Genomic DNA, 60,202 nt, shown 5'->3' with positions numbered 1-60,202 from the left:
TGCTGCCCACCTCAGTGACCTAGCCACCCACTGGGAACTGACAACCCCCTGTCCCCCTCCCCTCTCCCCTAGCCTGTCCCAGCGAGCCCACCAGACAGGTGAGCAGGCCACCTCAACCAGGCTACTCAGATAAACCATCATAAACAAACAAGAGGTTGGGATCAGATGGCTGGCCAGTGTTTAACCTCTGGAGGGCCACCAGGTCCTGCTGCCCTGTTTGTAAGCCAAGCTGGACCTGATGATGGAGAGCCCTGGCACTACCGTTCCCTGTGTGTGGAAGGGATCAGGGTTTAGGAGTAACTGATTACATGTATTCCAATTACACAAAAAATAATTGTAATCAGTTACGTTACCAGCAAAAAATATTGTAATCGGATTACTGATTACTTTTAAATTCAGAAAGGTTGTTCGCAAAAAAAATACATGACACCTTTCTGTTTTCTCAATGAAATTCAATTCAGCATTGAAAAAAGGCGCAAGTTTAAGTTTGTGCCACCTGAGCAAGTCAGAGACCACAATGATGACACACCAAATGCATTGGATGGATCATTTTTGTCTTCTTCTAATGCCTCTTAAGGGGAAAGTAATCCAAAAATAACTGAAAGTAATCAGATTACATTACTGAGTTTGGGTAATCCAAAAGTAATGTTACTGATTAAAATTTTGGACAGGTAACTAGTAACTAACGAATTATATTTAGAAAGTAACCTACCCAATCCTAGGGGGAGGGGTTGGTGCCAGGAGACAGGCCGTGCTGGGCTTCAAATCAAATCAAATCAAATGGTACATGCGCCGAATACAACAAATAATAAATAAATAATATGCCATTTAGCAGACGCTTTTATCCAAAGCGACTTACAGTCATGCGTGCATACATTTTTTTGTGTATGGGTGGTCCCGGGGATCGAACCCACTACCTTGGCGTTACAAGCGCCGTGCTCTACCAGCTGAGCTACAGAGGACCACAACAGGTGTAGACATTACAGTGAAATGCTTACTTACAAGCCCTTAACCAACAATGCAGTTTTTAAGAAAAAAAAAGTGTTTTAAGAGTGTGCTCCTAATCTCAGCTCGTTATCTGTATAAAAGACACCTGGGAGCCAGAAATCTTTCTGATTGAGAGGGGGTCAAATACTTATTTCCCTCATTAAAATGCAAATCAATTTATAACATTTTTGACATGCGTTTTTCAGGATTTTTTTGTTGTTATTCTGTCTCTCACTGTTCAAATAAACCTACCATTAAAATTATAGACTGATCATTTCTTTGTCAGTGGGCAAATGTACAAAATCAGCAGGGGATCAAATACTTTTTTCCCTCACTGTAGGTGTTCCTCTTGTCCAGGTGGGAAAGGGCAGTGTGGAGTGCAATAGAGATTGCATCATCTGTGGATCTGTTGGGGCGGTATGCAAATTGGAGTGGGTCTAGGGTTTCTGGGATAATGGTGTTGATGTGAGCCATGCCCAGCCTTTCAAAGCACTTCATGGCTACAGACGTGAGTGCTACGGGTCGGTAGTCATTTAGGCAGGTTATCTTAGTGTTCTTTGGCACAGGGACTATGGTGGTCTGCTTGAAACATGTTGGTATTACAGACTCAGTCAGGGACATGTTGAAAATGTCAGTGAAGACACTTGCCAGTTGGTCAGCACATGCTCGGAGTACACGTCCTGGTAATCCGTCTGGCCCTGCGGCCTTGTGAATGTTGACCTGCTTAAAAGCCTTACTCACATCAGCTACGGAGAGCGTGATCACATAGTCATCCGGAACAGCTGATTTACTCATGCATGCTCCAGTGTTGCTTGCCTCGAAGCGAGCATAGAAGTGATTTAGCTCGTCTGGTAGGCTTGAGTCACTGGGCAGCTCGCGGCTGTGCTTCCCTTTGTAGTCTGTAATAGTTTTCAAGCCCTGCCACATTCGACGAGCATCAGAGCCGGTGTAGTATGATTAAATCTTAGTCCTGTATTGACTCTTTGCCTGTTTGATGGTTCGTCGGAGGGCATAGCGGATTTCTTATATAGCAGATTTCTTATAAGAGTCCGGATTAGAGTCCCGCTCCTTGAAAGTGGCAGCTCTACCCTTTAGTTCAGTGCGGATGTTGCCTGTAATCCATGGCTTCTGGTTGGGGTATGTATGTACGGTCTCTGTGGGGACGACGTCATCGATGCACTTATTGATGAAGCCAGTGATTGATGTGGTGTACTCCTCAATGCTATCGGAAGAATCCTGGAACATATTCCAGTCTGTGCTAGCAAAACAGTCCTGTAGCTTAGCATCCGCGTCATCTGACCACTTCCTTATTAACCGAGTCACTGGTGCTTCCTGCTTTAGTTTTTGCTTATAAGCAGGAATCAGGAGGATAGAGTTATGGTCAGATTTGCCAAATGGAGGGCAAGGGAGAGCTTTGTACGCGTCTCTGTGTGTGGAGTAAAGGTGGTCTAGAGTTTTTTTTCCCTCTGGTTGCACATTTAACACGCTGGTAGAAATTAGGTAAAACAGATGTAAGTTTCCCTGCATTAAAGTTCCCGGCCACTAGGAGCGCTGCCTCTGGATGAGCGTTTTCCTGATTGCTTATGGCCTTATACAGCTCATTGAGTGCAATCTTACTGCCAGCATCGGTTTATGGTGGTAAATAGACAACTACGAAAAATATAGAAGAAAACTCTCTTGGTAAATAGTGTGGTCTACAACTTATCATGAGATACTCTATCTCAGGCGAGCAAAACCTTGAGACCTCCTTAGTATTAGATTTTATGCACCAGCTGTTGTTTACAAATATACACAGACCGCCAGCCCTTGTCTTACCGGAGTCAGCCGTTCTATCCTGCCGATGTAGCATATATCCCGCCAGCTGTATGTTATCCATGTCGTCGTTCAGCCACGACTCAGTGAAACATAAGATATTACAGTTTTTTATGTGCCGTTGGCTTGCCAGTTGGTTGAGGGCTAAACTTGCCCCCAGGCTCAACCTCAGCCCAGGCTTTGATTACTGGACCCAGTGTCATTAGGAGTGATTAGGGAGTGACCAAATCGACTTATTTCCAATGGTTTTCCAACTGTTTTCTGATTTCTCTGAGTTCCAGGGAAATATTAAATGGTGGACCATAAAGTTTAGAAGATCCCATATAAGATCATAACCTTGGTCACCGTAAATGGATGAGGTTTGGGGTGTTTATACTTTTTTTCTGCCATTGAAATTCACTATATGATTCATGAGAGAGATGTTATTTTGTATGTACTGAAAGAGTCAGTTGATCTGCACTGTTTGACATACAGTATGCCTGTCCTTCATGATCTATTTTCCTTTTGCTAGTCAGGTTTCATTGGGTCTGTCTCTTCCCCTTGTAGCATGAGCCTGTACTGGCTTGTACTAGTAGTTAGCGGGGCCTTCTGTCACGCCCTGGCTCTGGGGACTCTTAAATGTTGAGCCAGGGTGTGGACTTGTTATGTTTAGTTTTCTATGGGTTTTGTTCTAAATCGTTTATTTCTATGTTGGCCAGGGTGGTTCCCAATCAGAGACAGCTGTAGCTCGTTGTCTCTGATTGGGGACCATACTTAGGCAGCATTTTGGCATTTTAGTTTTGTGGGATCTTGTTCCGTAAGGTTTGTGTTATGACCTAGGACTTCACGTATCGTTTTGTTGTTTTGGTTCGTGTAAGTACGAAATAAAGTATGTACGCCTATCACGCTGCGCCTTGGTCCGCATCATGTAACGATCGTGACAGAAGATCCCACCTCGACTGGATCAAGCAGCGTGACGAGGAGAGAGGATGGACTTGGGAGGAGAAGAGAGAGAATCTGGCGAGAGGGATGGAGGCCATGATCACGGGGGAGAGACAAGCCCAAACAATTTTTAGGGGGGTGCTCACGCCGTGGACGACGAGGCAGCAGGAGGCCGCGATAGAGCGGTTCAGCCGATTAGCAGAGGAGGCCGCCAGATTAAGGGGGTCATTGGTGCAGAGGGAGCAGAAGGAGTGTGTAGAGGCACGGCGAGAGGAGCTGGTTAGGCAGCAGAAGGAGCGGAGGTTTACAAGGAAACCCAGTCCCGCTCCTCGCACCAAGCAAGTGGTGTGTGTCGCCAGTCCGGTCCGGCCCGTTCCAGCTCCCCGCACCAAGCCAGTGGTGCGCGTCGTCAGCCCAGTCCGGCCCGTTCCTGCTCCCCGCACCAAGACAGTGGTGCGCGTCGTCAGCCCAGTCCGGCCTGTTCCTGCTCCCCGCACCAAGCCAGTGGTGCGCGTCGTCAGCCCGGTCCGGCCCGTTCCTGCTCCCCGCACCAAGCCAGTGGTGCGCGTCGTCAGCCCGGTCCGGCTCGTTCCTGCTCCCCGCACCAGGCCAGTGGTGCGCGTCGTCAGCCCAGTCCGGCCCGTTCCTGCTCCCCGCACCAAGGCAGTGGTGCGCGTCGTCAGCCCAGTCCGGCCCGTTCCTGCTCCCCGCACCAAGCCAGTGGTGCGCGTCGTCAGTCCGGTCCGGCCCGTTCCTGCTCCCCGCACCAAGCCAGTGGTGCGCGTCGTCAGAGGTCGGAGAGTACGACCATGCCTTACACAGGAAGCGGCACAGGTCCTAATCCAGGCACTTGTCATCTCCCGTCTGGATTACTGCAACTCGCTGTTGGCTGGGCTCCCTGCCTGTGCCATTAAACCCCTACAACTCATCCAGAATGCCGCAGCCCGTCTGGTGTTCAACCTTCCCAAGTTCTCTCACGTCACCCCGCTCCTCCGCACACTCCACTGGCTTCCAGTTGAAGCTCGCATCTGTTACAAGACCATGGTGCTTGCCTATGGAGCTGTGAGGGGATCGGCACCTCTGTACCTTCAGGCTCTGATCAGTCCCTACACCCAAACGAGGGCATTGCGTTCATCCACCTCTGGCCTGCTGGCTCCCCTTCCTCTGCGGAAGCATAGTTCCCGCTCAGCCCAGTCAAAACTGTTCGCTGCTCTGGCACCCCAATGGTGGAACAAGCTCCCTCACGACGCCAGGACAGCGGAGTCACTCACCACCTTCCGGAGACATTTGAAACCCCACCTCTTTAAGGAATACCTGGGATAGGATAAAGTAATCCTTCTACCCCCCCCCCCCCCCCCCCAAAAAAAAGAAAAAAAAAACATATTGTAAAGTGGTTATCCCACTGGCTATAGGGTGAATGCACCAATTTGTAAGTCGCTCTGGATAAGAGCGTCTGCTAAATGACGTAAATGTAAATGTCAGCCCGGCCGGCCCGTTCCTGCTCCCCGCACCAAGCCAGTGGTGCGCGTCGTCAGCCCGGTCTGGCCCGTTCCTGCTCCCCGCACCAAGCCAGTGGTGCGTGTGTCCAGTCCAGCTCCGGCCAGCGGGACCAGATCAGGGACGCAACGGGGGGGTAGAGAGAGACTGGTGGTCACGCCCGGAGCCGGATCCGCCTCCGAGGCGGAATGCCCACCCGGCCCCTCCCCTGTTGTGTTTGGTTGGCGCGGTCACAGTCCGCGCCTTTGGGGGGGGGGGTACTGTCACGCCCTGGCTCTGGGGACTCTTAAATGTTGAGCCAGGGTGTGGACTTGTTATGTTTAGTTTTCTATGGGTTTTGTTCTAGATCGTTTATTTCTATGTTGGCCAGGGTGGTTCCCAATCAGAGACAGCTGTAGCTCGTTGTCTCTGATTGGGGACCATACTTAGGCAGCCTTTTGGCATTTTAGTTTTGTGGGATCTTGTTCCGTAAGGTTTGTGTTATGACCTAGGACTTCATGTATCGTTTTGTTGTTTTGGTTCGTGTAAGTACGAAATAAAGTATGTACGCCTATCACGCTGCGCCTTGGTCCGCTTCAGTCAGCGATCGTGACACCTTCTATGACCTCAAGACCTACATGTTGATAGGTTCATGCCATCTTATTCAATTTTCCCTTGTTTTGCACGCACTGTAATGTCACTTTTGAGCATTTTAGAGTATTGGTTAGCCAATATTAAATCAATGTTTGCTTATTTAGGAATAGGTTACTTACTAGTTTACTCCCAAATAGGAGTAATGTGAATAGCAAATACCTCTAAGATCAATGCTCAACTTTGATGAGCACATCAGATCATCTGAGTGGTTGTAATTTCTTATGTGTCTATGGTTATGACATTAATAGGACATAGAGAGGCTTTATCATTCATTTCCCATTGGAAATTACTTCAGTCCTGTCTGAGGGTATATTCAAGACCCTAACATATGAATTGATTCTGAACAAAAGTATAAGTCCACGTCCACAAGAAGGGCAGGGAAATTATACGATTTTGAAATAAATGTTTATCACTTAACTAAAATGATATAATTGAAATAAATAAAGAAAAAATCATTTTACATTTCACTTGGCATCCTTACCAACATATTCACTCACTAGCTAAGCCCATAACAGTAATATTCAATTCTATGCACATACATTACTTACATTTCAACCAACAAACCATCTACACAGTAACTCAAATGTCCAGCAATGTATTATACACACTTTTTCATACACACATAAAAAAAATATTATAAATACAAAACATAGAAAGCATAGAAAATGTTTCAGTACAAACAAAAAGGAGGAACCAGCACAAGGCCAACTTGAGTTTGCATGACAAGGTCCTGATAACAAAGGACGTTGTCAAGGAAAATGGCCATATCCGGGTTAAAGGTGTGTTGACACTGAACTGGTATAAACCGAATCACCTCAGTGAGGCCACATGCAGCCAGTGACCTGGCCCTTCCCGGCTTTCTGTGGCTGTCTCAGGTGAACACATTGGGTCCTACTAGACCCTCACCGTGGAAGTAACATGTCTCCTGTGACCTGCTGCACTGTCCAATCACACCTGCTTGTTTCCAAAACAGCAAAGACTAGCTACCTCTCTGAATTCTCTCTGAGTGGATGGGACCTGTGATCCAAATTGTGTGAATTAACCTCCAGCTCTTCCTCCATATCTTCATCTTCCTCTTCCTCAGAGCTGGAGTCATCGTTGTAGAAGTGGAGAGTGGCTTGGACAGGGAAACTATCCAATACTTTCTTCCCCAAATGAGACAGATATTCCTCAGTCCTGGACTTGGGCATGAAGAGTCTATGGATCAGATTAATGTATTAAGTATTGTAAAATACATCTGTGTTTTACAATTCAAAGAAAGTAGCATACCGGCATACAGTACCAGTCAAAAGTTTGGACACACCTACTCCTTCAAGGGTTTTTCTTCTTCTTTCTACATTGTAGAATAATAGTGAAGACATCAAAACTATGAAATAACACATATGGAATCATGTAGTAATCAAAAAAGTGTTAAACAAATAAAATATATTTTAGATTTTAGATTCTTCAAAGTAGCCACCCTTTGCCTTGATGACAGCTTTGCACACTCTTGGCATTCTCTCAAACAGCTTCATGAGGTAGTCACCTGGAATGCATTTCAATTAACAAATGTGCCTTGTTAAAAGATCATTTGTGGAATATCTTTCCTTCTTAATGCGTTTGAGCCAATCAGTTGTGTTATGACAAGGTAGGGGTGGTATACAGAAGATAGCCCTATTTGGTAAAAGACCAAGTCCATATTATGGCAAGAACAGCTCAAATAAGCAAAGAGAAACGACAGTCCATCATTACTTTAAGACATGAAGGTCAGTCAATATGGAAAATCTCAAAAACTTTGAAAGTTTCTTCAAGTGCAGTCGCAAAACCATCAAGCGCTATGAAGAAACTGGCTCTCATGAGGACCGCCACAGGAAAGGAAGATCCAGAGTTATCTCTGCTGCAGAGGGTAACTTCATTAGAGTTACCAGCCTCAGAAATCGGCAATTAACTGCACCTCAGATTGCACCTCACAGAGTTCAACTAACAAGACATCTCAACATCAACTGTTCAGAGGAGACTGTGTGAATCAGGCCTTCATGGTCGAATTGCTGCAAAGAAACCACTACTAAAGGACACCAATATTTGTTGAATATTTAAAACATACAATCTACTTGCAGTGAAGCCGCTCAACATCTACATCACATTAGTCATCTAACAGACTCCCATCCAGAGCGACCCACAGACGCAACCAGGGTCAACACCCTGCTCAAGGGCACGTCGACAGATCTCCCACAAGGTCAAAAACGGGAACCCGAACCAGCGATCCATCAGCCACCGGCCCAAGCTCCTAACCGCCAGGCCACCAGCCCTCCAAGATCCCCCCCACAGTTCCCCAAGAGCTGCTCCTCAACCATCCGAGACTCTTTCCCCCCCGAGAAAAAAACATAATGCACCAACAACCAACAAAATGAACAAAAGAGAAAAAAGAGAAAGATAAAGGAAAACAGAAAACAACAATGCAAAAAACAAAAGACATCAAGGACAACATAAATCATAACAGCAAGGCCAACTGAATATGTTTGAGTGCATGTATGGCACTATTTACATGTGTGTGTGTCTGTGTATGTGCACGTGTGTGCATTTGAATGAGAGTGTGTGTATATGTATGCGTACAAACACCTGCACGGCATCAGCCTCAGGCAAACAGGCATTAGCTGTAACAACACTGCCCCTCAGTGTCATTCAAACTTTTATCTTTGACCATCATTCTATCCCCCGCCCAGCAACTCCACTCCCACTTGTCTCCAATTCCACATCCCAAAACTCAGCTTCCCTCAGCCCATCCCACCTATCTCTGCTGGCCACCCTCTTCGGATTTCTACGCACCATATCTCTTTCAACTATGCTGTGATGTTTAACATACAATTTCAATCTATCTAATCGAATAGAATCCACAGATTGCGAGTTGAAGATCAATACTTTTACTGAGAGTATTAGTATATTAGTAATTGACTGACCTGGTCTCTCCAGATATCCCAACAATACTATTTCTAGGGTCAATTTTAGATCAATGTTATGCATTTTCAGCCTCCAGGCTGTGTAAGGGCTATTTGACCAAGAAGGAGAGTGATGGAGTGCTGAATCAGATTACCTGGCATCCACAATCACCTGACCTCAACCCAATTGAGATGGTTTGGGATGAGTTGGACCACAGAGTGAAGGAAAAGCAGCCAACAAGTGCTCAGCATATGTTGGAACTCCTTCAAGATTGTTGGAAAATAATTCCAGGTGACTACTTCATGAAGCTGGTTGAGAGAATGCAAAGCTGTCATCAAGGCAAAGGGTGGCTACTTTGAAGAATCTGAAATATAAAATATATTTGGTAACACTTTTTTGGTTACTACATGATTCCATATGTGTTATTTCATAGTTTTGATGTATTCACTATTATTCAACAATGTAGAAAATAGTCAAAATAAAGAAAAACCCTTGAATGAGTAGGTGTGTCCAAACTTTTGACTGGTACTGTATAAAAATGATCTTCATAAAAGTGATAATTACATCAAATCATAAAATGTATTCACAACACTGGTCTTTTCCCCAAATTAGTCTAAATGTAGTAAAAATACCAACTTACTATCTTCTCTCAACTGCTAACATTCTACATACCTGACAGGGTGCTGGAATCCATGGGCACCTTTGGACATCTGTCTGGTTCTTGATGACACATTCCCTTGGTCAAACTAAACAGGACAAGTAGGCATGTTAATTTTCAACTCAAATGAATAAACATATACAATACCAAATACAGCATTTCCAAGGACATGTGTCAGTAAAGTATTGGATAATCTTGTTTACTAGGCTACAGGTTTCTTGTGATGATAGGTTGAATGAAATTGAATTACTTCATAATCGAATTGAAGGTCTAAAGTAATTGCATAAAGGGAATATCCTTACTTTTTCTAGACATCCAGTTTCTCTGTGACAGGGAATCCATGGTCTCCATATCACTGGATAACTGCAAAAGTAGAACATTATTTATTGAACTGGTTTTTATTTCCATATTCCAAGCAGGCTAAAGATAACCTTCATACCTTAGGAGTGGCTCTTCAGACTCCCCATATCTTCTCATGCATCTCATTTGTTGGTCTTTCACTGTGAGCAACGGCAACTGCATATCCTGACCAAGAGGGAGCATCTTCTGTCTTCGACTGACCCACTACCTGCAAACTCCTAGACTGAGGGATACGGTCAGGTATGCTGTTTATCAAGGCTTTCCCATCTTGACCATTCACTTGAATAAACAAAAGTGGATTTGGGTGGGGGGAGTCTTTGAGATCTGTCTTCGGCTGTCAAATTGCAGGTCCCCTTCCTCCACTGAGTTGAAGCTTTTCAAAGATCGACCATGGAAAGTTAGTTATTCAGAAACAATATTTTTTTGTCCTCTTTTTCATTATGTTATTTAACTTTTAGGCCCTGGCTGTCCTTGCATTTATTATATAGGCCTATCCTATAGTTCTTGGTAAGTTTACTGGTAATATGCATTTGTACAGGGTACATTTAGATTAAATGGAATATAACTAGTTTAATTCTCATTTAAGGATAGCAACTGTATAATAATTTGTATAACATTTGGTGAGTTAAGGGATATGCAAACAGCCTCTCACATTATGTTCTCCTAATAGATATTGGAGTTTTTTCTTTCCCTGATAGTGTTGCAAATTCTCTCTCTCATACGCCCTCTTGTTGCCCTTGTGCGGTGAATGTTTGCGCTGCAGTCTGCACCAATGACTGTATATACAGTATGTCTGCACTAGTGATGGGCGGGTTGACTCATAACCCGTAGTCCCCGTGGTTATATCTGCCGGGCGGGTGGGTTTAGGGTCATTAAATATTGTGTGGATGAAGGGCGGGTGGGTGGCAGGCGGGTTGAATAAAGAGATAACAATACCTTAAAAAATCCATACAAATATAATTCTGGTGCAATTTAAATCTATAGGCTACATCAATCAATCAAATGTATTTATAAAGCCCTTTTTACATCAGCAGATGTCACTAAGTGCTATACAGAAACCCAGCCTAAAACCTCAAACAGCAAGCAATGCAGATGTAGAAGCATGGAGGCTAGGAAAAACTCCCTAGAAAGGCAGGAACCTAGGAAGAAACCTAGAGAGGAACCTGGCTCCGAATGGTGGCCAGTGCTCTTCTGGCTGTGCCGGGTGGAGATAAGAGTACATGTCCATTAAGGCCAGATTGTTCTTCAAGATGTTCAAACGTTCACAGATGACCAGCAGGGTCAAATAATAATCACAGTGGTTGTAGAGGGTGTGACAGGTCAGTACCTCAGGAGTAAATGTCATTTGGCTTTTCATACCCGAGCATTTAGAGGTCGAGACAGCAGGTGCGGTAGAGAGAGAGAGAGAGAGAGAGAGAGAGAGTCGAAAACAGCAGGTCCGGGCAGGGACGGCCTGTTCAATAGGGCGATATGGGCGACGCACTGCCAAACGGGAAAAGGAAGGGATTTTTTTTCTAATCAATTATATCACGGCAACAGTAGTTATCAGTGTTCACGTCTGATCTGCCAGCCACTAAATGTCAAATCAGGCTAAAGTCGTGCTTCAAATGGCCCCGCCCGTTTTTGGGGCGATTTCAGTCAGGTTGAAAATCGCCCAGAAGTCTCTCATAGCCTGTCATGTAAAATCTATTTTTTTCAAATTTCAAAGCTTTCAATACATTCTCTATGGGTGTCTGTGGGCTTGCACTTACGCGCTTTCGTCATACGTGACGTAACCATGAACGTAACTAAGACAATAGCGGCTAGCAGCGTCTCTGTTGCGACCTGCAGTGTGGCGTTATTTTATGTTTTTAATTTGTAGACTTAGTTTACAAACATTCTGCCAACCATGGATTTCCAGTGGTGGATTTTGGACTGATCTTGTTGATCGTGTACATACCCGCTACGAACGGACTAAATAATGAAAACGCTGCTGGCAGCGGAATCCAATACAGCTGGGAGACTTGGCTGGATGACAGAGTCCCGGACAGAGAAGTGGAGCCGGCCGGCTTCACCCTGGTCAGAGCGGACCGCGATCCTGGTAAGAGAGCGACTCTGTACCCCGACATTGAACTGCTTTCTGTGTCATTGCGACCTTACTATCTGCCCCGTGAGTTCCCCCAATTGTTTGTTACCGTTGTGTACTGTTGATAATCACAAGTTTACTGGAGAACTGAGACCAAGTAGAGACTTTGGACAGGGTGGATATGGTATAATAAAGGCAGTTTATTCAGAGGTAAAGATATCTGGAATCGCGTGCACGGACTCGTTCGTCAAACTCTTAGGGAGAAGAGAGCCCCGAAAACATTGTGTGCAGACATTTTATACAATAAATGATGTAGGTTGAATCTAGTAGTTCTGATCTTCTGATTGGTCCTGATGAGTTGGGCGAGGTCCCCTCCACTGTTGCATTGGCTCTGAGTCGGGTTCTCTGTCTTCAAATGTTCAGCCTAAAGAGAGGGGATTTTTGTGTGTGTGTGTGTGTGTGTTTAACAGTGATGATGTGTGTGTGTGTGTGTGTTATCAGTGATGATGTGTGTGTGTGTGTGTGTGTGTGTGTGTCCTCAGAGCAAGAACTCGTGAGTTGGAAGAACTGAGAGACCTATGGCGTGGGTGTTGTCCTTGGCCACCTGCTGACAAGGCTGACAAGATAGGACTCTTTTGTCCATTGTTATAGGATAGGAACAGCATTGATTGAAAACAAACGCCCAACACAAAATGGGTCATGCACAAGATTTTAGTCAGACCAAGCTATAACATTATATATTTACTACGACAGTACATTCAACCAAAAGCTAATATAACAAAGGCATCAGAGATTATTTATAATCTGTCACAGAAACTGGAATCCATCTCCCCAGATCAGTCAATAAATGCTTCTGGTATTGACTTATATGCTGCCCCTGTCTTCATGTTGTTGCTGGACATATCTTTTTTAAAATGTGTGTAGGTCACCTAAATCATCAGAAAAATTGCCCCTCCTGAGAATTTTTTCAGGAGCCGCCACTGGGTCCGGGACAAGGTAGCACGTCCGGTGAAACAGGTCAGGGTTCCCTAGCTGCAGGCAGAACAGTTGAAACTGGAGCAGCAGCACAACCAGGTGGAATGGGGGCAGCCAGGAGTCATCAAGCCAGGTAGTCCTGAGGCATGATCCTAGGGCTCAGGTCCTCCGGGAGGGAGAGAGGGAGCATACTTAAATTCACACAGGACACCAGATAAGACAGGAGAATTAACCAGATATAACAGACTTTCATTATTTTAGGCTATCTGGCATTAGTGGGTAAGCCTAAGCAGTCACAAGACTGGACTTCAAATAGACTTATGGCACGTCAAGAAAACTGTAGCCTACTGTAGGTTCAGTGGAAACTGAAATCTGGACACTGACTGGAGGTCTACAACCTCTCACATAGCCTTTATATTAACTCCTGCAGAATTAAGCATTTTTTGCAGTAAAATTATCCAAGCGTAGGCTAAATTTTTACTCTGGAAGAGGAGTGGAGAAAAATGTCTTTCTTTCAGCATCTTGAGAGAATGGGAATGCACAGTTAGATACCGTCTGTAGAGGCGCTATCAGCATTATAAAATCGGAGTATTTCAACCATATAAAATAGACTATGCATCCAAGCCGAACTGAAATCTTATCACAAACATGTTGGGTCGTTTTCACAGCTTTTTATTTCCTTACAACCGGTCAAACTGATGTAATTTGGACATTAAAACAGAAAATCTTTCCAGTTTTTTACTGCATTTTCTCCCCGGTACCTAAACGTCTTTGCTTCACAAAAGAAGCAGAGATGACAAAGAAAACCTTACCGATGTCAAGCATTCATTCTATCAATTTATAACATTATTCTGGTGACCAAGGGTTTATTTAGTCTTCTAGGGTCTCCCGAGTGGCGCAGTGGTCTAAGGCGCAGTGGTCTAAGGCAGTGCAGGCTGTGCCACTAGAGATCCTGGTTTGAATCCAGGCTCTGTTGTAGCCGGCCGTGACCGGGAGACCCATGGGGCGGCGCGCAATTGGCCCAGCGTCGTCCAGGGTAGGGGAGGGAATGGCCGGCAGGGATGTAGCTCAGTTGATAGAGCATGGTGTTTGCAACGCCAGGGTTGTGGGTTCAATTCCCACAGGGGGTATGAATTTTTTTTTTATGTAAGTCGCTCTGGATAAGAGCGTCTGCTAAATGACGTAAATGTAAATGTAAATATGGGCTAGGCTAATGACAGAAGATAAGCTGCATGTATTTACACTGAACAAAAACATAAAACGCAACATGTAAAGTGTTGGTCCCATGTTTCATGAGCTGAAATAAAATCAGACATTTTCCATATGCACAAAAAGCTTATTTCTCTCAAATGTTGTGCACAAATTTGTTTACATCCCTGTTAGTGCGCATTTCTCCTTTGCCAAGATAATCCATCCACCTAACATGTGTGGCATATCAAGAAGCTGATTAAACAGCATGATCATTATTATCCAATTTGTAAGTCGCTCTGGATAAGAGCGTCTGCTAAATGACGAAAATGTATAAATGTAAATCATTACACAGGTGCACCTTGTGCTGGGGACAATAAAAGGCCACTCTAAAATGTGCAGTTTTGTCACACAACAATGCCACAGATGTCTCAAGTTTTGAGGGAGTGTGCAATTGGCATGCTGACTGAAGGAATGTCCACCAGACCTGCTGCCAGAGAACTGAATCTTAATTTCTCTACCATAAGCCACCTCCGTCATTTTAGAGAATTTGGCAGTGCTTTTGTCACAGTTTAGTGTGAACCCCTTTTTGCACCACACAACACAGGATGTAATGTTCTCCAGCACACAACCAACACATAAGACCAGGACAGGTAAGTATGCTCAAGGTACATTTTATTTTAAATTCATGGATTAATATGGATCGGACCCTGTTTCCCCACCTCCCACAGCAGACTGCACGATTTTCCGGACTGTGTCGACACAATAGCGCCTCTCCTCATGTAGGTTACCCTCCCCCTGACTCCCTCAGGTAAATATCGGCCATGCAAAAGTGACAGTGCAACACGGCACACTGAATTATTCTGATATGGCACCGCAACACTGATAGTTATAGGGAAGGCACTGCAAACAATATGGTGAAAGGCACTACTACTCGCTCTGGTGCTGCACACAATATGGGGCCCACCCTTGGCCCTGCTCTACTCTGCCAACCCCTCTAACTGACTTTCTACTACTATGGGACAAAATAGGGAGGAGGACAGGCAAACAAGACAACATATCCCCACAAAATAAACATCTCTGTATGACGATACCCAGATCCGCACAGCTCCCTGTCCTGGAACGCACCCGGTCTGAGACTCTGCTTGTAGACGTCAGCGATGGCCCCCCCCTGTGGTGCCAAACAAGAGGAAAACAGACGTCAGGGACAGTGTTGCCAACTTAGCGACTTTGTCGCTAAATTTAGCGAGTTTTCAGACCCCTCTAGCGACACATTTTCAAAAAAGCAACTAGCGACAAATCTAGCTTATTTTTCTGGTGTTATTGGAGACTTTTGGAGACTCTGACGTCAAAGCACGTATCGTTCTTACTCTTCTCAATGAGCAGCGGGTGCTGCCATCTGTGGGCCCCAGCCCCGTCCCAAAGCACTCACAGGCTTCGCGCAGCAGTCCCTCCCAGCTGCAGTCAGAGCAGGAGATGTTCACCCCTCCGCGTCCAGACTGCAAATGAATTGCGCATGCGGGAAGCCGCCGCTGGCTGATCCCGTCCTGGCTTACATTCAGGGCGGGATGTAAATGTAGGGTGTTTTTTACTCACTTTTTGTCTCTCTCCCACAACGTTATTCCTCTCTCCTACAGCATCCATCACAATTACATGCACATGGCCAATTATGCAAATTAGGTGATGACATCATTTAGCGACTTTTAGGACAGCCAATAGCTACTTTCCTTACTGAAGAGTTGGCAACACTGGTCAGGGAAAGCTGCCGATAATAGTGGCTTTCAGTGGCGTGGCAAAACGGCCCAGAGAGAGAAAGAGCTGTGTAAGGGGAACACGGGAAGAATCACGTCCATTACTTGCCGGAGCTAAAGCTCCTAGGGCCTCCTGTAGCTAGGTTCGATTCCCACGGGGGGCCAGTATGAAAAATGTATGCACTCACTGTAAGTAGCTCTGGATAAGAGCGTCTGCTAAATGACTAAAATGTACAAATGTAAATGTGCGTTGTACCAATGCCTCTTTCGGTCCTCTGCTCTCGGATCACCACTCAGCTCCACAGCCCCAGTTCGTCGTCAGCGCAGCCACCCACATCCTCAATCGAATTCAGCAGTAAGAATTTGTGTCCCGCAGACGCTGGTCCAGTGCGATCCCAACAAACAGACAAGACATGGAAACTTGCAGAGGGGACCGATCCCCCACCCCCGAATACCTCTTCTATGGTATATTGGCGATCACACAATTTAATGTGCATTCCGCCACCTACTGTACAGTTTATAACTATGGCAATGAACGCCACAAAAATCCACCTTTTTAACACTCCCACATCTACATTTGTTTTCTCAATTATTTGAATGCCTCCGCATAGGAGATTCGATTGACCGCTCTAACTTATGCCACCTCAATCTCCTTCACCCTTACAGGGCACTCCAGGAAGTCGGCCTCATGATCCCCACCACAATTGCAACATAGTCGTCCTTCAATATACCTCTGTCTGTCTGCACACACTTGAAACATGGCCAAATCCTTTACAATTCTTACACTGCAATGGTTTGGGGACAAAAGCTCTTACAGAGGTATTTGCTCTTGATCAATAAACATCAGGACTGACAAACTTTCTTATTTTTCTCCATTCACCCAGTGGGTCAGACACCGGGCACCAACCACACCAGGAATTCTCTTCAGGGATTCAACCTGAACATCTGTCATCACCCCTGAGATGACTCCTTTGACGGGGGCTCTACTCCGAAGTTCAAAACACAAAACTTCTGTTGTCCGGATTATTTTGAGGCTGACTGCAATCTTCCTCTGTTCTTCAGAAATACAATTAATCAAAACAAGACCACTCCTGGTCACTGACAGACTACACCCACTTATACACTTATCTACCAATCCATCTCGTGACACGTCCAACTGGCCTCACAACCGCAGACCACATGTATGACGTCGTGTGGGTGAGCGGTTTGCTGACGTCAACGTTATCAACAGAGTGCCCCATGGTGGCGGTGGGGTTATGGTATGGGCAGGCATAAGCTACGGAAAACAAACACAATTTCATTTTATTGATGGCAATTTGAATACACAGTGATACCGTGATGAGATCCTGGGGCCCATTGTCATGCCATTCACCCGCTGCCATCACCTCATGTTTCAGCATGATAATGCATGGCCCCATGTCGCGAGGATCTGTACACAATTCCTGGGAGCTGAAAATGTCCCAGTTCTTCCATGGCATGCATACTCACCAGACATGTCACACATTGAGCATGTTTGGAATGCACTGGATCAACGTGTACGACAGCGTGTTCCAGTTCCCGCCAATATCCAGCAACTTCATACAGCCGTTGAAGAGGAGTGGGACAACATTCCACAGGCCACAATCAACAGCCTGATCAACTCTATGCGAAGGAGATATGTCACGCTGCATGAGACAAATGGTGGTCACACCAGATACTGACTGGTTTTCTGATCCACGCCCCTACTTTTTTTTAAAGGTAGAGTGCATTCAGAAAGTATTCAGACCCCTTCCCTTTTTCCACATTTTGTTACGTTACAGCCTTATTCTAAAATGTATTAAATAAAAACATTTCCTCATCAATTTGCACACAATACCCCATAATGACAAAGTGAAAACAGGTTTTATAGAAATGTTTGCAAATGTATAAAAAAAACTAAAAGGTCCCACAGTTGACAGTGCCTGTCAGAGCAAAAACCATTCGAAGGAATTGTCCGTAGAGCTCTGAGACAGGATTGTGTCGAGGCACAGATCTGGGGAAGTGTACCAAAAAATGTCTGCAGCATTGAATGTCCCCAAGAACACAGTGGGCTCCATCATTCTTAAATGGAAGAAGTTTGGAATCACCAACACTCTTCCAAGAGCAAATTGAGCAATCGGGGGAGAAGGGCCTTGGTCAGGGAGGTGACCAAGAACCCGATGGTCACTCCACAGAGCTCCAGAGTTCCTCTGTGGAGATGGGAGAATCTTCCAGAAGGACAACCATCTCTGCAACACTCCACCAATCAGGCCTTTATGGTAGAATGGCCAGACAAAAGCCACTCCTCAGTAAAAGGCACATGACAGCCTGCTTGGAGTTTGCCAAAAGGCAGCTAAAGGACTCTCAGACCATGAGAAACAAGATTTTCTGGTCTGATGAAACAAAGATTGAACTCTTTGGCCTGAATGCCAAGTGTCACACATCCCTACGGTGAAGCATGGGGGTGGCAGCATCATGCTGTGGGGATGTTTTTCAGCGGCAGGGACTGGGAGACTAGTCAGGATCGAGGGAAAGATGAACGGAGCAAAGTACAGAGAGATCCTTGATGAAAACCTGCTCCAGAGTTCTCACGACCTCAGACTGGGGTGAAGGGTCACCTTCTAACAGGACAACGACCCTAAGCACACAGCCAAGATAATGGAAGAGTGGCTTCGGGACAAGTCTCTGAATGTCCTTGAGTGGCCCAGCCAGAGCCCGGACCTGAACCTGATCGAGAATTTTTTAAAACATTTTAGTCGACACTCTTATCCAGAGCCACTTACAGTTAGTGAATGCATACATCATTTTTTATACTGGCCCCCCGTGGGAATCGAACCCACAACCCTGGCGTTGCAAACGCCATGCTCTACCAACTGAGCTACATCTCTGCCGGCCATTCCCTCCCCTACCCTGGACGAATTGTGCGCCGCCCCATGGGTCTCCTGGTCGCGGCCAGCTACGACAGAGCCTGGATTCGAACCAGGATCTCTAGTGGCACAGCTAGCACTGTGATGCAGTGCCTTAGACCACTGCGCCACTTGGGAGAACATCTCTGGAGAGACCTGAAAATAGCTGTGCAGCAACGCTCCCTAGCCAACCTGACAGAGCTTGAAAGGATCTACAGAGAAGAGTGGGAGAAACTCCCCAAATACAGGTGTGTCAAGCTTGTAGTGTCATACCCAAGAAGACTCGAGGCTGTAATTGCTGCCAAAGGTGCTTCAACAAAGTAAATGGTCTGAATACTTATGTAAATGTGATATTTGCAAAAATGTCTAAAAACCTGTTTTTGCTTTGTCATTATGGAGTATTGTGTATAGATTGATGAGGGGGAAAAAACTTTACAAAATTCGGAAAAAGTCAAGGGGTCTGAATACTTTCCGAATGCACTGTATCTGTGATCAACATATGCATATCTGTATTCCCAGTCATGTGAAATCCATAGATTAGGGCCTAATGAATTTATTTCAATTGACTAATTTCCTGATATGAACTGTAACAGTAAAATCTTTGAAATTGTTGCATGTTGAATTTATATTTTTGTTCAGTACAATTATAGACAAGTTGACTAACAAATAGCCTGCCAAAATGTTTGAAATGTATAAGCAAAAACATATCTATATCAAGCAACCAAAAAAATGCACCCCCTGTCAAAATAATATTTCCGCTGTCTCTGACTGTAGCCTACAGCACATTTTCTATATTAGTGGGTGGGTCTGTTGTGGGCCTCAGATTTTCACTTTATCACATAGGCCTAGTCGGGCGGTTGCGGGTGAACAAACAGCAGACCCGCGCACCACTAGCAAAGACAGTACAGTAGGAAGATAGGCTAAAACTGTATCTCCAATAGACATCCCTGATCACACTTGCAAGCGAGTTCATGGCGACGTTGCCTAGCTAAGCTCATGCGTAGGGACACGTCATCGGGTGTAACGGTCGTCTCCCGCCAAACTGCGCATGTGCAAGCCGTCAACGCAAAGGCACCCCTTCGATATAAAGTTGTTTTTGACGAAACTGAAAACGTATCAGTTTGTATTTTTCACGTGGTTGGAGTAATAATACGTTAATCTACTTAAGACATAGGCTTGAATCTAGGTTATTCCTTTAATTTTCGAGAAAATTAATAACTAAAGAAGAATTGTTCACTTCTCTCATTGACTTCTCAAACCCCAAACCCCGGGCTGGTCTGTTTCAGTCTGTTTCGAAAGCGTTCCCGGAAGTCTCGCGATGATGCGCCTCTGGGTTTAGAAACTGTGCCACTCGTCTGCACTGACTGCGAGCATGCGTAATGACGATTTGTAGTGGGAAGAGCCATTCTGTCAACAACAGGGAAGCAACGGTCAGGTCGAATCTGAGCTCTGTGCAGAGGAGAGGCCATACCATATGGGCTCAAAAACGGCTATCCAAATGTAAAGAAAATGCTAATAACGTTGTGCTACGTCTACCTTTGGGTGCGCTTTCAAAAGTGCTACACAGTAGTTATTCGGAGCACCCTGCACAGATTGTGCGGGGGGAGCAAAACCAGGGCCAGTAACGTTAGCTTCACATTCTGTGCCTTGAATCCACTCGGGAAGCCTCGACTTCAGAAAGGACAACCAACCTGCCAGCAAAGTGTCAATAAGCAGCTCAGTCCACCTCTGCCTGAGGAGGACGTTTTTCTCAAGTTGGGCGACAAGGCTATTTACATAACCGAACCTCAGGTGACACGTTTGTTTGATATAGCTAGCTAGTTATGTTAGCTAGCTTAGCTAGCATCCGAGGCCTTCACTTGTCAAAAACATAAGCTGAATGGGCAAGCCCAGCTTGCCAGCTAAATGACAGGCGTGACGGTACGCAGTCTGCTGCTCTGTTACATTCAGAGCCCGACCATGTGAAATAGGCCTCCTCCATTATTAGCTATCAGTTTTTGCATGCTCTATGATTGAGGTAAATAGCTAACCCGTCAAAATCCAGTCAATTCTGGCGTGAACTTGTCAGATCTTTTTGGTGCACATTAACTTACATTATATGTCAGTCAGTCTACATAGTTTCATAGATGTCATAGTCTTACTAATGTCTAATGATCATACTAACTTTCTAAAACATGCTTTAATATCTATCTATACCATCAGTGTCCATACTGTAGATCAGTGTATATGTTGTCTGTATTATTGTTCCTAGGCATGTGATGACCTCAGCAAGTGGACTCTTTTGTGGGGGTCCTCTCTGAGTTGTGGCCCGCGGATAGAGAACATTTCTTTCATCATAGAGGCTACGTCAGGACAAAGAGTGGGCAGCCAGGCTCATCATCACACTACAGAAAAGAAAAAAGTATGGATCACAAGTATATTTATCGAGACGCAAAGAAAATGTCCGTTTTTGTAGACTGTCAATCATATATGTGACAAAACGTACACTGAACAAAAATATATATCTAACATGCAACAATTGAAAGGGTGGGGAGAGGTCATAGATACCTTTTAAAAAAGGTAGGGGCGTGGATCAGAAAACCAGTCAGTATCTGGTGTGACCACCATTTGCCTCATGCAGTGTGAACAGGCTGTTGATTGTGGCCTGTGGAATGTTGTCCCACTCCTCTTCAACGGCTGTGCGAAGTTGCTGGATGTTGGCGGGAACTGGAACACACTCGTACACGTCGATCCAGAGCATCCCAGACATGCTCAATGGGTGACATGTCTGGTGAGTATACAGGCCATGGAAGAACTGAGACATTTTCAGCTTCCAGGAATTGTGTACATATCTTTGCGACATGGGGCCGTGCATGATCATGCTGAAACATGAGGTGATGGTGGCGGATGAATGGCACGACAATGGGCCTCAGGATCTCATCATGGTATCTCTGTGCATTCAAATTGCCATCAATAAAATGAAATGGGGCACTCTGTTCACAACATTGACATCAGCAAAGCGCTCGCCCACAAGACTCCATACACGCTATCTGCCATCTGCCCGGTACAGTTGAAACTGTGATTCATCCGTGAAGAGCACACTTCTGTGCCAGTGGCCATAGAAGGTGAGCATTTGCCCACTGAAGTCGGTTACGACGCCGAACTACAGTCAGGTCAAGACCCTGGTGAGGATGACCAGCACGCAGATGAGCTTCCCTGAGACGGTTTCTGACAGTTTGTGCAGAAATTCTTCGGTTGTGCAAACCCACAATTTCATCAGCTGTCCGGGTGCCTGGTCTCGGACGATCCCGCAGGTGAAGAAGCCGGATGTGGAGGTCCTGGGCTGCCGTGGTTACACGTGGTCTGCGGTTGTGAGGCCGGTTGGACATATTGCCAAATTCTCTAAAATGACGTTGGAGGTGGCTTATGGTAGAGAAATTAACATTAAAATCTCTGGCAACAGCTCTGTTGGACATACCTGCAGTCAGCAAGCCAATTGCATGCTCACTCAATACTTGAGACATCTGTGGCATTGTGTAACAAAACTGCACATTTTAGTGTCCCTTTTGTCCCCAGCACAAGGTGCACCTGTGTAATGACCATGCTGTTTAATCAGCTTCTTGATATGCCACACCTGTCAGGTGGATGGATTATCTTGGCAAAGGAGAAATGCTCACTAACAGGGATGTAAACAAATTTGTGCACAACATTTGAGAGAAATAAGCTTATGGAACATTTCCTGGATCTTTTATTTCAGCTCATGAAACATGGGACCAACACTTTACATGTTGCATTTATATTTTTGTTCAGTATAGCCAGTGAGGAATGTGCAGTCTAATGTGCTGCTGCTCATTTCATAGCAAAGTTTGCAAATAATAGATACAAATGATATACTTACTGATGATATACTTCTGCCGGGTAAGCCTACTTTGCAGTTAACATTTAATTGAGAAAGTTTTGAGGAAAGTATTTCTGTCAACCCACAAGACGTTATCACATCAACTGGCTACACACAGTGATAGACAAACGCGCCCACCAAACAGACAGACGGCAATATTGCTGGAAATTAATTGGCAGATATTGTGTTAGGTTTGGCTTTTTAAGCCAATGGTGCTTAACCAGGGGTGGGATAATGTCAATGATGCGTTGATTAGATAGTAGCTGGGAGCTTGCTGTGTCTGATACTTGTGAGATTTGTTTGTGACAGTTTGCGGTTGAATTGTTTGGCGAGCTACTCATAGGTGGGCTGTGAGCTACTGGTAGCTTACGATCGACCTGTTGGAGACCCCTGCTCTAGTCACTGTTGCCTAGGGTCGGGTTTTCGAGACTATGCTTGTATGCCTATGCCTTTTAGAGTTCGGGGGGAATGCTCTCTTTTGCTGACTGAACAGAGAATTGGAACCTTAGACAAGTCACTTTCTTTCCTTCTGAGTGTTTACCTCCTCTCCATTGTTCCTCACGTCTGGGTGGGACTGCACTGGACAGTGAAACCCCACTCTGTTCAATTGGGCTATTTTTCTTCAAAAGGCTCAAGGAAAGAGGAAGCCTCTGGCCTCTTGGAAGTCATGCTTTAAAAAGCAGGTCTTTAATATGGCAGACAGAGGATCAACTGACACTTGAGATGCCATGTTAAGATCCTGGAGCCAAAATGTTTTGGTTGGAGAGGAAGTAGGGATCCTTTATTCCCCTTCAGCCATTTAAAGGTCCCTTTAAACACAAAGTGTTATTTTACTCAGGCAGCAGTAGTTTCTCAAAAGTGGTTAAGCAGTGCATTATCTATGTTCTGTTGGTTGTTGAACTAATCCCAATCCCAACTAATCTAGAAAACAGTCTGATATGATCCTCTTTTCCTTCCACTGTCCACTAACGGTTAAATCCTGCTGACCTGTGTAATATGCTGTGTTGTCTAGGTGCTGAAGTGGTCAGACTACTGTCTCCCTCTGGCCTGTAGCCCAGTGCAGCCGTTCAGGGCCGTGGCTCAGGCCAGCGTTGACAACTTCAGCCGCCTTGGGGTGGCGTTTATGGAAGATCGCCTTCAGCTGGACAATGGACTAGTGCCTTCAAAGATAGTCTGTGAGTGTCCTGACTGCTTAAATGTCAATGGTTTCTCATCTCATGGAGTGTGTATCCAGTTTTATACCTATCCTCAACTTTATTGTAAATTTAGGATTTTAAATATTTAAAGGCTATTTCTGAAGAGGCCATTTTTTTCAGTAACTGCAGATACGTTTCAGTTGTTGGCCAATGCCATCTCAGTGCTTCATTTAGCTAGGCTATATCCAAAAACATTATCCAAATCTATTGTGAAATTTTTTCACATTGCTTAAAACGGAGAGAGGGACACATTTTGCAATTCAAATATTGCCCTTTGTACTCATTTCCCTAGCTGTCCTGCTCCGAGAATCTGCATTCAAAGAACTTTTGGAGAAGGGAAAGTCGGAAAAGCACATCACTTCCCTCTCCCTCAAAAAACAGACTGAGATCATCCTCTCTGAGCCTTCTCCCTGCGAGTGGGAGGTACTCTCAGTGAGAGGCGACCCCAAGCTAACACAACACAGGAAGGGCAGCCTGCTCCTACCGCCGGAGATCCAGAGGGCTTTAGGGGAGAGACGAGGCTCAGAGCCCCTACGAGGAGCCAGCCCTGGGGTGGACAGCGGGGACATCTCCCTGGGCATCAACCACCAGCACATGGAGGGCCACGGCCACCACCTCCACCTGTCCAGCTGCCACGAGTGCCAGGAGCTGGAGAACAGTACCATCCTCTCCGTCAAGTACGCCTCGGTCGACAACATCCCTGACCTTCCCGACGACTACGCCACGTGCACGGACAGCGGGGACGAGACTCTGGACGAGTTCGAGGAGGATGAGGCAGAGAGCTTTGTTGGTCAAAGCCGGCGGGTCAACGTTACCGGGAAGCCCCCCAACGTGCTGGTGTTCACGGGCGGCTGCCTGGAGAGGTTCCAGAGGGTGCATTCGCTGCTGGGCGAGTGCATCGACATGGACAGCTACACGGTGTACCCCCTGAGGCCCCAGCAGGCCCTCAGTGAACCCTGGCTGGGGAGTGCTGCCCTGCTAGTGCTGGCCTCAGACGAACCCCTTACCCCCCAGCTCCAGGCCCGTTTCCTCGCATACCTGGAGCAGGGTGGCAGGATCCTGGGACTCTCCTCCACCCTCTGCCCCACGGGGCTGGCCCTGGTGCCCAGGAAGAGTAGGAGGAGCCAGATCTGCAGGCTGAGCTTCACCAAGGCTGATACCACAGAGCTGGATCTGAGCGTGCTGGCCAGCGGGAGTGTGTTTGTTAGGGAGCCCCAGAGTGGTGGTGGTGGTGACCCTGGAGAGACGGAATTCTGGGGGGAGCTGAAGTGGGACGGGGATGGTGGGGACAAGGACATGGTCATCGTCAGGGTGACGCGTGGAGAGGACGGAGGGGAGGCCGTGCTGTGTCAGGTTAAGGGTTGCACACGACTGTCTCTCAGTCATATGTCCTTTCACATGTAAAGCACTAGATTTGTATGTAAAATGAAGCGCTCTATAAATGGAAAGTATTCATGTTCATGTTAACTAACTTATTTAGCAACTAATATGCAGTAGTCATTCATGTTGATATGTGCATTTTACAAACAGTTGACTTTTCAGCTGACCTTTGCCCTCTCACCACTGACCTCAGGTGCACCTGGAGACGGCTCCCAACTCTGAGGATATTGTGTCGTCTCAGGGTTTTGACGAGCTGAAGATGAGCAATGCGCGGCGCTACGAGGTCCTGACAGAGATCTTCACCTCCCTGGGCTTGAGCTGTGAGTTGAGTCAGGCCACGCCCGCCAGCCCTGTCTACCTCCTCGCCACCTCTGAGGTACGTACCTCCTCCTCTGCTACCTTTCCGTTAAAGCTAAGGCCTCTCCCAGCCAAGGCCGTGTTCAGTAGGCACAAGGTTTTTGGAATGTTCAGATATCTATTCAGAAATCTATTGTGTAGAACAGACATGCTTCTGACATATAGAGTAAGGAGTCATGACTGCTCTATTAATGGTATTTCTGTCTGCATCAGTAATTGTGTTGCATATAGTGTATGCACCCAACTAAACGTGACCTAGGCTTCCCCACCCTATAGTTGATCAGCCACAAATTATATATTTCTACATTGGCCTGTGGTGTCAAAATGGCTGGCTGGCCTGCCCCACAATATCCAGACAACTGGGTATGGAAACCCTCAACTCTCTTGTCTGTTAGAGTTCTCACATTACTCCCATCCTCAAGTTGGATAAAAAAATCTCCTACTGCTTTAACAATGTTAGCTCATCACAGTCTCTCAACTAGATATGCCATGAGGCTGACTGCTGATCAAAGGTCTGTTCTAGCTCTACTGTTTGTGTTCTTGTGGAGCCCTGCCCTCACTTATTTTGACTGCCTCTCTGGACACATAAACCTGCTCTAAGCCAGTTGCATATATTGGACAAGCATTTACATGTATTAAGAATCAAAATGGTTTCCACATGTTCAGACCTGTCTGGGGCGGGTCTGGACTAGGGCTGCCAAAATAAACATTTACCCAGGCAATTATGGTCTGGGGTGTGTGTGTGTGTTGGTCTGGGTCTGTGTGGCTGGATGGATGGATTGTGTGTGGCCAGGAAAAGGCCTGACATGAATGTAAGAGGTAGCGCACAGTCACACACATACACACCTTATTGGTCAGTGCACAATGCAATTTCTCTATGTGAAATCAGTGAAGTAACAGTTCAAAATGTGCCACCAGTCTGTGTACACCCAGTCGCTGCCTGGCAGGCTGAGGATATTACTCCCAGTCAACTTGCTGCCTGGCAGGCTAAGGCTTCATTCCTCCATTGTGTTTGATGATGATGAGGCCCTTGACTCTTCGAAAAGGCCCGCCAGCAAAGTGCTGTGCTCTGCTGTGGTATGTGGGGAATTAGCTCTGGGAGTTAATCAGTGTTTGAGATGGATCACTGACCGTTTACTCGCCCACTTCAGAGGGATCTCAGAGGGCCCTGCCAGGCTCTCGCCACTGATTGGCCTAACGGGCCTCTGAGAGCAGGAAGTGAAACGCCTCAGGACCACACACCAAGAGGCCAGGGTTCCGGTTTAGAAGCAAGGTTTCAACTGCTCCTACAGTTTAGCTTTGGTACTGCAGTTTAATTGACGCCTGGCCAAGAAAAACAATTTCCATAGACAGCCACATAGAGAAGTCAGATTTGAAAATTCCTAATAAGACACTTTAGTCATCACCTTTGTGCACAAAACATCCATTTAATTATTCAAATAGTTGTTGCTGAGTCCGATTATTTATTTTATTTTCTCCATCACTCACAGCCTAAGATATTAACATTTTATATTAATCTGCTGTCTGCCATGTTTTTGGATGATGTGATGAAGTTGTCGCTGCTCGCACTACTCACTGTGCGCACTGAGTGCTAGTGCACGTGATGTTGGGCCGCGTAAACCGTATGCAACCCGGACATAGACAGTCCATGAATTGGCGTATGCGAACGTGAGTAGATTACGTTGAAAACTACGGTCGGACATCTTAGATGCAGTCTCCAGTTATTTATACCTCAGTGCCACAGACAGCCAGCTGTTTCTGGAGGCTTCAGCCTTAGCAGTTATGGGTAGTCTAGTTAAACCCACAAGGGCTATAGAGTCTAGAGTAGGGCTGTCAGATAGGCAGAAGTGCTGAAATGCAGCACTTGAATTGGGAAAGGATTGTGAAAATGTCATTATTTCAGCCAGGGTCTCAAGACTGCAGCCCAGGTGTTATGGTACTCTACTCTGTTGTACCCCATTACTTTGAAAGATACGTTTCTTGGCAGGGGGATACAAATGACAGCAGAAGTTTCCCTATGCACCTGTGGTGAAATAACTCTCCACTAGGTGGCAGACCATCTCTATTTTGTTCCTTATGAGTACTACATCCCCATCTCTCTGGTATTTCATAGTGTTTGTTATGATGATTCGTCTTAGCAAAGAGCAAATAATCAGTCAGTTTGATTAATGTTCTTGAGTATTCTTTATCAAAGTATACACTTACTGAAAAATAAATCAAAGAACGTAATACCCCAGTACAGTTGTACCTCCAAATAAAATTCACTTTGACCACGATTTGTGAACCCCAAAACGAATGCATTATCTCATAATGCCAAATAAAGACCACAGAATGTACCCTGGACAGGAGAGGTGTGTCACACACCCGTTGCCCTCCGCTTGGCAAATCACATCTGATGGGCCCACTTGAACGATTCTGTTAAGTTACTTATTTATCCATTCACTTGGCCCTAGTTGGCTTCCCTCTGACCGACAATGGAGAAGTGTTTCCAAAAAGGCCCAAAATCTAGTGTTATTATGACTGTTTGGTGTGTTTGGACTGGGCTGTGACTTCTTCACCCCACTGCCCCAGCAACTTTGTTAAAACAAACACCAGGATGATGAAAGCGAGGGCATGCAGGATTGCTTCCAGATTGTTCTTGGAAAATGGAAGGTGCTTTGAGGAGTTGGAGGGGAATAGATAGTGTACCACAGAAATAGAGTACTCTGTGCACCTTGTCTTGGCTAGAGCGGATGGACTGTGTGCATCTGGTAGTGCAACCTCTGGAATTTGTAGTGACCCTGGTGGTATCATTATTACCCAGGTTCCTTTGCTCTAGCCCGTCACATGGCATGGGCTTGCTCAGAGGAACTCTGCTCAGACAGATTCATCAAGGGAGCGTTTATTTCCTTTTTCCCCTCTACTGCTCACTTCTTCTCTCCCTCTCTCTCCTCACTCTCTCATCCCTCTCTGATTTCCCTGCTATGCTTTCTCTAATCTAACAAACCAATCATGCACCAAAAACATTTTTTTTCTTTGTCTTGAATATTACTTAGATGTTTTCAGTTCGTACTAGTCAGGTTATACTAGTGCTTTCAATCGAGAAACCCACTGAGCTCCCTCCTCCTTATCCCTGTAAGCCCAGAGATGTCAGACTTGTTAACAGTGGCCCAAGCAGTCTCCAGTGACTGCCCTCTCCTTTGTGATTGGCACAAAGCAGATAATTGAGGCATGCAGATCAGTGACTCTAATTGATTAACCATCACTGTATTCATTAAATATGGATTTGGGCTAATTAGGCCATCATCCCTGTCCCCTCTCGTTGCCAAGGGGGTGCTAATCACATACATTTGGGCAGCAGATGGTGCCTTGAGAGGTTGTTAAAAAAAAGACCTCATTTTAGGAGATGAAAGGAGCACCACGTATCCTCTTTACTAAACCGAATATCTCCTGTGGGTGTGGGGTGGCAGAATTTACTATTAATCCACTCCCCCCCTCAATGTGCATGTAGTGGAAAGGGGGAAAACAACACTTGATTCTAATTGGAGATTTCAAAATGTCAGTCAAACCTTAGCTGTACTATTAACACTAGCTGTAAATGGTCATTTGGATGGCCTTTTCTATTAGTAATGATTCAAAAAACATTTATTTCATCATCTGTGAAGTTTATTATGTAGGCCTATGAACTGTACAAGTAGGCCTAGTGTAGGGAAAACTGATAATATAACTTAAATTAAAAGAAATTAGTATAAAACACTTAACAGGGTTCTCACCAAAGAATGTGCCACTATGCCCGTACACTTTAAAATGAATTATAATGGACCTACTGTACATTCATGCAGTTTCTTGACTGTGGCCAGCTCGCTAATAGCCTAATCACCGAAATGAAAGCAGAATATAAAAAAATATATATATATAATATAGCGAAGAAATATAGCCAATTTTCAGTGTGGCCCTCCAGACCTCGTTGAAGACAGAATGCGTTTGACACCCCTGATTTAAAGCTGCAATCAGCAATTAAAACAATAACAAAGGGTTCTGCCCGCACCTGTTAACGTTAGAAAGCTGAGGGAAGGGGCTGGGGAAATGTAACCACTCTCAAATTCATAAACCGAGCTATGGAAGCAAGGACTGACCATCCATGATATCAAAATTATAGTTTTAACCATGTTTTGAGGCTATATAGTGTTTGTTTACATTTACTTTGTTTACCAACATTGGTGTAAAACAAGCTTATATTTTGGGTTCGTATCATATAACTCCAAAAATGGATGTAGCAACTGCAGATTGCCCCTTTAAGGCTCTAGATTGCAGGAAATGTCACTTACAGGTGTTCAAAAAATCTTGTGAGTCTCCGCCCGCCTTACTAATCAGCACCACCTTGTTAAAATATCCTTGGGAAAACCCTGACTTAACCATTGATTTGAAGACTCGAAACACAACACTAGTGACTTGACCTGAGCTCTGGGACTTAACTTGAGACGTGTCCATTATTACTTGGGACTTGACTCGAAGGTTAAGACTTGAGACTTGCTTAGGACATGCTAAATTGTGACTTAGTTAGTACCATCTCTGGTAGTTACTATAAAGAATGACGTTTTATTTTTCAGCCTGTGTGTGATAAGCTTAATCAAAGCAACATATTACTTTTAATTCAGACAATTCACTTTGCTGTTCTTGGCTGGGTGCAAATGATCTAGCATTGCGGCGATTGCAATGGAAACGTTCCCTGTCTGCGTAGCGTCCGTATACAGCATCATATTAGATGAGGATCATGTCAAATCCCAACATGTTTAGTGTTACGCATTGATCTAAAACACAGGAGAGATGTTTTCTGGTGGGAGTCATAAAGTGTGTGACCCTTTTGATGGATGAGAAGTGACTGGAACAGAATGTTTCACCACTCTGGGGACCAGCGCCTAATTAAGCCATGTAATTGATTATCCACAGCCGTTGATGATCTTATTTAAGACTGGACTTCAGCTCGGCTCTTTAACTCTATACTGTAAATATGATTGACCGTATTGTAAAAGTCATGTTGATCGTCATTGAAAAAGATGGCATCCTAGTTGTCCGTCGTTTTATACGTTTTCATGGAAGGATGGGAGCCATAGGATATGAAGATAAATATATTTCATTGAAATGAGAGAAGTGAATGGTAATGAAAACACAGAGGATTTATTCAGTCTCTCATCACACCGGCCTTGTGTTCCTCTGTCTCCAGGAGCGCAGGGCCAGCTTCCTCAAGTGGCTGTACACCCAGGTGGACAAGGAGGGGCTGCTCAAGTCCTCCAAGGCCTTCCTCAAAGTGATCCCCAGCGCGGAGCTCCAGGCTGGGCCACCCCTGCTGCCCAAAGGGACCCTGGCCTTGGTCACGGACCCCCCAGAGGCCCAGAGTTGGGAGCAGTTCAGCCTGCAGACCTACAGCCAGCACCTGGAGACCCGCACGCTGGGACGCACCCTGCTCTACGCTCAGGTCACCCCGACCACCATGGACCTACTAGAGGGGTAAGTTAACGTTACCTGCACCTGGCTCTGGGACAGGGAGGGAGGGGGGTAGTCGATAAGTAAGGGCCGAATCCTAACCTAAGAATTAGTTGAACTTGAAGTTTCACAGAACTCTCCATTGACATCAATGCATGATTTACGCAAAAGATCGAGTTGGCTGCTCTCATATTTCAAGTTAGCATCCGGGGCTTAGCAGGTGTGGGTGGTTGCAGGAGAAGATGTCCAGTTTACAAGTATTGTTAAATTAACATTGACACATACGATGACATACGCACTGTGATACCCTTGTCAGCATAGCGCCACGAGGTGATTCCGGGTTTAGTAGTGGTGTCTAAATGAAAGTGAAGTTGTCAGACACCAGCGCGGCGAGCACAGTGCCTGCACCATGACAGGGGATCATGAGAGTTATAGAGCGATAAAAATCGAGAGAAAGCAAATTCAATTGAGAGAGAGTGAGTGGTTGGTCCACCAACCATGCTGTGGGTTGTGGAGGCATTCCGCTGGGCTGGAACTAATTTAATGGCTGAGTGACCTCACTGCAGCAGAGGCAGGCTGCACCTAATAGAGGTCTTTGTCTACCTCCCCACATCTCACTGGGAACTTGCCAGTCAACAGGCGGATCCCAGGAACAGGTGGAAGCTATTAGAGCTGTCATAAAGTTTGAAAAATGGATTCTGGACCTGCGCTGAAGTGATTGGAACTGACAGTGTTGTCATTAAGGTTGTAAGGTAACGAAAGAGGGGGGAAAGACGAGGGCACGTGAAAAAAAACTGTTCTCCAGTTTTGATTTCGCTCCCTCTGATTTTTTGCGTTTTAATTTCCAGATGGTCCCGTTAGTCTTGATTAAGTTGGATTATTCTAGATGAAAGCCTCTTGTTGGATTCCTTTTCTTTGTTTTAGCCTATATTCCCTCAAGAACATGTAGTTCTGCCAAGCATAGTCATTATAGGATGACTATGGGGGATTGTCATTGTTTATCTGGACCGCTCTTGCTCCTATCAAAAGGGAGCACATGGGTAGTGTTCATTAGGCACCAAAAGGAAGAAAATGCTCCAAAACGCAGAGAAACAGGGAGTTATTATCCAATAAGAAAATCTTATTTTTGTTTTCCGTTGCAAAATGCTTTTCTACGCTGTGACCTAATGAACATGGCCCTGGTAATATCAATATAACCATCACTGACACCAACCATGTAGGCAACTGGCCGCCTATCCAGTATTGAGTGTGTTTTGGCATTCTGATATGGACTGGTGATGATAGGGAAACTACTGTAGGTATCAAGTATGTGTGACTCTCATTCATACTCAGTAGGTCTTTATTTAGTGAGTTTGCTGGCCTGTGTTCTTAGCTGTGGGGTCTGTTTTTGTGCAGGTGGTAGTGGAATACCGTATGAACGATCCACAGCAGTTTAGGAGCTCCTCAAGTATAGGTCCACCAGTACAGTGGATTTAATAAGTGTTTCCTTAATTATAAAGTGTTTATTTAATTCAAGAGGGACTATTTTCAATGCATGGAGAGAGAGTAAAGGACCCACAGGCCAAGAGTACAGTAAGTGCAAAACCAATAACTGTTATTCGTCCAAAGCGCAGATTCTTTTTTCTGTTATAAGCCAAAGTAAGACAGGAAATGAAAATAGGCTGAATAATTCATGGATATAATTGAACTGGCATAAAACAGCAATTAGCTTCACATTCCTATGTAAATACTTTTTTATGGTGGTGTAGTGGTTAGTGTTGGCAAGGAAATTTAAATTCAAATGAGTTGCCGCAGGCAAGAAATGTTCTGACCAATGTATTACTCAAGCAAAAAATATATATATTATTGAGTGTATTCAAATGTTTAGTTTTTTACCTTACGTATTGTTCAACAAAATGATGGCATTGTTGTATGCATATCTTTTAGCATGCAGTAAAAAGGCAAAAAAAAATGTTTCACACCTCTTCCTCATGAACTGAAGTTTATTTAATCATAGGCTATCCATGACCCTTTCAATAATATGTATAATTTCCAGGTAAACTGTACAATCCATTAGCCATTTTTTGTACATTCTTAATCAATATTTTAGTTCACAAATAAATGAGTTTAAAGCAGTGAGAAGCAAAATCCTGAGAATGTAATAACCTTATTAATATACGAAAGCTAATAATACATATATATATATATATATTATTAAAACGTATTCCCCAAATGCAGCTTTAATTATAGATTAATCAGTTTTTCAACTCAATGGTGGAGCATTTCTTTTATAAGTAATAGGCCATTGAGGGGGAGATTATTAAAAGGGGAATTGGTTGGGGGGTAAAGTGCCTAGCTCATCGGCTGGGGGAGCTGATGAAGACGGGGGATTGGTATAGGGAGTTGGGGGACTATATTGACGGCCAGGCAGGATCTGAGCTCAGGGGGGAGGCGGTGTGTTTGTCCAGAGTATTAGTGCTTTGTTTGGCCAGTAGCAGCTAATAATAGGCTGGCCCCAAGACAGATCACAAGGTCACAACCTAGCTGGAATATCAATGCCCTCAGCCAGGGCAGCTGGGTTGTGAGCAGGTTACACACCCCGCTGCTACACAATCACCAACCCCGCTGCTACACACTCACCAACCCCGCTGCTACACACTCACCAACCCCGCTGCTACACACTCACACTACACACACACTTTCTAACACTTCTCATACAGACTGATCAGAGATTAGATACCCATCACAGTCATCTTGTGTATTTTTTATTCAATTGCTACTCAATTCGCTACTAAGGGTGGGGGGGCGTTCTGCATCCAACAGACGTTTAAATTGGACTGTTTTGTGGAAGTGTTTATTTGTGAAGAAGTTGGGATAAGACCCCATGGTGTTCCTGAACACTGCTCCGCTGGGCCATAATGATGCTTTTCCTGCTCTGGTGAACCTGATCCCAGCGCCTGGAGCGCTACACTTCCTTTTGTCCGGCTTTCTCTCCTTCTGTCTATCTGAGCCCAGGCAGCAGGTCCGTCAAGAAAAACCCAAGGGCCCACTTTTCCTCTCCTCTCCTCTAACTTCTCCTTTTTCTTTCACTAAGCAAACATTGGGCCCGGTGAGAGGAACAAGTGATGGACGTAAAATGCAAACTGAATATTTCCTCAGAGTCCTCCTATAATGTAGTTTTATCGTTTATCATACTTCAGTTCTCAGTTAGTTTTGTGTTTGAGCGAGGAAAAGATTTCATCCTATTTCACCACCAACGACATACGCTTGACTTTAGGATTAAAGAAAATACTGACTTGAAAGATAACCACCAGCAGTGTAATTTAGCAGTGAAAACCCGTGCCATATTTGGTTTGAGTTGCAGGGACATAAACAGGACCCTGTTAAGCTAATGGGCGCATAACACTTTCCTCCTCTGGAAGTGGGAATAAGACAAACACGGTGAACAAGGGGCTCTTCTGGTTAAAGCAGCCCAGTTGTCGAGCCAAAGCCTCGGCAATCAGTGTTTGTTTTGACAGGGAATCCAAAATCCAAACTGACACTGTATGGAATTAGGGTCCTGTTTCCTGTGCAAAATATGAACCTTGTACGGGTAAAAAAACGAGAAGGAGAGAGAAAATGGACGCTCCATAACTGCAACAGCAGGTTTGTACATAAAAATCAAATTGGTGCAATTGACCTTGCATGCTCTACCTGCAATTATTTCAAATTGTAAGCAGATGTCTAAAGTCCTCATTTCATATTCTGGTGAACATCTGGCACGGCAGACTGGAGTTAAAGTTTACATCTCCAGCAAGTCGGCATACTAAGGAGCTGGAGTCTGCAGGTCAGGCTTAGAGGAGAGGGCCCTACAGGGCACAGGCCTCATAGAAGCGTTCAAGTGGAGCAGGAGAAAGAGAGAGCGGGAGCGAGAGACACACACTTGCACAAGTGGGAGAATGGAGAAACACAACCTCCGGCACACATGATCAACACACAGAGGAGTTAAAATTATGAACATATTTTGTCGTTGGAAATTCAATAATCATCATCAGGGTGGAGGAGAATAGGTGCTCAACACTTTATGTGATAAATGTTCTACCTATGTCATGAAAACACAAGCTCCAAGGAAAGACTGACATCCTGTCCAAGACATCGTTCTTTAAACAAAGACATCACAGCTCTAAAGAGAGAAATCAAGTGGCGTCCCTCCGTATGTTCTGATGACTAGTGTTTCTAACTAAACCTCTATTAGGGCCATTTAAAGGGTCCAGCAGAGTCAGGGAAAAGAGGGCGTCCCGCCCTCAGTAATGGACGACGCATCCCATTGATCACCTCCAAGGGTGCTATTTGAAAATGATAATTTGTGCAAACAGGATTACGTCAATTAATCACATTTACAGATTAGTTTTTCCTCTCTTATCGATCATCACCTTTATTTTGGCGGATGATCAGTGCAAACTTGCTTAGGCTAACCACAGCAAATCCAATTGTGGAAATGAGCATCGACAGCAGAAGTAATCTCTTAATTTGAGATATTTTGATCTAGGGAATCGGATAGGGATTGGATAGGAGAGTGTTTTTGTGATAAATGGCTTTCAGTAAAATGTCCCCAAATTAGAGATTTTAGGCCAATATCACTCTGCCTGATGAGTTATGATTGAATTGAAGTTTTATCAGAAAAGAAAATCCAGTCAAATCAATTAATTTTGCCATTGACAATTACTATAATGACTTGGAGGCAGTCATCCACGTCAGTGTGGGCAAAAACGGGTTGCTCTTTATTTTCCATCACCCCAACAGCCATTCCCTGTGACAGGCAGCATGCTGTTGAGAAACATCTTCATCTGGCCTGTTTAAGAACCAGCAGAGCAAAGCTTCACCCCTAGGCCTACTGAGGGCTAACCTTTGGGCTGAAAATCCTATTTTTGTCTGCTGGGTGTAATGTGTAAAGTGTACCTCCCCACACCATTCTCCCCCATACCCCCAAAAACAAGGTAAGCGACTGGGCCTTTACACTAATCCAGGACCGGGACACACACACACACACACACACACACACAAACACACACACCCTGTCTATGTGTCAGTCTAGGGTGGTGTGAGTTACCACTCCTCCCCACTTGTCCCTCTGATCCCTTGGCGCTGAGTAAGTGACCCCTCTGGCTCAGCTGCCCCCCCCCTCCCCCCCATGCCCTGAGAGCCCATCTCTGGTCCGGCCAGCCACACAAAGGCCTGGCCGGACTTAAAAGGGCCCTGCTCTTCTGCTGGGAGAGGTGCTCCCCTCTTTCATCCCCAGACGTGTTACTTTGTAATGCCTTTGTTCTGGGCCTGTTGTAATTATGAGCTGGACAATGGCCCCGGCCTGGTCAGTTAAGATGAAATGAATGCTGCTGCTGGATGGGTGGTGGAGTAGTAGAGGTTACTGCTGCTGCGGGTGTTGGCACTCAGTCTCTTCCTCCCTCTCTCTCTTCTCGCTCTCCTCTCTCTCGCTCCCTCTCGTTCTCTCTTCTCTCTCTCGCGCTCTTGCTCTTTAGCCTTGTTTCTGCCTCTCTCTTAATCTTAATCTAGCTCTACCTCTCCCTACTTGAAGGTATTGCTCATTCAGGTTTGGCAGAAGTGGACCTGTAACTGTTCCCTGTTTAAAGGTGACAGCATTGTTTTGCATCGAACAGGTTAAAGTGTACAGAGATAGAGGGGGAGAGCGAGAAATAACTAGAGAGAGATAGGGAGGGAAAATAATGTGTGTGTGGGTGCACAGCGCAGGTTAAGGAGGGAGTCCCTGCACTTGTGGCCACTGCTGTTCCCAATCAGGGCCATGCTGCTGATTTGAAGAGACCAACCGGGAGTAACACAGCTGTTTTCTGCTACTGACCTGTGCTCAGGGGGAAGCAGGCCATATCGTTAGGCCGCCGCCTGCAACCCAGATAGATTGGAGGGAGGCGTGCAATTCTTCTTGCTAAATTTTTGTATTTTTTACTTCACCTTTATTTAACCAGGTAAGCCAGTTGAGAACAAGTTCTCATTTACAACTGCGACCTGAATTTATTTCATATTTCGAATACAGTTTTTTGTCTGAGTCATATGTTTTCTGGCTCAAGGGGATGTTGCAATGTTATTGCAGCAGTACACTAACATGGGGAGTTTTATATTTACATTTTATAGTCCTACATCCTAAGTATTTTATATTCCTATATGCGGTGCATTCGGCAAGTATTCACAGCCCTTGACTTTTTCCATGTTTTGTTACGTTACAGCCTTATTCTTAAAATTGATTAAATTATATTTTTTACCTCATCAATCTACACACAATACCCCAAAACGACAAAGCAAAAACAGTACAAAAAATTATAATATGCTAATTTAAACTACCGTTCAAAAGTTTGGGGTCACTTAGAAATGTACTTGTTTTCGAAAGAAAAGCAATTTTTTTGTCAAATGATGTCAATTAGCTTATCAAAAGCTTCTAAAGCCATGACATCATTTTCTGGAATTTTCCAAGCTGTTTAAAGGCACAGTCAATTTAGTGTATTTAAACTTTTGACCCACTGGAATTGTGATTACAGTGAATTATAAGTGAAATAATCTGTCTGTAAACAATTGTTGGAAAAATTACTTGTGTCATGCACGAAGTAGATGTCCTAACCGACTTGCCAAAACTATAGTTTGTTAACAAGAAATTTGTGGAGTGGTTGAAAAACTAATTTTAATGTCTCCAACCTAAGTGTATGTAAACTTCCGACATCAACTGTATATATACAGCTCTGGAAAAAATTAAGAGACCACTGTACATTTTTCTTAAATCAGCATCTCTACATGTATGACAGCCATTCCATTCCAGTGTCTGTTGAATTCCAACACAGGCACACCTCATTCTACTAAATAGGTACTGATTAGGTGATCACATGAACCAAATCTTATTTAACGAGGAAAAGTATAAAAACCACTGCTGTGGTCATCACTATCCACTTGCAATAGGACCAGCTGGATGGCAAAAACAGTGCTAATAGTAACTCAAAAGTAATATTAATCAAAAAATAACTATTGACTATGCCAAAAGAGTTGAAAAGGAAAGTTTTGAGTGAGGAAAAGAAGGGTTCAGTTCTGGCTTTACTGGCAGAGGGATACAGTGAGCGTCATTGCTTCCATCCTTAACATTTCAAAGACGGCAGTTCATAAGAACAAGGTCAAGCAGCAGACATTGGGGACAACAAAGCTAGAGACCGGCAGAGGGCGAAAACGACTCTCTACTGACCGGGATGACCGCCAATTCATTCGAATATCACTCAACAACCGTAGGATGACATCAAGTGACCTACAAAAAGAATGGCAAACGGCAGCTGGGGTGAAGTGCACGGCAAGGACGGTTCGAAACAGGCTCCTAGGGGCAGGGCTGAAGTCATGCAAAGCTAGAAAAAAGCCCTTCATCAATGAGAAGCAAAGAAGAGCCAGGCTGAGGTTTGCAAAAGACCATAAGGATTGGACCGTAGAGAACTGGAGTAAGGTCATCTTCTGAGTCCAATTTTCAGCTTTGCCCTACACCTGGTCGTCTAATGGTTAGACGGAGACCTGGAGAGGCCTACAAGCCACAGCGTCTCGCACTCACTGTGAAATTTGGTGGAGGATCGGTGAGGATATGGGGATGCTTCAGCAAGGCTGGAATCGGGCAGATTTGCCTTTGTGAAGGACGCATGAATCAAGCCACGTACAAGGTTGTCCTGGAAGAAAACTTGCTTCCTTTTGCTCTGACATTGTTCCCCAACTCTGAGGATTGGTTTTTCCAGCAGGACAATCAAGGTGTGGATGGAGGACCACCAGATCAAGACCCTGTCATGGCCAGCCCAATCTCCAGACCTGAACCCCATTGAAAACTTCTGGAATGTGGAATCAAGAGGAAGATGGATGGTCACAAGCCATCAAACAAAGCCGAGCTGCTTGAATGTTTGCGCCAGGAGTGGCATAAAGTCACCCAACATCAATGTGAAAGACTGGTGGAGAGCATGCCAAGACGCATGAAAGCTGTGATTGAAAATCAGGGTTATTCCACCAAATATTGATTTCTGAACTCTTCCTAAGTTAAAACATTAGTATTGTGTTGTTTAAAAATGAACATGAACTTATTTTCTTTGCATTATTCGAGGTCTGACAACACTGCATATTTTTTGTTATTTTGACCAGTTGTCATTTTCTGCAAATAAATGCTCTAAATGACTATATTTCTATTTGGGAGAAATGTTGTCAGTAGTTTATAGAATTAAACAAAACATTTATTTTTACCCGAACACATACCTATAAATAGTAAAACCAGAGAAACTGATAATTTTGCAGTGGTCTCTTAATTTTTTCCGCAGCTGTATATATATATACTACCGGTCAAAAGTTTTAGCACTAATAAAAATCCACAAAGAAATGGACTGGCCATCTCAGTCCCCGGACTTGAACCCCATTGAAAACCTGGCTTGTTAAAATTACATGGAACGACCCTTAGTATAAAATAATATAAATTCCCCTTTTTTGTGGGGGGATACACTATAGCTCAGTATTTGTATTTATTTTATACAGTCTTTTGCTCATCTTTATCAAGAGTGCCATTAATTATGGACCTAACTATATATATTCTTATAATTTTTTTCTGTGTGGTTTACTTGGGGTCAGAGATTTTTGGAGTTGTTTTTTGGACACCCCCATAAAAATGATCTGAAGTATGTGTTGATTCCCTTCAGTATAGGCCATGGGGTTTGTCTCCCACTTCATTTTCTCTCCTCTGCTCTTGCTCTGTTCAGGGAGAGGGGAGTTTCCTTTAGGGTTGGTTGGTATCCAGATATTCATATCGTCATACCGTTTTTCTCTCATCCTGGGATTTACGGTATTACTGGCTTAGTACAGAAGGTGGGTGGCAAAAAATGGCAAAAAAAAGCCTTTGGGCGTCTATTACCAGAATGCTATCAAAATTAGCACAAGTAATAACGAATTTCCATGGAGGCTGCTCGCTGAATATGCTAAATGAATAGCAAAGACAGGCAATCCAGCTCACAAAGTTATACATACTGAAAGTCATTTTTGGTGAGTTTGGACATTTACAAGCGAGACATTCTATAAATGAACAAAGTTTTGATGCATGCTTGTCTGAAGGAAGAACAGTACTGGCTCTGGAGCACCATGTGTACACGGTGTGTCTGTGTGGAGTCTGGAGTCGCTAGGGCAACAAGCCTGCCTGCTCTGCTCGGAGAAGAGGGAGCAAGCGAGCAGACGGCCGAGAACGGAGAGAAAAAAACGCAAGGAAATCAAGATGGCAGTGGCAGCTGTATAGATTTCTTAAACATGGCAAAAACATAACACTATATGATGCCCTGTCTGCTTATTAATTTGGCCACTTACTTAGATAACTAACAAGTTCAACTTAGGGGTCGCATTAACGCAGAATTCAGCGTTTTTCACAACAACAAACAAATGCGTAAGAAATAACTTGATGCGTTTTGTAAACGCAGTCAATCAGCAGACTGTGTCGATACTTCTTGGTGTGAACTACTTTACGGTGTAAACTACTTTTCTCTGGTAAAATTCAAGATTAACTTTATGCAAAACATTTGGAAATGAAGCTGGCTACATTCTATGATAAACATTAGAAATATGATGGCCATGCATAGTTTTTGCAAAAGATACCTTTTTATTTTTCATTGTAAGCTCATTTACTTTCGTGGCTGCCATCCAAATAGCGTTGCACTTCTGTTGTCATCTGATGAAAATGAAGCTATTTGCTGCCGAATGTGTTGCACTAATGTATTTTCTGTGACGGAAACTATAGTTGCATGCCCATGATCACTCAATTGAAACAAAAAAACACTTGACTTTCAGTATAAAAAGCATTCTCCCATTGTGCTATTTACGAACAAACACGACTGGCTCAACTGTTTTGGGGAACTACGCTAAGCTTCATAATGTAAAGTAATGTGACCGGTGAAATGAAGAACGTGATCTGCTTTATTTCCTAACATATGCGCAAGTTGACTGCAGGTATTTACTTTAAAAGTAGCTACAAATATTAAAATGTATTAGAAACACTTCAAATAAATAGTTGACGTATTGATAAACCATCCTGTGTCTATTTCCAAATACCCCGGTATACCGCCCAAGCCTTGTTTCCTTGTCCATTTGTTTCACTTGCAGGTGAAAGCCCTGCCATTGTAGCCGTCTAATTGTTAATTGTGGGCCTTGTCTTTCCTTTTTTGTGGACGTTATTGAGATTTTTTTATAATGTGTTTGGGCTTTTCTCTGAGCCAGCGACGACCTCTGTGGCACTCCGTGGATGTGCTTTCAAAATTAGATTAACTTTCTAGAGGAATGCATTAGCCCCCCAAGCTTTACAGCCCTGGACTGGCTGAGATGGCCCTTCATTCAAGCTCGCGCACAGACATGCACTTGCTTCTACACACTCATACACACATGCACGCACACACACAAACACCCGTACCCCCCACCTCCTCCTTTATTGACAACCTCTCATTGAACGTATAAGAGCATTACCATGTTTAGGAGTGAGTTGTTTTGTGTGATCTGCGGCTGATCTCATATTTGCATTGTAGAAATGTATTTTAACGCTGCTTTGCATGCTAAGCTGGCCCAGGGAGAAGAGGGGGAACTGATTTTAGATGTGACAAAGCCCCTGAAAAATAGATATTTGGGGGGTGAAAACACCCTCTACCCAGAAACGACTCATTTTGGTTCCCAGCTTTGAGACAATGCAGCTTTTCTCTCTCCTCTGTGGCTGGGCTCTATACTGACTCTATAATGGAGACTGGAGTAGTCTGGGAGGAGGAGACAGACTGGAAGTGGCTCTCCCTTTCTTTCTCTCTCTCTCTCCCTATGGCACTCTCTCACTTTGACTCCTAATATTCTACCATTCAGTAGGCCTACTTTGACTACAATTCTGTTTTTTAGAAGCTGCTTTTGAGACATTGGACTAATAATGGAGCAAGGGATTGACTTGCACTTCTTTGACCCATTTATGCAAAGCATACAGTGCATTCAGAAAGTTTTCAGACCCCTTGACTTTTTCCACATTTTGTTACATTACAGCCTTATTCTAAAATGGATTAAATAAATACAAATCCTCATCAATCTACACACAATACCCCGTAATTACAAAGCAAAAACTGGTTTTTAGAATATTTTGCAAATATATAAAAAAGAACGTATTTACATAAGTATTCAGACCCTTTGCTAGGAGACTCGAAAGGTGCATCCTGTTTCCATTGATCATCCTTGATGTTTGTACAACTTCATTGGAATCCACCTGTGGTAAATTCAATTGATTGGACATGATTTGGAAAGGCACACACCTGTCTATATAAGGTCCCACAGTTGACGGTGCATGTCAGAACAAAAACCAAGCCATGAGATCGACGGAATTGTCAGTAGAGCTCCGAGACAGGATTCTGTCGAGGCACAGATCTGGGGAAGGGTACCAAAAAATGTCTGCAGCATTGAAGGTCCCCAAGAACACAGTGGCCTCCATCATTCTTAAATGGAAGAAGTTTGGAACCACCAAGACTCTTCCTAGAGCTGGCAGCTCGGCCAAACTGAGCAATCGGGGGAGAAGGGCCTTGGTCAGGGAGGTGACCAAGAACCCAATGGTCACTTTGACAGAGCTCCAGAGTTCCTCTGTGGAGATGGGAGAACCTTCCAGAAGGACAACCATCTCTGCAGCACTCCACCAATCAGGCCTTTATGGTGGAGTGGCCAGACGGAAGCCACTCCTCAGTAAAAGGCACATGACAGCCTGCTTGGAGTTAGCCAAAAGGCACCTAAAGGACACAAGATTCTCTGGTCTGAGGAAACCAAGATTGAACTCTTTGGCCTGAATGCTAAACGTCACGTCTGGAGGAAACCAGGCACCGCTCATCACCTGGCCAATACCATCCCTACGGCGAAGCATGGTGGTGGCAGCATCATACTGTGGGGATGTTTTTCAGCGGCAGGGACTGGGACAATAGTCAGGATCGAGGGAAAGATGAATGGAGCAAAGTACAGAGAGATCCTTGATGAAAACCTGCTCCAGAGCGCTCAGGACCTCAGACTGGGGCAAAGGTTCACCTTCCAACAGGACAACGACCCTAAGCACACAGCCAAGACAACGCAGGAGTGGCTTCGGGACAAGTCTCTGAATGTACTTGTGTCCCAGCCAGAGCCCGGACTTGAACCCGATCGAACATCTCTGGAGAGACCTGAAAATAGCTTGAGAGGATCTGCAGAGAAGAATGGGAGAAACTCCCCAAATACAGGTGTGCCAAGCTTGTAGCGTCATACCCAAGAAGACTCGAGGCTGTAATTGCGGCAAAGGTGCTTCAACAAAGTACTGAGTAAAGTGTCTGAATACTTAGGTAAATGTGATATTTCAGTTTTTTATTTTTAATAGATTTGAAAAAAAAAATGAAAAACCTGTTTTTGCTTTGTCATTATGGGGTATTGTGTGTAGATTGATGTTTTTTTTTTGTTTTTAATCAATTTTAGAATAAGGCTGTAACATAACAAAATGTGGGAAAAGTGAAGGGGTCTGAATACTTTCCGAATGCACTGTATGAATCAGTGGTCCATGATTTGGGGTGGAAATTGCCTATTGTGATGGTTGACTTTGAGTATTCATCAAAGTGTTTTCATGAAGTGCTTCAAACTTTCTACACTTTTACTGTAGTCGATCTAGTATGCGTAGGCTGTTTCCTATTTACAAGGCATCTTTTCACATTACCAGTAGAACATCTCTTCATTCACCCACTTCCCACTGCATCTCAATCCATTATCTTCCTCCTCGGCTGTAAACAACGTAAAAACACACGCTCACACACACAAATTGAAGCAAACATGCACACCCACACGCGACCCACACCCCCAGCTGTATCAGACACTGTATCAGACACTTAACAGTGGATAGCGCTACCCTGGCAGCCTGGTGAGGAGGTCAGCGCCAGTCTTCCTAGCCTTGTTAAGGCGCTGATGTTCTTATTAAAAGAGAATTTCTGGGGCTGAAGGACTCCAGAGAGCCAGCTGGGCCCCCTGTTCGCTTCACCTCGCGCCTTGATTGGCAAGGGGACGGCCGTCGTCACGGAACGGCACACACGGTTCTCTGGTGGTCCTGCCAAACAGCGCCAGTGCTCAATTAGGGCACCTGCATGGTGCTCCGAGCCTGGCCACCTCCTAACTGGCCTCAGCCGCAGGGAGGTCATGCTCCTGCTAACAGGGTTCACACACACAGCTCACACTGCAGCACACAAATACTGTGTGTGTGCGTGTCTGTGTGAGGGAAGATTTGGAAAAGCAGTGTGAGATTTACTATGATATGGCAGTATACAGGATTTCATGCCTTTTCTAAACTAAAACATGCATGAAAGCTATTTTCTTAACACAGGTTCATGGCCAAGCATTACTCAACATCATAATTGATTAACATAAATTGCATTTTATTAACATTTTATTCATCTTAGTTTGGTGAAGAAAGTACAGCAGAATACTCCATTAATATTCAAGTTATTTAAAACATGTTTTCCCCATGTCTAGAACTTTTTGAAGGCTTCAGTTTTTTGACCTCACAGGTTTTTTTTATTTTTGTTGGTTTTTCCTCGTTGAGCACGTGATGGCAGTTTCTTGGCTGTTGGGCAATTACACCACGTCCATTTTAATTACTTTCAGTTTGAGAGGACACATTCCTATGTCTGCAAATCAGCATTTGGTTATTTCTGGACATTTTCTCTCATTACTATTTTTGGCTTCCACCACTCTCTCCGCCATGCATCTCTCTGACATATTTGCAGGGATTTGCTGCTAACAATAGTAACTACCTCAAAAAGCACCACCATCTCAGATTGTTCTGAAATCGTTTCTGTAGTTAGAGACAGATAAGATTAGCATTCATTAAACATTCATTTGTTGAAATATACACTGAACCAAAATATAAACGCAACATGCAACAACTTCTAAAATTTTACTGAGTTACAGTTCATATAAGGAAATCAGTCAATTGACATTAATTAATTAATTAGGTCCTAATCTATGGATTTCACATGACTGGGATTACAGAAATGCATCTGTTGGTCACAAGTACCTTAAAAAAAAGGTAGGGGCGTGGATCAGAAAACCAGTCATTATCTGGTGTGACCACCATTTGACTCATGCAGCGCGACACATCTTATTCACGTAGAGTTGACCAGGCTGTTGATTGTGGAATGCTGTCCCACTCCTCTTCAATGGCTGTGCGAAGTTGCTGGATATTTGCTGGAACTGGAACACGCTGTCATACATGTCGATCCAGAGCATCCCAAACATGCTCAATGGGTGACATGTCTGGTGAGTATGCAGGCCATGGAAGAACTGGGACATTCTCAGCTTCCAGGAATTGTGTACAGGTCCTTGGTACATGGGGCCGTGCATTATCATGTTGAAACATGAGGTGATGGCGGCGGATGAATGGCACGACAATGGACCTCAAGATCTCGTCACGGTATGTCTGTGCATTCAAATTGCCATCAATAAAATGCAATTGTGTTCGTTGTCTGTAGCTTATGCCTGCCCATACCATAACCCCACCACCACTATGGGGCACTCTGTTCACAACGTTGACATCAGCAATCTGCTCGCCCACATGACACCATACACGCCATCTTCCCGGTACAGTTGAAACTGGGATTCATCCATGAAGAGCAAACTTCTCCAGCGTGCCAGTGGCCATCGAAGGTGAGCGTTTGCCCACTACGGGCCCCGTGTAGCTCAGTTGGTAGAGCATGGCGCTTGCAACGCCAGGGTTGTGGTTTCGATTCCCACGGGGGGCCAATATGAAGAAAATAATAATAATATGTATGTAAGTCGCTCTGGATAAGAGTCGGTTATTACGCCGAACTGTAGTCAGGTCAAGAACCTGGTGAGGACGAAAGCACGCAGTTTGTGCAGAAATTCTTCAGTTGTGCAAACCACCAGTTTTATCAGCTGTCCGGATGGCTGGTCTCAGACAATCCCGCAGGTGAAGAAGCTGGATGTGGAGGTCCTGGGCTGGCGTGGTTACACGTGGTCTGCAGTTGAGGCCGGTTGGACTTACTGCCAAATTTTCTAAAACTACGTTGGAGGCAGCAGCTTATGGTAGAGAAATTAATATGAAATTCTCTGGCAACAGCTCTGGTGGACATTCCTGCAGTCAGCATGTCAATTGCACGCTCCCTCAAAACTTGAGACAGCTGTGGCATTGTGTTGTGTGACAAAAACTGCACATTTTAGAGTGGCCTTTTTATTGTCCCCAGCACAATGTGCACCTGTGTAATGATCATGGTGTTTAATCAGCTTCTTGATATGCCACATCTGTCAGGTGGATGGATTGTCATGGCAAAGGAGAAATGCTCACTAACAGGGATGTAAACAAGTTTGTGCACAACATTTGAGAGAAATACGCTTTTTGTGCGTATGGAACATTTCTGGGATATTTTATTTCAGCTCATTAAATATGGGGCCAACACTTTACATGTTGCGTTTATATTTTTGTTCAGTGTAATTTAATCTCTGAGAAACTAAGCTAATTGATTGCACCCAAATTGGCCATTTTAATTTATAGGACTGAAATGCAGTGCTTTTGGAAAGTATTCGGACCCCTTGACTTTTTCCACATTTTGTTACGTTACAGCCTTATTCTAAAATGGATTCAATTGTTTTTTTCCCCTCATCAATCTACACACAATACCCCATAATGTTTTTAGACATTTTTGCAAATGTATTACAAATTAAAAAACGGAAATATCAGATTTACATAAGTATTCAGAGCCTTTACTCAGTACTTTGTTGAAGCACCATTGGCAGCGATTACAGCCTCGAGTCTTCTTGGGTATGACGCTACAAGCTTTGCATACCTGTATTTGAGGAGTTTCTCCCGATCCTCTCATGCTCTGTCATGTTGGCTGCACAGCTATTTTCAGGTCTCTCCAGAGATGTTCGATCAGGTTCATGTCCGGGCTCTGGCTGTGCCATTCAAGGACATTCAGAGACTTGTCCCGAAGCCAACAACTAGTATACAGTATCAGTTCTTTATCAGTCTGAGAAGTAGTGTGGAGTATTACTTCTTCGTCCTTTGTAATGTATTCCCTGTGATTCTGGTGATGTCCCCAACCCCCCCCCCCCCCCCTTTGCATCTTTGGGTGTAAAACCAATAGCTTTTGTCATGATTAAAATATATGGACCATTTTATAGGATTCCTCATGGCTTACTCAATGGTAGGAAGAAGTTTGGTCCAAATTGGATGTTGGGTACTATATTTGTTGAATGTTATGTGAATCCTATCAATTATAAGAGCCAATTTGGGTGCAATCAATTACCTTAATTTCTCAGATCAAAATAATGACATGGAATGACCTTATAAAGTTATGAAATGACTCAGTAGCTCCCCAACCCACTCAGACTCCCATTTTTCATCTGATACATTGGATTTATTATGTTTTGATGAACTTTTCGATAATTAATTCTGCACTGCTTTACATCCGAGCACAGTGAACAAGTCCCTACATTAAAGTGAGCCCCAGTAGCTCTTAGCCAGACATACCATATTGTAGGTCCTAGATTGAGTCTTCATTGGTGGCAGTAACCCCAGCTATCCCTTCCATAAACTCTGTCTTTAAACAAGGCTGTTTGGCCACATTGGTAGGATTAACAAGAGGACTGTTGTAATGTGATTCGCTGACACAGCCTCTTTGCATAGGAAAGCCCACATTCTCCAACTCTCATCTGCCCTGCCAGCTCCCCAGTCTTGTGGAGCAGTTTTCTTAAGGAAAACTGAAATCTGTCCTACCTCATTAATACCAGCATGTCACCTGTGCAATTAGAGGTGAAAAAACTCTAGATCACTTTTACTCCACACACAGAGACTCATACAAAGCTCTCCCTCGCACTCCATTTGGAAAATCTGACCATAACTCTATCCACCTGATTCCTGCTCACAAGGAAAAACTCAAACAGGAAGTACCAGTGACGAGCTCAATGCGGAAGTGGTCCGATGAAGCGGATGCTAAGCTACAGGACTGTTTCGCTATTACAGACTGGAATATGTTCAGAGATTCATCCGATGGTATTGAGGAGTTTACCACATCAGTCACCGGCTACATTAATAAGTGCATCGACGACGTCGTCCCAACAGTGACCGTACATACATATCCCAACCAGAAGCCATGGATTACAGGCAACATCCGCACTGAGCTAAGGGCTGGAGCTGTTGCTTTCAAGCTTATAAGAAATCCCATTACACCCTCAGGTAAAGCGTCAATACAGGACTAAGATCTAATCATACTACACCAGCTCTGACGCTTGTTGCATGTGGCAGAGCTTGCAAACTATCATGGATTACAAAGGGAAACCCAGCCGTGAACTGTCCAGTGACACGAGCCTACCAGACGAGCTAAATGCCTTGAATGCTCGCTTCGAGGCAAGCAACACTAAACCATGCATAAGAGCGCCAGCTGTTCTGGACAACTGTGTGATCACGCTCTCCGTAGCCGATGTGAGTAAGACTTTTAAACAGGTTAATATTCACAAGGTTGCAGGGCCAGGTGGATTGTTACTCAGAGCATGTGCTAACCAGCTGGCAAGTGTCTTCACAGACATTTTCAACCTCTCCCCGACCCAGTCTGTAATACCTACATATTTCAAGCAGACCCAGTGCCCAAGAACGCCAAGGTAACCTGTCTAAATGACTATCGGGGCCCCGTAGCACTCACATCTGTAGCCATGAAATGCTTTGAAAGGCTGGTCATGGCTCACTTCAATGCCATCATCTCAGACACCCACTCCAATTCGCATACTGCCCCAACAGATCCACAGATGACACAATCTCTATTGCACTCCACAATGCCCTTTCACACCTGGACAAACGGAACTCCTACGTGAGAATGCTGTTCGTTGGCTACAGCTCAGCGTTCAACACCATCACTAACCAAGCTCATCACTAAACTAAGGACCCTGGGACTGAACACCTCCCTCTGCAACTGTATCCTGGACTTCCTGACAAGCCACCCGCAGCTGGTGAGGGTAGGCAACAACACATCCGCTAAGTTGACCCTCAACACGCGGGCCCCTCAGGGGTGCGTACTTAGTCCCCTCCTGTACTCCCTGTTCACCCACGTCTGAGTGGCCGCGCACTACTCCAACACCATCATTAAGTTTGCCGACGACCCGATGATGGTATGCCTGATCAAAGACGATGATGAAGACAGCCTGTAGGGTGGAGGTCAGAGACCAGGCAGTGTGGTCCCAGGACAACAACCTCTCCTTCACCGTCAGCAAGACAAAGGAGCTGATCGTGGACTATAGGAAACAGGAGTGCTTAGCACGCCCCCCATTCAAGTCGACGGGGCTGTAGTGGAGCGGGTCAAGAGCTTCATGTTCCTCGGTGTCCACATCACTAAGGACCTATCATGGTCCAAACACACCAACACAGTCGTGAAGAGGGCACGACAATGCCTCTTCCCACTCAGGAGGCTGAAAAGATTTGGCACGGGCCCTCATATCCTCAAAAAATATACAGCTGCACCATTGAAAGCATGTTGACTGGCTGCATCACCAATTGGTATGGCAGCAGCTTGGCATCCGACTGTAAGGCACTACAGAGGGTAGTGCGTACGGCCCAGCACATCACTGGGGCCGAGCTCCCTGCCATCCGGTGCCGAGCTCCCTGCCATCCAGGGCCTCTATACCAGGTGGTGTCAGAGGAAGGCCCTAAAAATTGTCAAAGACTCAAGCCACCCAAGTCAGACTGTTCTCTCTGCTACAGCATGGCAAGCGGCACTGGAGCACCAAGTCTGGGACCAAAAGGCTCCTAAACAGCTTCTACCCCCAAGCCATAAGACTGCTCAACAATTAATCAAATGGCTACCCGGACTATTTGCATTGACCGCCTTGTTTTATTTGTTTATTTTGTTTTTTTGCACTGACTCCATTGCACTGGCTCTGCATACTCACACATCATACACTGACACTCCAACACACACACACACACTACATACTCTCACACACACACAAAACACACATGCATATTGACGCCACACACACTCGCACATAGACACATTTTCAAATACGCTGCTGCTACTCTGTTTATTATCTATCCTGATTGCCTAGTCACTTTTACCCCTACCTACATGTACATATTACCGTAATTGCCTCAACTACCTTGTACCCAAGCACATTGTCTCGGTACTGGTACTCCTTGTATATAGACTCGTTATTGTTATTTTATTGTAATCTTTCTTACTTTTTAACTCTGCATTGTTGAAGAAGGGCATGTAAGTAAGCATTTCACGGTAAAGTCTACACCGGTTGTATTCGGTGCATGTGACAAATAACATTTTATTGAGTCGATGGAGGGGTTCTTGGCTAAGCCCTCTGGGTCAATTCATTTTCTCTGGAGATGACCGCTTGTTCAAAGATTTTGCTTCATGGTTATTGACCGACAGTAGTGCATCCAACTGTCAAATACAAAGATCAAAATGTGTCTATTTTGGCCATGTGGATTTGTTTGAGATTCTCAACGTGTACATTGGCGTATTGTGAGTCTTTGCACTGTATAACAGTGTTTAGTATAGAAAGACTCCAGAGCCATTGAAGCTAGGTGTGTGTACATTCATGTGCATTTTCTACACACTGCACAGTGTATACACACACACCATCCTTAAACAGCTTGCTGACCAAATGTTTGGATAAGAACAGGTAGGTAGCCTAGTGGTTAAGAGCGTTGGGCCAGTAACCGAAAGGTCGCTGGTTCGAATCCCCGAGCCAACTAAGTGAAACATCTCTTGATGTGCCCTTGAGCAAGGCACTTAACACTAATTGCTCCTATAAGCCACTCTGGATAAGAGCATCTGCTAAATGACTAAAATGTAAAAAGATTGTGTTTGAAACGCATTAGCTCCAGGGCCTGTGTGTGTTTGTGGCATTTCTGGTGTGTGTTTGGGGTGAAAGGAGAGGTGCAGTGTTAACACCTCCTGCCTGAGTAGTTTATCTTTAACCGAGTGTGATTAATGCAGGGTGGCCATCCAGAGCGACACTAGTAGCTCGGGGCCTTCTAGAAAGGAAATATTAACTACCAGGCCCCTGCAGCCAAGCTACTTGAGAGAAAGGAGAAAATATTTGAAAATGATTGATCAACAGTCCTTTTTTTTACTCTCAATGGAAAGGCAGTTGTTTGTGTATTTGTGTTAGACTAATCACATATGAAATAGGCCTATGTTTTTGGCGAGTTGTTGAAGTAGACACGTCACATGCGGTGTAGTGAATGCCCAGCACTGACACTGTGTGTGTGAACGTGATAGAAGGACCACTCGACTCAGCCCTTCCTCCTCAGCTAGCTAATACTTTGGGAAATTATTTCTGTGACACCAATGAGTGAATGCAGAACTAAACTAGCGACTCAACTACTATTTTTCTCAGAGGATGTCATTTACATAGTGTTGTTAGTGTATGAATAATACTCTATCACTAATCAGTTATGTGAAGGCAACACTTTCATACTCTGACACCTTCCTTCCCTCCTGTCCTCCACAGGTTGATGCTCCAGCTGCCTGAGGAAATGGGGTTAATGGCTGTAGCTGCTCGACAGACCCAGGGTAGAGGTCAGTTTCCACCACAGCGCTCGCTTTCTTTCTCGCTCTCTCTCTCCCTCACTTAGCTAGTACTCTTAAATTCACCTACATTGGTACATTTTTGTACCTCGTTCCGATGAATAACCTAAAGGTGGATTGTTACATCACGTCTCCTCTCACTGTCTTTTTGTGTGTTTTCTGTTGCGTTTTCCGTGTGTCAGGCCGCGGGGGGAATGCGTGGCTGAGTCCTCTGGGATGTGCTATGTTCAGTGTGCATGTGCAAGTGGCTGTGCGCTCCAGACTAGGCCAGAGGATCCCCTTCCTGCAGCACCTGGCTGCCCTGGCCGTGGTGGAGGCCGTACGCACCCTTCCCGGTTACCAGGTACAAACACTACGTACTGCTGCATGGTTACCACCAACCTACACTATATATACAAAAGTATGTGGACACCCCTTCAAGTTAGTGGATTCGGCTATTTCAGCCACACCCGTTGCTGACAGGTGTATATAATCGAGCACACAGCCACGCAATCTCCATAGACAAACATTGGCAGTAGAATGGCCTTACTGAAGAGCTCAGTGACTTTCAAAGAGGCACTGTCATAGGATGCCACCTTTCCAACAAGTCAGTTCGTCACATTTCTGCCCTGCTAGAGCTGCCTAGGTCAACTGTAAGTGCTGTTATTGTGAAGTGGAAACGTCTAGGAGCAACAACGGCTCAGCTGCGAAGTGATAGACCACACAAGCTCACAGAACGGGACCATCGAGTGCTGAAGCACGTAGCGCGTAAAAATAATCTGTCCTCGGTTGCAACACTCACTACCAAGTTCCAAACTGCCTCTGCAAGCAACGTCAGCACAATAACTGTTAGTCGGGAGCTTCATGAAATGGGTTTCCATGGCCGAGCAGCCTCACACAAGCCTAAGATCACCATGAGTGGTGTAATGCTCGCCGCCATTGGACTCTGGAGCAGTGGAAACGCGTAATCTGGAGTGATGAATCACGCTTCACCATCTGGCAGTCCAACGGAAGAATCTGGGTTTGGCGGATGCCAGGAGAACACTACCTGCCCGAATGCATAGTGCCAACTGTAACGTTTGGTGTTTTTTATGGTGCGGGCTAGGCCCCTTAGTTCCAGTGAAGGGAAATCTTAATGCTACAACATACAATTACATTCTAGACGATTCTGTGCTTCCAACTTTGTGCCAACAGTTTGGGGAAGTTCCTGTTTCAGCATGACAATGCCCCCGTGCACAAAACGGGGTCCATACAGAAATGGTTTGTCGAGATCAGTGTGGAAGAACTTGGCTGGCCTGCACAGAGCCCTGACCTCAACCCCATCGAACAACTTTGGGATGAATTGGGACGCTGACTGCGAGCCAGGCGTTATCGCCCAACATCAGTGTCCGACCTCACTAATGCGCTTGTGGAAGCAAGTCCCTGCAGCAATGTTCCAACATCTAGTGGAAAGCCTTCCCAGAAGAGTGGAGGCTGTTATAGCAACAAAGGGGGGACTAGCTCCGTATTAATGCCCATGATTTTGGAATGAGATGTTCGACGAGCAGGTGTCCACATACTTTTGGTCATGTAGTGTATCTCCAAGCTACAGCCATAGACCTGCCCTATTCCAATCAATGTCACTGAGGTTAACCTGTCATCACTAGAATACTTTACTTACTGCACTGATACATTTTCCATTGGGAGCGCTCCTTATGCCGAATAAAGGGCTCCAGTTTTCACACAGCTGTTTATGGCCAGTCAGGTGTCCCTCTTCTTGTTCTATTCAACGCAATGCACTTCCCTCTCCAAATGGATGGTGTGTCTAACTCACTGATCAAAAGGTTCTGTGCTAGAACTCTCCTTTCTCCCCCTCTCTCATTAAGCATCTATTTTACATGGTGTAAGGGCCCTATTATGCTTCCAGGTGTGTTTGTGTGTGTGAGAAAATATATGCGCTGCAGTGTGGGGGTCTGTGATGAGAAACACTCTGGTGTCACACTGCCCAGTTGTTTATGGGCTCTGGCCAGTCAGCCAAAGTGTAGAACAAGCCAATGCCTGGCACAGGAAGTATTACTGGACGTGAAGAAATAACAGCCAATGCTTTGCCTAAATATTTCTCTCTTAATCAAGACTAGAGGCCAGGTTTACATGTAGCTGGATATGCCATTTTTTTAGGTACTGTAGGCCTGTCAAAGCCATTGTAGACGTGTACCATGAGTTATGGGTAAATATAAACAGACATGGTTGCCGTTTTAAGCAATGTGCTGCAGATGAGGCAGAACCTAACCTTCAAAGCCGGCCATACTCAGAAGAGCTGTTCAGGTTGACAGACATACAGGATGGCATTTTGAACCCGTGGAGACGCTACATTTGCACAGTTATGTCATTTCTTGTACAGATTGGTTTTACAGACAGGGCATGTAAAACTATTAATTATTTCGATCTCTGTCTTAGCTTGTTCTAGACCTAACTATTTTCATGTATATCATGTTATGTCTTACATGTAATATTACATATTTGATTATTTAAGTGATAATTCCCTTGAAGCTGGTGTTTGGAGGATATATTGGCACGGTGTTGTTAGGCCCGAGACTAAGTCGAGGGCCGGCAAACCGTGCCAATATATCCTCCAAACACCGGCTTCGAGGGCATTATTACTTTTATACAACAGTTTACCAACATATTCAAATAAGATTGACATATTTTCATTAAAAACGTTATTTTGATGAATTTATTCATACTATTTTCTTCCTTCCACAAGATATAGTCCCGACCCAAATTCAGGGTTGCTACCCAAGCTGGCAGGTCATTCGTTCTATCGTTTCGGTTGCCAGAGACACGACCCAGTCGTTCAGTCTTTTTGTTCTATAACTATGGACACGACCCAGTCGTTCATTCTAAATGTTCCATTGGCGTACTGGCTGGCAACGTTCTTATCCCTTGCTTGCTAGCTAGCCAACTACGGCTTACTTACAGTCACGTCAAACAGTGCAGCCAGAATAACAGCAAAGTAGCTGCATTTGCGTTTGTTTAAGCTGTTTTCTAGTGACATTTATTTGGATACATCCATAACAATGAGCTAATGATGCACGATTTCGCCTGGCATAGAAAATGTGCTATCTCATCAGGACACTGTTGTTCAGAGGAGCTAGCCAACAACACAACTAACACAATCACTTCAAACTGAAGCTGGAAAGACAGCAAACTAGCTGCACTTAGTTTCGTTTGACCTGTTTTCTATTGATAGTTCTTTGTATATATATCCATAAACATTATGCTGTTTCATGATTTCGACTGGCTGAGAAAAGCTGCCTGCCTGTCTGTCTCATCCCGACACGTTCGTTACTATGAGACAGCTGGAGATCGAATTTGAATATTGAAACAATGTTGCAAATGTCAGAGAGAGAGACAGGAAGGTTTATACAAATCTCCGTTGTTGAAAACGAAATGTTAGTATAAAAGAAATGTGAGATAATGTCTAGATGCTTTTTATAGTGGAAATCAAGTTCATAAATTGCCTGGCTGGGCTGATGAGACAGTGGATTGCGCAGTCAGATGGAACAGAGTAAATGGCTATTTTAACGTCAGATTTAGCCGGTGGTAACTTGAGGAATAGACACTGGCTGGAATGCGGTTTTAACCAATCAGCATTCAGGATTAGACCCACCCGTTGTATAAAAGTAGATACGGTATCGTGTACTATATCTCCGTATTTAATAGTACATTAATGTATTGATGTGTTACACCAGCATGTGTGATATAAAAGTGTATCTCAACATCAGTTTTGGTCTCGTTGTAGGACATCGACCTAAGGGTGAAGTGGCCTAATGACATTTACTATGGTAACCTGATGAAGCTAGGAGGAGTGTTGGTGACATCAACAGTCATGGGACCAACCTTCCATCTCCTCATTGGTCAGAATCCTCTTCTACTTATGTTTATCCAAGTGCAGTATAATGGAGCTTCTGTTGAGGACTTAACCTGTTAACTTATAGAAAAAAACAGTGCTTTAATAAAATACCCTTTGTTATTCTTGGTGAAGTGTCTTCTCAATGAACGTCTTTAAACAATCTGCTTCTCCAGGCTGTGGCTTTAACGTCAGCAACAGCAACCCCACCATTGCCATTAACGACCTGGTGATGCAGCACAACCGAGAGCGCGGCACAAGCCTGGAGGCCCTTAGCTCAGCCCAGCTCATCGGCCGCACCCTCACCTCCCTGGAGCAGCTCATCTCTGACTTCCAGGAACGGGGGTCAGAGGCCGTCCTACCCCTCTACTACAAGAGATGGGTGCACAGGTAAGATAACTTGGATGGATATTATTTTATACTCGGTAGGCTACCTGTAAAATCTACTCAGCTCATAATATTAATTGTCATTCAAGAGGAACTTATTTCCCACACAGACACAACAATACAAATCTCTCACGCTTCAGACATAACATGTAAACATGGGAATTGTGTTTACACTACATTGACCTTGCTGTGCTCTCCGTCCTGTCTCAGTGGGACCCAGGTGCGTCTGTGGAGTGAGGACGGCCCCCAGGCTGTCGTGGTGGGCCTCGACGACAACGGCTTCCTGCAGGTGCGCTCCGAGGAGCAGGGCGTGGTCTCCGTGCAGCCTGACGGCAACTCCTTCGACATGCTGAGGAACCTGGTGGTCACCAAGCAACGCTAGGACCCTGTAAGGATCCCTGTAGAGTAGCCCCACCTGGTTGCCTGAAGGGCATTTTAGCCAGGGGCATCATGAAAGAAAATTAGCCAGCTCCTATGTAGCTTGAGTTGGAGATACTCTAACTGTTTGTGAGATCTCACACAACTAATCTGCAAGGGAAAAATACAACTTACATTTTTTTTCTTGTTTTTTACTTGATAGAATAACTAATTGACCTATCTATCAATTACCTATCTGCAAGTAAAAATACTAATTTTCTCTTATTTTACTTGATAGATTGGCTGAAACGTATTGGGAGCCTAAAGCATCTGAAAATGTTTGTTAGGATGCCATCCCATGGTATTTAGGTAGCTTTTTAAAGTTGGCCTGTTTAGTGTAGTGCGGTGGTAATGGAATTACTTGAGTAGTTCATGTATTACTCCTGTCCATGAGTACCCCCAACAGCACACATTTTTGTTGTAGCCCCGGACAATTACACCTTTATTACATGATCAAATTATAGTTGGCAGCTACAGGATTTCTAAAATACAGTAGTTTATGAAGAATACAAAATGAGTTATTCACCGAACTCGCATATATTAAATTGTACAATAGCATAGGTTAGGTATCATTTACCAGTCATTTTGTGCAAAGGTTGTGAAGTCAAATTGTCAACACTGATTATTTCCTTTTGTAATGTAGTATTCCATGTAATATCTTTAGTTACAACACTCAAATGCTCTCGAGAAAGTGCTAGAGGTCGACAACAGTATTTTTTTCCAGAGGTGTTGACGCGAGGGCTATTAACATGTTAAAACACGTCTTTAACTTATCGCTTGGAAATGTACCAAATCTGCTTTGCGTAAAGACGTTGTGATGCTATATTGACATGGGAGGTCACACTTAGATGCAAATGTATTAATTGAGTGCAAACATGTTGTGATAGATTGCCCCGAAGGCTGGCACATATCCCAATTGCTGGACTGTTTAGCATTGGTCGCTACTGAGCTACGGGATAACCCAAGCCTGTTGCACTGAGTCATGTATTAACTTGTGTTATCATAGAACTCCATCAATTTAAGAACTATAAGTTCATATCACTTACTTTAAGCCTTGCGTTTTATGTTTTAGAGGTTAGATTGAGACCTTGTTTTTGTTACTCTTTAGGACAGGCATGCTGGATTGTATTCCTTACTTTAAGTTTCAGAGACTATAATTGATACTCAATGTCTAACATAAGATACATATTTGTAAGATAAAGAGGTGATCTGTATATTTTGATAACACACAATTGATGTAAAACATCAGCACTCTATAACTATGTAATTATGTGATAAAGGAATACTGGTTGCAGTCGTATGATAAAAAAAACTGTTTGGTAAACTTATATATAAATATCAATTATATATCTTGTCATTCCAATAAGAGCTATTATTAAAAACCTATAATGAAATAAATGGAGATAACTGGACTTGGATTGTTCTTACTCTTACAATACTGTGTAGATGATGATACCTTTGCATGGGTATTAGGCAAAAGGTGTAGACACATGAACGAATGCGCCTAGAGCGGAATTGGCTTTCAAGTCTGCTTCAAAATAATGCTGTTTGCAACAACCCAATCTCCCATCTAAAGGCCTGTCATTGGACAACAAGAAGGGGCCTCTTAAACGAAGGGAGGTAGGGTTCCTATTGCTTTCTTTGCTCTGCTCTCCTTTCTCCATGCCCCTTGAACTGTCCTAAAGAGAAAGACACTGTTGATTGAGTCCAGCTTTGCCCAGCGGTGGGAGAGGGGGGTGGGGAAGCATATTCCCTCCCTCTCCCGGTGGGGGAGGGATGAGGTGTGGTAGAGCCCCTTGGTGCAGGTGGCCAGTGGGGATGGTGTGGGGGGGGGGGGGGGCTCCTCCACTGTGTTGGGCTCATCCCAATGCTCCTAAATGACACCTAATTTGCCTTCAGCACCCACCTCAGGCCTTGTACTCGTCTCTGCCAGATGAGGTGAAAATATGCACGCAAGCTCCACAAACTGGACGCAGCCCTCACCTCATTACAAGCTCATTCCCCCCCTTTTCAGGTTTTAGTAAATGTACCGAATATGGTTTCATCAAAGTTTTAGCTGTGTGCTAACATAGAATGTATTCAATGCAATGTTGAGGTATTTACAGTGCCTGGTTGTATGAATACTGTTACTTTTTGAGGAAACAACATGGTCCTCTGAACACTGTTGAAAACAACTGGCTTCCAATGTAGCGATTTTGATCAATGGAGATTTAGGTCTTAGCTGCACCGTGCTGATGTAGCTGATGGTGTGCGGGTGTACACTGGAGCATCAGCTGTAAAGACTCCGGAGTTTCTCAAACCTAAAGTTCATTAAGCAAATAGCTTACCTCTGGATCCATAAATGGCGCCGCCTCAATATCCTATTAAACAATTTCAGTGGCAGGTCTCAAGGGTCAAAATGGATCTATCCTCTTTAATATTGGCTGCATAATACCACATCTCAATCCAGCCTCCCCAGAGAGACAGCAAAGCCCTTTGGCTCACCTTCAAATATCAGAGCTTTTCTTCAAGAAAATCTAGACATGCCGTTTTAAAGGGTAGTAAGATCGGAATCCTTGGCTTCTATGTTTACACTAACTATATTCTATAAGTTATAGAAAACAGAATGAAGTGAAGGATGGAAGATTGAGAAAATAATGGTTGTCTGAGTGCTAATATGTGTGCTGAACTTTGTTTTACAAGCATTCTGCCATGTGTACTGGTTAGGTAGGGAATAGTTGACTGATTTCATATCCCATCATGTGATGAAACCTAAAAGACTAGCAGGGAAAACAAGCATATGAAGTAGACATACTGTATTTACATCAACTTTGAAGTGGCTTTGAAAACTGGTGGAAGGTGCATTATTGCATTTGAATGTTTTTAGGCTTTATTTGAAACATGCAAATACCCAATGGTTACCTGTAATGGGTTTTTGGTGTTACATTTTACATTTTCTGACCTCTGAAATCCATAAAGCACAAATTACACTGTGGCTCTTTTAGGTTGCTTTAGAAATAACATGGGACCATTGTTGATATACTGTACATAACACTAATATGAGAATAATACAGTTTTTTATGGAAGTGCCTAATACTTTCAGAGCTTCTGCTAAGTTGTGTTTGAGTTTAGATGTTAACATGGAGTGTCTCCAGTGGTCCTTGGCTGTCATCGGACTGTGTAGATGTGGACCCCTGGCTGTGTGACTGGGGCTTGTCTAAATATCTCCCTGGCCGTCTATATGTGCCCTAAGGGGAATGTGGAGGGGTGTATGGATAGTTCCTTGCAGTAATTGGGAGAACACACTCCCACATACAGACATTTGGAGGGCCCATGTGACCATGTTGATGGGATACAGGCAGGAGGACAAAAAGGTGTATTTCAAGATGACCTCATAGAAAGAAAGTAAGAAGGTTATTTATGTAACTATTATATAAAAGTGTTCCTCATTCGGACATATGACGTGATTGATATCACAGCAATGTCCATAGACCTCTTCAATAACCAGATGATATCCATGATGCATTCTGAGGAATAAAGAAGAGCTGAAAATAGAAACGGACAATGACTGTCTGGCAGGACATTTCATTTGAATTGTTTATTCAGAATGAAAGCAAACTACCTTGTTTTATTTCATTTATTTTCCCCCAATGCAGTTGATTTTTTCTCATTATACTTGTTAGACCCTGGTTTCCTTCATAAATAAGCAAGCTGCTATGTGTTGCACAATAATAAATATACACATTACGTTTCCGATCTCTGCCATGGGTAGAATAGACCAAATTAATTCCAACTTCAAAAGAGGGTGAAGGATATTTACCCTCATTCCTGTTTGCAAGACAGTGTTCACATTCAATACTTTTGTGACTAATTTTTCTGTTCATTATACAAGGTAAGGAGTGACAGCATTTATTATTTTCTGTTGGCATAACTTACACGTTCTCCTTTTTATGTTACTGTCATTAAAAAAAAGTGCATTGGAAACAGTTTGCACTTGAACTAGCTTGCAAATTGGGTTGAAACC

General features: G+C 44.4%; 1 protein-coding gene across 1 annotated transcript; it reads left to right on the top strand.

Moving 5' to 3' along the window:
- Positions 1-20,045: 20,045 nt before the first annotated feature.
- On the top strand, positions 20,046-57,604 carry LOC311136568 (biotin--protein ligase-like; the record flags this gene model as incomplete). The annotated part of the gene is given in 12 exon segments (XM_084170753.1): positions 20,046-20,126; positions 20,128-20,457; positions 20,918-21,067; positions 23,556-23,718; positions 24,032-25,092; positions 25,313-25,495; positions 30,680-30,963; positions 51,451-51,518; positions 51,710-51,870; positions 55,288-55,402; positions 55,572-55,785; positions 55,993-57,604. Coding segments are annotated over 12 exon segments (2,982 nt in total). The 3' UTR covers positions 56,165-57,604.
- Positions 57,605-60,202: the final 2,598 nt, after the last annotated feature.

The sequence above is a fragment of the Coregonus lavaretus genome (assembly GCF_964263955.1).
Source record: "Coregonus lavaretus genome assembly, chromosome: 10".
NCBI lineage: Eukaryota > Metazoa > Chordata > Actinopteri > Salmoniformes > Salmonidae > Coregonus > Coregonus lavaretus.
The sequence above is the reverse complement of the archived record's forward strand: the minus strand, read 5'-3'. Positions and strand labels throughout refer to the sequence as shown.